This window comes from Ambystoma mexicanum, chromosome 6p (assembly GCF_040938575.1).
Source record: "Ambystoma mexicanum isolate Mex_15411 chromosome 6p, UKY_AmexF1_1, whole genome shotgun sequence".
NCBI classification, from domain to species: domain Eukaryota; kingdom Metazoa; phylum Chordata; class Amphibia; order Caudata; family Ambystomatidae; genus Ambystoma; species Ambystoma mexicanum.
The window spans coordinates 116676959-116749047 of NC_090935.1; positions in this window are offsets into that span (position 1 = coordinate 116676959).

A 72089-nucleotide genomic window follows, 5' to 3' on the forward strand; every position below is an offset into this window, starting at 1 on the left:
CACAATGCCCAAGTGACATTGTGTAGTACACCCCATCATAGGCACAGCACAATGTGATCTGTTATTATTTTGCTGGGTCAGTTTACATATTTTCACACAGATTTATTTTATAGTGCACACAACTCCTGCAATCTAACAGCATGTGAACACAGGCTCTTTCCGTAATGCACACTGGTCTTAGTGCTCATGTCATAACACTGACCCTAATATTAAAGTGTCTGTAACCATGGACCATAAATACTCGTATCACACAAACGTACATTTGAGGTTATTTACTGGCAGGGTTTACACACTGATTGAGTTTGTTCTTCACAGCGAATCCTCCATCAGTTACTTCTGGACGAGCAAGAGCAGCTTCTTTAAGAATTCTTCTCTCCTTAACCGCCAGGCTATTTTGCAAGTCTGCAAAAAGGACGAGCATACCCATTAAAAGGTATCAGGCAACATTATCCCCACCAATAATATCGCCATATACGTGGTCGTTGGGAACGGCCATATGCAATATTATTCATAGTGGGGATAATTCTTGGGGTAAATGGGAGCGTGGGTTGTGGGAGTGTCCCCTGCTCCCTGTAAAATAATAAGGGGTTTGCGGGGGTGTCCCCCTCAGGTTTAATGGGTTAATATCACCGGAAGAATATGGCACCATTCTTGTACGGCGATGTTTTAGCGAGGATATTAACACATTGAACCCGTTCAAATGCCCTTCTCCACCCATCAGACTGAATGACAAGAGTTGCAGCATTTGGGACATCCTTTAAGGGTACTTTGCACTTCGTTTCACGAGCCCCTACCGCTGAATGATTGCACTTCCAACACTAATAAAACATGAAGAATATCAGTGATAGAGGGTTTGTTGAAGTTACAATTGTCTGGGTACCACTTTCACTGAGGGGGAGATTCCAAGTGCCACCATTCCTGCCAGATCATGTCTGAACACAATGTGTACTCAGACAAGATCTGGTACAATGGCACTGATCCCTAAGTGGAGGCCAAACAGCTCAAGAAGGAGAACATGCCTCCAATAGTCAAGAGGAGGATCATGGTCTTCTACATTGTAGATGGTATGTTACTCTGCTATGCAGAGTGTCTCAATTTTTATAATACAGTATTAGCTAGTACATTTATCTAATTACATTTAGCTATTAGGTAGTAAAATTTAGCTAATGACATTTAGCTAATAGCTAGTACAATTTCCATTTATTTTCCACAATATGGGCCCTATATTTGTTTGATGTGGGGTACAGTATTGTGTGATGTGTTCTTCCCATTTGCAAATATGTGATTGCTTTACTATTAAATTCCCTGATCTTCCCTGAGTGGGTCCCTGCTACTATCATACCCACTGAGGCCTACTCTGATTTCAAATGCCTTGTCTGCTGGCCTGGTGTCTCTCCTTGCGGTTCCATGTGTTAAAATCGTGGCAAAAATGGCAGTGAACACAAAATATCGTGGCAAAAGGCTTTGGTTTTGCTGCCGCAATCCATATAAAGGATGTGGGGGACACCCCTGCAACCCCGCTCCCCTTAAATGGTGTAATGGGCTACACCTTTAATGGGTCAAACCACAGCATATTTGCCACAATTTTTTGTTCATGCGACATCCTTGCTGCAATTATATCACTGCATACCCTCCTGGCCTCTCTGACTCTAGCCACCATATACAGGCCCCCTGGCCAGGTCTCCCACTTCCTCTCAGAATGGGCTGACCTCACCTCCTCTATACTTGCCTTCTCCTTCAAGCTTCTCCTCATCTGAGACTTCAATATTCACCTTGACTCCCCTGATACAACCTCTTGGCTCCTCCGCAACATCTGTGACTCTCTTTCCCTCTCCATTCTTTCCTCCGGTCTGACACACTCAGCCGGACACACCTTAGCTGCTCTCATCAGATCATGCTCTCCTGTCCCCTCACCTGGACCTCTTGGGTCCCCCAGCTAAGTCCCCACCCACACTGCCATCCTCCTTCTCCATCATTCGACCTATGAAGTGATTGTCATTTACCACTTTTTCTGCCACTTTCACTCCCCCTTCTACTCCTCCAACTGACTCTTCCTCTGTCACAGCCCTTACTAACCTTCAACTCTCCATCTCCAAGACGCTGGACATTCTTGCTCCTGTCATGAGGATCTGCATGAAACCAGCCTCCTAGTGCAATTCGGTATGACTCTGAACTTGCTGCTCTGAAATGCAAGTACAAAGCAGCTGAGCAGAAGTGGCAGGCTTCAAGCACATCCTCTGACAAACTGGCTAGCCACCTGCTCCAAAGGCAATACAGACTCTCCATCTGCTCGAAGAAAAGGGCCCATAGCCAAGCCTGCATATCTGCCGTCACTAACACGGCTTTTCAAAATTTGCAAGGAACTTGCCAACCCTACTGCAGTCTCCACTTCTCGTTTGCCTTCCCTGACACTCTGCACTTCTCTGGCCTCTCACTTAATTTCTAAAACTCAGGACATCTTGTCCTCACTCTCCTCTACTCCTCACCCTTCCCCCTCCCCCACTCTCAGGTCTCCCTTGGCTCCCTTGTCCCCTCCCTTCCTACTCTCTTCTTTTTCTCCCATAACACCTGCTGAGGTTTCTAGACAAGTCTGCTCTATGCAGGTCTCAGTCAAACAGGTGTTCCCCTGCTCCTTCAGAACGATCAAGGATAACAGTGTCTCCCTTGCTCCAGCCTTGGACAATTTCAGTAATCGCTCCTTTGCCACTGGATCCCCCCTCACTCCTCAAGCACTCCCTTGTGCACCCGCTCCTACAAAAGCCTTCTGCTGACCCTTCCTGTCCATCAAACTACCATCCTACTCTTGGAGAAGCTGGCAATCTCCCAGCTTATCCACCACACCTCCACAACCACCATTCTGGCTTCCGAGCTGCCAGAGACATGGAAACTGTTCTCCTGAACACCCGTGAAGACCTGCTCTCTAATTTTGATTCCAGTTCTCCTTCTGTTCTCATCCTTCTTGACCTTTCCTCTGCCTTTCATATGGTCAATCATGCCACCCTGTTAAATCGTCTCTGTGATGCCCTTGGCATCACAGACCTGGTTCTGGACTGGTTGACCCCCGTCCTCTCTAACCAACCTTCCCAGGTTCAACTGGGGCCGTTTCTCTCCACCATCTCATTATCCACCTGTGCAGTCCCTCAGGGCTCTATCCTCTCGCCTTGGCTTTTCAACATCTACTTGGCCCCTCTAGCCCATTTGATTTCACCTTCTCCCCTAACTTCCAGTGTTAAGTGGATGACACACAGCTCTCCTTCAAGCTTCCCTCCTCTTCATCCTCCTCTTCCTCTCTCATTCTTGACTGCCTGCCTGCTATTTGGGCATTGTGCACTGCTAATGATCTCTGCCTTAATGCCACTAAGACAGAGATCCCTCTCATTGGGACCCGTCTCCCTCTTTCCCTTCCACACTCTGGCTGCCCTCCATGTGCCTCCTCCCGTCACCCAAAAAACCTTCCTGTCATCTTCGTCTCCTCTCTCTCCTTCTCTCCTCACATCACAGACCTTGTGAAGAAGGTCCACTTTCAGCTGCACCTCATCAGAGGCATTCTCCCTTTCCTTGCCTTCCCCTACAAACGCAATGTCTCCAGAGCTCTGGTCGTCTCCAGGCTGGACTACTGCAACAGCCTCTGACTTAATCTGCCTAACTCCTACCTTCAACCCCTTCAACCTCAGAATAGGACTGCAAGACTTCTCCTTGGCCTCAAGCCCAGGGACCACATCTCTTCAGCCCTAAAATGTCTCCATTGGCTTCTTGAGGCTGTGAGGATCAAGTGCAAGACCCTCTCCATCATCCACAAGACTGTAGCCTGGGACCCCTCTACATCCAACTCTCTCTCCCTAAACACCTCCCTGTTAGAGCCCTTTGTTCATCTGGCTCTTACTCGCTGCAGATCAGGCGCTTCTCCAAGCAGACAGTATGGGGTAGATCTCTGTCCTCTGCAGGTACCCCCCTCTGGAATGGCCTCCCTGCCCCTCGCAGACTTTAGCTGGATCTCCTTACGTTTTGGAAGCTTCTCAATACCTTCCTCTTCTCTTCTTCCCTCCCTCTCTCCCTCTCCTGCTAACATCTTGACTGGCTGCCTGGTTCCTTCAAAGTCTTCAGGGCACCAGTCCTCTCAAATCCAGTCTACCCCCGCACTTGATCTCCTCTGAACCCCCCCCCATCCCTAAACCTGCCCTTGCCCTTCCGGGCCCCTGCCCCACACTAGCCTGGCTGGCCCTGAAACCTTGTAGCCTCTCCAGCCCCTGACCTTGCACTTAGCACGTGGACCTTCCTTCCCCTGCACGCTCTGCTTTCACCTGGCTCTACTACCCCATCACCACAGTCCCATTTTGCAAAAAATATTAGACCAGGCCGCCTATGTCCAAATCCAAAACTACCTGGAAAGTAACCATATCCTAGGGCTACACCAGTCAGGATTCCAACCAGGTCATGGAACAGAATCAGCCTTGCTAGAGCTTAAAATCAACTGGACGTAATTAGAGATGAAGGTAAGCCCGCCCTCCTTCTTCCGCTGCGTTTGACTTGGTGAACCACAAATCTCTGCCATCATCTCACATCAGCTGCCAACGTCTCACCTGAAGCCACAGCCTGGGTTGCCTCCTTTCTGGCAGGCAGATCCATTAGCGTCTTCTCAGAAATGGCCTGTGCCCCACCCTACCCTATCTCATGTGGGGAGATACTGCATATCCCTCACCCTGTACACATATTCACCAAACCCCTCTATGATCTCCTGGACTCCATCAGCATCTCCTATACAAATTATGCAGATGAGATCCAAATTCTTCTACCACTCACCGGCAACTACACAGAAGACTCCCACGCCCTTAACAGAATCTACCTGATGATCCAAGCCTGGATGGAATCAAATGGCCTCTGTCTCAATGACGAAAACACTGAGATTTTGATTGTTGGACCTCCATCCATAATCAGAAAATGAGACCCCCAATATGCCAATTCCAGCATCGATGGGATTCAGATACCTGTCTCTGCATCAGTGAAAAACGTAGGTGTATAACTTGACTCTACACTTTCCCTAACACAACAGGTCAATTCCATTTCAACGTCAGCCGCCTACACACGCAAAGCTAATTAATGCTGCCAGACCATTCTTGGACACTATCAGCTGCCTCACCATCGGAAGATCCATAAAGCCACATTGTAATATTGCAATGCCTTCTTCACTAGAATGTCCACACGTAACATCCATAAACTCCAAGGGATCCAAAACAATGCTATCCGAGTCGCACTCAACATTCCCAGAAGAGAGCACATAACTGAGCCAAAAAGGAACATCCATTGGTTGCCAGTCAAGGAAAGAATTATGTTTAAGACATTGGGCTTCATTAAGAGTTTGCCTGCCCGGAAGCAAGGGTGCCGATAAGATCACCAGCACCCTTGTTTCCGGATCGGCAAACTACGTGTTTGCCTGCCGTGGCTGCTGTGCCCGACAGGTATGACCCTGCCAGGCGATCAGGCCACGGTAGGCAGACTGTTCATGGAAGCACTGGCAATGTTGCTAACGGTGTCGGTGCATCCGGGTCCCCACTCCCATAGAGTCCCACATGGGGACTTACAATTTGCTGGTGCCTGATTTCCTGGCCACCCCGTAATGAACTGGTGGCACTGGGAAGTCATGAGCCGGTAAAATATTATGGGTCTGCCCATTGTCTATCATGCACAAATGCCTTTCTAACACCGACCCGCCTTACATTACACAAAAATTCATGAGAGCCCAGTCCATCAGACCTGTCAGACGTGCATACACTCATTTCCTCATCCAACCTAAATCATAAAGGATAAAAAGGGGGTGTTAGCTTCCCGTCTTTGGCAGATAACCAATGGAACTCCCTCCCACTAGATCTAAGAGCTGTACAATAGTATTGGTCCTTCAGAAAGACACTGAGAACGTGGTTATTCAACTAAGCCTCTCGACTTAAAACTGGACGATTACACCTTTTGCCACCGGCATCTGACTTTTGACTCTATATGAGAGCAAGAGGTTGTAACATCACATTGATGCCTGAGGATTTTCGCGCAATTAATAAATGTAAAAATATATAAATAAGTACATCTGTGACCCGGATTCCCCTGGCACTCGTTTTTCACATGGGCCCTTCCGCCCTGACCAGCCTTTCGTCCCTTCCCCCCTCCGCTGCACTTCTCTTTACTGCACTTGTGCGATGCGATTGTCACAAGGCCTAATAAGATCATTTTTGTTTTGTCCTCCCTGTTCCCACACCCTCTTGTCTTGTTGTGCCTCGAAACACATTGTGCATAAGCGCATTATAAATGCCCAATGAATAAAATAAATTAACATTGGACGAATTTGATATGGGCTTACCTTTTTGTTGTTGCATTGTGTTCCTGTGCCTTCCTAGTTATGAGAGTCAATGAAATTAACATGCAATGTGTTTGCATTGTTTAGCCCTAAGATCTTGACTGCAAGGATTAGCAGTGCCCACAAAATAGCCCCACACTGCATACACCAGAACAATGTGTGGCCTGTGCAGCCAGAAGTGCCATTTGCGACCTCTAAGAAACAATGGGCCTCATTACCCGGTAGGCGGTAACCATGGCACTATTAGCACCATGGTTGCCGCCGGTATTTTACCGTGTCCGCCTTGGTGGATGGTGGAATTACCGCCCTACTCCAAGGTGAGTGGGGGCGGTAATTCCCCATTCACCAAGGCACTTCCCCATTCCCATTTTCGCCCCCATAGGGCATAATGCCACAAGCCACTTTTAGTAAAGATGAGGCATGGTGTACGGAGATTCAATCCGCCCTATCCAACAAACTGGTTAAAATTAGAGAGGGATCGAGGCGAAGAAATCCAATCTGTCTAGAAAATAGTCCCTTAACCTCCATCAGAAAACCGGAGGATCAAGCTGTGTTCAGCTTTCAACCCATCTCAGAGCAAGATTTGTCTAAGATAATTTCAAATTTAAAAAGCACAAGCTGTAAAGGAGATCCTTGCTCCTCGCTTATAATTAAAGAATGTTCCCCAGTTTCTATTCCAGCCTTAACCAAGTTCGTTAATGCCTCCCTTTCAGCGAATGAAGTTCCCGGCAATATAAAAAAAGCATGGATTACTCCATTGCTAAAAAAACCTAATCTCTGCCCCCTCACTGCTTCTAATTATAGGCCCATTACGAACACTCCGATCTTGTTGAAGATTTTGGACAGAGTGGCCTATAATCAGATTGCTATCTTCCTGGAACAAAATCAGATTTATCATAAATTTCAGTCGGGGTTCCGTCTGAATCACGGCACCGAAACAGCTCTGCTGGCACTTAAATCCCATCTCCTACAGAGGATGGATGGTGGCCATATCTCACTCCTTATGATCTTAGATTTGTCGGCTGCCTTTGACCTGGTGGACCATGACATACTGTCCACCAGGCTAAGGCAGAACGCCAATTTGGCGGAGGAAGCAACTAATTGGGTCATCTCTTTCTTGAAGAATAGACAAAACAGAGTGGCCAGCAACATTGCAGAAGCAGAGCCGACTGTACTCACGTATGGGGTCCCTCAAGGAGCCTGCGTGTCGCCATGCTTTTATAATATATTTATGATTCCCTTTTTCCAGATGCTCAAGAACGAGGGGATCATATTTGCAAATTATGCGGATGACACTCAATGTGTCATCCCCATATCTGGTTCCCATACGGAAGACAAATTAATAATTAATGAAATATACAAGAAAATTCAGGATTGGATGGTTCTGAATGGTCTAGCCATAAATAGTTCAAAAACTGAGCTTCTAATTATTGGCTCAGAGGCCAAATTAGATAGGCTAGGTTCCAGCTACAAATCTTTCAGCATAGATGGCTGCCATATTGAGGTTATAAGTAAGGTGAAAACTTTAGGCATTTATCTGGACAAAAATTTGAGTATGAACGCACAAGTGAATCATTTGGTCTCATCTGCTTCATACTTTCTTAAGCTGTTTCGCTGCCTTAGACCCTTTATTCCAGAATCTAATGCCGAAACCCTGGCAAGAGCCATAATTGGCTCCAAGATCGACTATTGTTGTAGTCTACTGGTAGGGTTGCCGTTATCGGACATTCATCGGCTGCAGGTCATACAGAATGGCGCAGTTAGGGCAGTGAAAGGCCTATCAAGAAGAGACCATGTGTCAGAGGCTCGGCGCAGCCTGCATTGGCTACCGGTGCAGGCCAGGATTATGTTTAGGCTTCTCCTTATCACTCAAAAATGCATACACGGAGTTATGCCACTTTACTTGAAAGAACTAGTCTCAGTGAAAAATAACATCCGATCCCTTCGTTCGGATGAAACAAACACTCTGGCTATGCCACGTTTGAAAACTAAAACATCCAGAGACTCAGCCTTCATCTCAGCAGCACCCCTTAAGTGGAACTTGTTGGCAGTTACATTGAGGACTACCACCTCCGTGGAAATCTTTAAAAAGGGGCTGAAAACCGCACTCTTTTCGTAGGCCGGACCAGACCTGTGTATGTTTTCCACATATGAACCTGTCTTGGAGTTGGTTTCCACTCCTGTATGTTTTCGTATTGTTTGTGTTGTCGTTTCTAAGTGCCTTTAAGCCTTAGGGTACCTGGTGCGCTAAACATAAACATAATGGGAATGGGGAAGGAGCTAATCACGGTACCGCAAATTGCGGTACCGTAATTAGCACCGAGGTCCCTTTGCGGCACCCTACCTTAATGGCTGGTAAAACCCTTAGGTTACTGCCCCAATAGAGCCCCACCCACCTCAGTGAACCAGAGCCCTACGAATTCCCCAAAACATATTGTACTGCAGATAAACACTTCACATTAAGAAAACATAGAGGTCACATGTAGGTTTTACACCCAGAAGACAAATGTCAAGTCTGATGCACATCACAGTCTACCGTATCCAGCCCAGTGACTACTGAGCACGGCCATGAAGGGAGCACTGCGTAGAGAGGCAGTGGCCTCACACCGGTACCTAAACGAACCACAAAGGACGGTAAATGATACTGTAGTGTTCAGAATCATTATAAAATCATAACGGTCATTGGACTTACCATCTGCATGTCCAATACACAGTCCAGTACAGCATCCACACCTTCTAAAGTATACACCCCACAGCACCCTGCACAGCACCCTGCAGCACTTACTCATACTGATTAATCCTCTGCAAACCTTCTCAAAAGTGATCTGCAGGCTCCCATGACACTCCCAGTAGGTTTCAGGTATGTTTACAGATCCATATATATTTTCCTTTCACCCTGAATCTGCCTGAATCTGCATCAAGAGTCATACATCTTCAGGGAAGTTCAGTAGACTTTGGGCAGGTTCTGGTGATGCGTGGAACACAATATGCATACAAGAACTTAACTGGTTCCGAAGGGGGAAAGAGAAAGCCTCTGGTGAAGCTGGGTGGGTGTTTAGCAGGGGATAATGGAATCCTTTGAATCTGTGAATGTTATCCAAGTAGGACAGCAAATTAAACTCTGTGGTATGGTATCTCAGCAGATTAATGCACTTACTGCAGAGATCTATGTTTCAGCGGCAGGTCCTGGTTTGAATCCGTGTATAAAGAACTTAGTCTTTCCTACTTCTGAAGTTGATCAAAGTTGAAGTGTGGAATTGTGAGGTTGCCCGTCAGACCAGTAGAGTTAGGTGCTGTTCAGACATGCTTGGATCTGCTTTGCAGCAGTCAAAGGTTGACACATTGTGTAATATTGAGGTTTATAATATTACAGTATAGCGTATTCATAACAGATATAGACCACTGAAAGGCCTATAGCACCGAGGAAGAGTCAATCATGCAATAGGGTTGCATGAAGGTTCATCCTACAGGGTTTGCGTTCCTGAGGGCTACTGAGCTATTTATTAAATAATAGGGAATGCTCATGGCATCTGGTTGATGATGTCAGAAAGATCAGTAGGGCTGCGATAATCTGATGTCAAACGTTCATTATGTAGACTCTGACATTCCTTAAATCCATACCATTTAGTGAGGTAGTATTGCAATGTTATGAGCTCTGTACCTGGGAAAAATATATAACATACATCTACAGTACGAGGGCTATGTGTGCAGGGAGCGCCACACATCCCCTGACACTAATGAATGAAAGGTGGGGGGCCAACGCGTCATTTGTGCTGCAGCAAAACATCCTGAAATACACAGGACACATCTGTGAATAAAGTGACCTGCACATTACTCAAAGTAATGCAACAAAAAAAAAATAATTTTCTATTTCCATTACATCTGGTGAATTTGGAACTGTGTTTTAAAAAAAATATGTATATTCTTTTTTTCGCAGCTGCAAATAGTTAATTTCTATGTTTAAGAAACAGCTAGGTGGAAGCATGATCACCCCTTCTGGGAATGCTTCTGAACTTCTCACCTATTCCATTTGCTTCATACTTTGTTTGCTGTGAACATGTGCTGCCAGTATAAGGTCTAGTCTCTTCAACCCAATGTATAGCAATAGCAACATTTTAGCAGCATGTGTTGTCATAAACTGAACTCTAACCTGTCACCTGCTTCTCTAAACGTGTCGGCTACACCTGAATCGCCCAAATACAGTGAAAAATCATGTGATTCGGGGTCTGGCTAAATTCATTTACCTGGGCTTAGTGCTTATGATTCTTTATCCTGATCTGTAGATGCTCTTTACCCTCTATGTGCTAGTAGATGGAAGACCTCATGAGGGAGAGCCCCAGAGTTCTGAGTCATTGCTTGGTTTCCTTAGTGGTGTATCCAGTAGTGAAAAGATCCTTCAACTTGGCACTCATCTCTAGGCAAATAGTTTTAGGCACTGTGCAGCACCAGATAAGCGGAGGGTATAGCAGGTAAAGTAGCTGACAAGTTCCAAAGCACTAAGAATAAATGTACGGTTGTCTTCAAAACTGGGTCTTTTAAGTTGGTAGGACAAGGAAGAGAATCAGTAAACAAGGCGGGCGAAATTCAGGAGTTAAATTGTTTAATTGAGCATAATGTTGAGTACAGAGTTCAAGGTTTTGCATCTTACTCGGGGAAAATTGCCTTTTGCATACTGGGTAGTCAGATATCTCCTATTCGAAAAGGTGCAAACAACTTGCAAGATGCTAGAAGCGGTACCGGGCCCTCTGCAGGAGGTCAACTTGTGATTTCATATTAGTGGAGTGCAACATTCAGTATTTTAATAACATTTATGGCCGATCATGAAGAAAACTGAGAAAAGAGAGCAAGAAATAAACACACACACAAAGACAGGTGAATACTTCTCCAGCTTCAAGTGAATGCTTGAACGCATCTCCAGCAAATATCTGCCAAATGCATTATGAGGTATGTACTCCTAAATAAATCACATTTTTTTTTTTTTTTTTTTTATTGTAATATTTCGTGTTTTTTACAAACTTTTATCGCATTTTTTATCACATTTATTCCAACATTAAACATCACAGTACAAGAAAAAAAAAAAAGAGGAACCGAAATACAGTAGAAAGTTAGTCCTTGTTTTTTTTACGTCGGGACATTCGATAACAAGGTGTTTTAAAGACTCAATTTCAGTTGTACAATATCGGCAAAGATTATCCTTTGTCTCCTTGTCTTTTAAAAAAAATAGCATCTCTTTCGTTTTGTACAAGTTCAATTTCAGCCTTAAGAACTGGTCTCGATGGTAATGTGATGGAAATTGAACTAGATACTTCGGCGGCTGATCAACTCCCTTTAATGCAGGCCCAAGATAGAGCGATGAAGTAAGAAGATTGCGTTCAGCTTAATTTTGTATCCAGAGCCATCTTTTCAATTTCTGCTTTGCAATTTGTGGACGATGCAATCCAGTTTCTATGTCAATATCGGCTTGATTTAGGATGACATTGACAGGGTAATTCATAGAATTTTGCACAAAAGTGGCGCACGCGGCTGGCGCACAGTGTCCCCGTTGATACACTGCGCCAGCCGCGTGCGATAAAATCCATTTAATCGCACAGCGTATTCATGGATTTTAGCCTCCAAAACCAGCCGTGGCGCAGAGTGGCGCAGCGACCCTGCAGCAGCACCAGTTACGCCCGCAAGAACGCCCTCGCGCAAGGAAAATCCATCAAAATCCCCAATTCACCGCAAATGTCTGCGCTAACCCTGGACCAGTTTACAGGGCTGCCAAACAACAAACGCCAAGCGGGGAACGTGTATTTCAGGGGTTCGCGGGAAGTTTCACTCGCGATTCCATCAGGGCACGTGTATTTCGGGATGCGCTGGAAGATCCACACGCGATTGGCCTGGGTACGTGTATTTCGGGGTGCGCGTGAAGTTTCAAACGCAAATCCTGCCGGGTACATGTATTTCGGGGTGCACGGGAAGTTTCACATGCAAATTCAGCAGGGTACGTGTATTTCAGGGGTGCGCGGGAAGTTCCACACGCAATTGTCCTGGGTACGTGTATTTCGGGGTGCGCGTGAAGTTTCACACGCGAATCCTGCAGGGTACGTGTATTTCGAGGTGCGCGGGAAGTTTCACACGCGAATTCAGCAGGGTACATGTATTTCAGGGGTGCGCGGAGAGATCCACACGCGATTGTCCTGGGTACGTGTATTCCAGGGGTGCGTGTGAAGTTTCACACACGATTCCATCAGGGCACGTGTATTTCAGGGGTGCGCGGGAAGTTCCACACACGATTGCCCTGGGTACGTGTATTTCGGGGTGCGCGTGAAGTTTCACACGCGAATCCTGCAGGGTACGTGTATTTCGGGGTGCGCGGAAAGTTTCACACGCAAATTCAGCAGGGTACGTGTATTTACCAGGCCCCCACTCATGTCCCCCTGCACCCCCACCCCCGAGCAGTGCAGGGCACCTGCCAGCAGGCCTCCACTCATGTCTCCCAGCACCCCCACACCCCAGCATCCAGGGGCACCCTCCACCAGGCCCCCACTCATGTCCAACTCATGTCCCCCTGCATCCCCACCCCCCAGCAGTCAGGGGCACCCTCCCCCAGGCCCCCACACATGTCTCCCAACACCCCCACCCCCCAGCATCCAGGGGCATCCTCCACCAGGCCCCCACTCATGTCCAACTCATGTCTCCCAGCACCCCCACATCCCAGCAGTCAGGGGCACCCTCCATCAGGCCTCCACTCATGTCCAACTCATGTCCCCCTGCATCACCACCCCCCAGCAGTGCAGGGCACCTGCCAGCAGGCCCCCATACATGTCCCCCAACACCTCATGACGATCCATAATCATGGCCCCCATGCCCCCTCAATACACTGCCTACGCCACCCCAGTCCGAACACACCACCAGGTATGACATCCACCCCACAAAGAAATCACCAGCACATGATGCATCCCAAATGTAAAGTCTTCACATCAACACATATCCGTCAACCCACACAATGACAGCATGTGAATGAAAAAACACACATTGCGACATGCATGAAACCAAAGAGAGAATACCACACATTGAAGTACCAAATGATAATGTATTAAACAGAAAAGCAAGGCAATGAAATGGAGCAGAAGAAAATGGAAACAAAAAATGAAATCCAGCATGTCCAATAAATGAAAAAGATGCATGAAATCCAAATGAAAAGCAATCCAAAAGCAAGTCTCCAAAGTGTCAGTCTGAGAAAATAAATCCAAGGTGCAAAAAAAATAAAAAAACATTTATCCATGGAAAAAAAAAATCAAAAATCAACAATCCAAATCCATTGTCAAACTATGTACAAAGTGAACATCCAGGGTCCATGTGCCCAATCCTTTAAATGAAACCTATAAAATAAAATCCTACCTAATGAAGAACTATATACAAGAAGTTGGGCCATTGTCCAAGTGCCCCAAAACAAAACAAAACCGAAAGGAAACTTAACACTAAAGAACTATTTACAAGGGCAGTGGGGTAGTCCGATGGCTCACTTCTGGATGTTCCGGGCCAGGGCATCATCGAACTCCTGCTCAATGTCCCGGAGGCAGTCCTCTTCCATGGCCCCGAGGGTCCGCAGGGATGACGACACGTTCTCCTCCAACTCCCTGCGGATTGCCTCGAGGCACTCGGCCCGCCTCAGGGCCCTCCGCATGGAGTTCTCCGCCCTGACCATCGTGAGCCGTGCCTCTTCTGCCCGCTGCCGCTCCGCATCTATGGCGTGGCCCAACCGCTGCCACACGGAAGACACTTCCCGTCCTGGGTCCTCCTGCCCTCCGGCCGATGCCTGCCCCTCCGATGTCGAAGGCCCCGAGCCATCATGGCTCCCACCTCGTTGCTGCTGCTGCTGTGCCTGTGCCCTGGCTCCTGCTGCCTGCACATCCTCCACCGGCTGGGTTGCAGTCGTTGATGTGGCCACCCCTGCTGGACGTCTGACTCCCGACTGTGGCAGGGATGTGTCCTCCACCAGCCTGGCCGCACCGTCAGAGGCAGCTCCACAGGGCACCCAGGTGACAAATGGGTGGAAAGATGGCACGGAGGACGACTGGCGCATAGGGTGTTCAGTTGAGGAGGGGGTCGGAACAAGCTCCAGCAAATGGAGGAATCCGGCCTGGGTGACCTGTCCCAGTAGGCCGACGCGGTCAACGAGCCATTCGAGATGACCTGCAGTCTCCTCATGAAAAGACTGCAGGTCACCTCGCATGGCCCTTTGACGCAACGCCACACCAGTCAGAACAGGCTCAACCCATACCTGGATAGCCACGTCCGCAGGCAGAGGAAGGCCAGTTGTTGTAAGCTCATCCCCTGCCTGAAAACTGGTCTGAACGTAGGCATCCCTGCTGGTGCAAGATGATGCAGTGACAGGATCAGGGACAGGATTGCACACAGGGACCTCCACGGCGGCCTGTGCTGCCTCCTGTCCCTGGTCCTGCACTGCACCACTAGCACCAGTGGAATCCCCACCTCCAGACCCCGTCTCTGTCGCTTGCACGGCCTCCTCCTCCACCAAAGCCCCCACCAACCTGTATGACTCCGTGCATCTTCCCCCGTTGGGCCCTGTGGGGTCCCAGCTGCCCCTTCTGCTGCTGAGGAGTCCAACTCCGACCTCCGCCTCTTGGACCTCCCCCCGGCAGCTTCGGCCTGGGATGCGGCACCGGACTCCTCACTCCCCGACGAGATGACAACATGGGAGGGGAGCCGGGCCTTGAGACTCCAGCTGGCGGTGCGATCCCTGCCGCTGTGCTCCACAGCACCTTCTCCGCCCTCTTCATCAGTTGACGCTGCAGACAGGGAGAAATAGAACACAGGCATCAGGGCACTGTACAATGGACACATACACACATGACAGTTGTACATGAGTGGCATTGGCAAACCTTAGACATGGCATCACAATCGCCAACACACATGTCATTTTAACTTGCACACATGAGCCATACCACAGCCATATCGCAACAGCCAGCACCATCCATACACATACAACAGCATGAGCAGGCAAAGGTGAGCCAGACATCACATGCAACACAGGGAGTGCACTACACATGCACACACACCACCACACTTGCATGCATGTGTACACCTCTGCCAACTGTCGCAGTGTTGAGATCGGCATCCTTGTCACATCTGCCAATCAGGCTTCCACATCCCGGTGTCACATGCATCCATGTTGCATCACTGTTGCACCCATGTCAAATACACACACATGCACATGTACACAGTGCAGATACATGCAGATGAAACCAACATCCATGTGTGACATCACGAACATGCCTACTTACATACACATTCATTCAAACATGTGTGCCCACACATCTGCATTTGGCATGCAAGCCTACACACACAAGCACCATCCATGTCTCACACATGAGAGCCCTCGCATGTGTTAGCCTCACGGCCCTGTACACCCCCCCATACTTGGCCCCATAAAAACACATGTGCAACCTGCACACTACTGGCACATCACCACACGCACAGCTCACAATCAGGATGCATGTACACTTACCGCTCGACTCCAGACGGGTCTGGCTCTCAAGGACCTGGACGTGGAGCGCTGGGGATATGCGTTCCAGGACCCTCATCTGATCTTCCGACAAGTGGCCCCTTAGCATCCGCTGCCTTCACGAGGCGCCGGGCCTTGTTGAGGGTCCTGGACCTGAAGTCCTCCCAGTGCTTCTTGACATGATGGAATAGTTGGACTGCCACCCCCTCCACGTGGATGTCAGTCACGATGTCCGTCCAGATCCGAGTCCGTCCTTCCTTGTCGGCGCGCAAACTTCCGAAGAGGACATCACACTGCCCCAGGACTTGCTCCACCAGGACATCAACTTTGGTGGCATTGAAGCTGGTTCCCCTTTGCCTCTCTGGCCGGGGGTTGCCAGTGGTGCCAGATGTTGCAGTGCCCGACATGACAACCCCAGAAGCAGGAGTGGGTGGGCAACTGGATCCTGGGGCTGGTCTGTGGAGCGATGGAATCCCAGTCGGGAGTCTTCAGTTCCAGCAGGGGTGGTCACAGCAACAGCACCCCTGGCTGGTGTGCAGGCAGCACATGGCAGGGCACGTGGACAGCAGGCAGTCAGGCAGCAGCAGATGGCATGTGGCAGCGTGCTCGGGGCTCTGGGGGGCAGTAATTCGGCCTTCTGGGCAGGAGCGTGGTCTTCCCTGTGCGTACGCGTGGCCAGCTTGATACGGAGTGATTTGGCACGTGAAAATCCAGCATGTCTGCGTGTAATTCAAGGAAAGGACCTTAGCGTGTAAGCGCATCAGCACACGTACGCGAATTCATTGGCCCAAAGGCCCCCAGCGTGTAGGCGCGTCTATGACATTACGCGCACACGCGTTTTCCATGGCGCGTAGAAAAAATAAGCGCGTCAGAGTGTCATAGTGTGTAATTGGTGGAAAGGGCCTCAGCGCGTATGCGCATCTGTGACGTGCATGCGCGGGCTTTTCCCTGTACACGGGTGCATGTTACACGTCCAATGACTGCACGTCAGAGTGTCAGCTTGTGTAATTGGAGGATAGGGCTTTAGCGCGTACACGCGGAAGTGACGCTGGACGTGTGGGCATGTTTAAAAGGTACGTGTAGAACGCCATTTCCTTGTACGTGCTTTTCGTGGAGAGCGAGTGGGTGAAATCTGTACTTCTTGTCGGTTCACACGCGATTTACTTCACAGCGTTCCAAGTTCGTACTCCCTGTTACCTCTGACAGCTTTTTCTCTTTTTGTCTTTTTCCTGGGCCTGTTTCCTCAAACAGCGGTCACTTCTTCTGTTGTCTTGTCTCCTCAGACAGCATACAATTCTTCTTTTGGCGGGGGTGTTGCCAACGCGCACATGCACGTCTTTTTCACGCTATTTTTCCAGGCAGACGGTGAGTCGCGCACGTATTTAACATCTGTGCTTGCCCCGTGTGTCGCTTACCCCTTTAGAGGTCATTCTAGGCTGCGTGTGACACGCATACGTTCATTTTTGTGTTTCTGGGTGCCACAGCGTAGTGCAGGTTTATTTTTCCACGCACGTGGTCTAGGAGGGGTTGCATGCACATTATCTCCCTTTTTTGGGGTGCCTGTGCGTTGCGTGACCCGTCATCTTCCCCCAGGGGTCACATACAGCCTTGCTAGAGCACTAGGGTACGAATTCCATCTAGTACCCTACCCCTTTGACCCACAATTGCCCAGGACAATAGTTTACTGCAACTCCCATACGCACAACAACATCAGTGCCATGGTTGGGAGGTGAGCATGCGGTAAGGGTGGCAAAGGTGGCCGAGCCTCAAGAGGTGGGTGTGGTGGATACGGTAGGGGACGTGGCCGGGACTTGCAGGGTGCCCCTAGTCCCCCATGTGTGGATGACCAGTCAGGGACACCCATGCCCCCCCCTCTGGTTGAGGGTAAAGTGGCTGACACCACCCCTGCTCAGCCCTTGTTGGACCAGCCCATTGTGGCACCAGACCTGGCACAGGGTGACTCCATGGCTGACTTCCAGGTCAGCAGATGTAGGCCACGTGTGGCGGTGCACGTTGGTGTCACCAGGCCACGTGGATCAGGGGCAGCTATGTCATATGCTGCCCCGAGTAGGCAGGGTGGGGAGGCTGCAGGGGCAGCTGCGGCTCCATCCACCCCAGCTCTGAGTCTCCCAGCCAGGACAGCGTCGGTCCCAGTCCATCCTGCTGACGTTCCCCCTGACTACATCACACTTCAGCTAATGCCTGCACCAAGTCCCATGGTGAGTGTTCAATCCCACACTCCTAGTCCACAGTCCACCGGAGCTCCTGCCCCTAGTGTCCAGAGCGGCGTAGGAAACTCAGGATCCCCACCACCTTCCAAGCGGAAGAGGAAGAGTGCTCGTCCAGTACAGGCTGATGCCCCAGACACGGCTACACAGTCCGGCCCGCCAAGGAAGCCCAGCTTCAATCAGGCCGAACTTGATGCACTTGTGGAGTATGTGTCCGCACATGACAGCGAAATGGTGATTACTGCAGGATGCAAGACCACACCTGCACAACGTCTGGCACACTGGCAGACCATCGCGGACATCATAAGTGCCCTTGGATTCGTGAGGCGCACAGCTAATGACTGCTACAAGCGCTGGAATGACCTGAAGCGCAGGGCAAAGAAAAAGCTGGCCTCAAGTCATGCCGCTACTCTAGTGACTGGAGGTGGGTCTCCAGCAGAGGACATTGAACTCACTCCACATGAGTATGTTGCTGGGACCTACGTCACGGAGGGACATATCCAAGGCGTGGGAGACCTGCCAGATTACGAGGCATTGTCCGGTGAGTGCACATGCATGTGTGTGTCATCCATGTGCATGGTGTGTGTGTGAGGGCTTCTGATTGAGTGCCAGGTGAAGGTACAGGCCCCCACTCATGTCCAACTCATGTCCCCCTGCACCCCCACCCCCCAGCAGTGCGATTGGCCTGGGTACGTGTATTTCAGGGGTGCGCGGGTAGTTTTACACGCGATTTCAGGGTGCCCCTGACTGCTGGGGGGTGGGGGTGCTGGGAGGCATGAGTTGGACATGAGTGGGGGCCTGCTGGCAGGTGCCCTGCACTGCTGGGGGGTGGGGGTGCAGGGGGACATGAGTGTGGGCCTGGTGGAGTGTGCCCCTGACTGCTGGGGTGTGGGGGTGCTGGGTAACATGAGTTGGACATGAGTGGGGGCCTGCTGGCAGGTGCCCTGCACTGCTGGGGGGGTGGGGATGCAGGGGGACATGAGTTGGACATGAGTGGAGGCCTGCTGGCAGGTGCCCCTGGATGCTGAGGGGTGAGGGTGCTGGGAGACATGAGTGGGGGCCTGGTGGAGGGTGCCCCTGACTGCTGGGGGGTGGGGGTGCTGGGAGACATGAGTTGGACATGAGAGGGGGCCTGCTGGCAGGTGCCCTGCACTGCTGGGGGGTGGGGGTGCAGGGGGACATGAGTGGGGGCCTGGTGGAGGGTGCCCCTGACTGCTGGGGTGTGGGGGTGCTGGGAGACAGGAGTTGGACATGAGTGGGGGCCTGCTGGCAGGTGCCCTGCACTGCTGGGGGGTGGGGGTGCAGGGGGACATGAGTGGGTGCCTGGTGGAGGGTGCCCCTGACTGCTGGGGTGTGGGGGTGCTGGGAGACATGAGTTGGACATGAGTGGGGGCCTGCTGGCAGGTGCCCTGCACTGCTGGGGGGTGGGGGTGCAGGGGGACATGAGTTGGACATGAGTGGGGGCCTGCTGGCAGGTGCCCCTGGATGCTGGGGGGTGGGGGTGCTGGGAGACATGAGTGGGGGCCTGGTGGAGGGTGCCCCTGACTGCTGGGGGGTGGGGGTGCTGGGAGACATGAGTTGGACATGAGTGGGGGCCTGGTGGTGGGTGCCCCTGACTGCTGGGGGGCGGGGGTGCTGGGAGACATGAGTGGGGGCCTGGTGGAGGGTGCCCCTGGATGCTGGGGGGTGGGGGTGCTGGGAGACATGAGTGGGGGCCTGGTGGAGGGTGCCTCTGACTGCTGGGGTGTGGGGGTACGGGGAGACATGAGTTGGACATGAGTGGGGGCCTACTGGCAGGTGCCCTGCACTGGTGGGGGGTGGGGGTGCAGGGGGACATGAGTTGGACATGAGTGGGGGCCTGCTGGCAGGTGCCCCTGGATGCTGGGGGGTGGGGGTGCTGGGAGACATGAGTGGGGGCCTGGTGGAGGGTGCCCCTGACTGCTGGGGGGTGGGGGTGTAGGGGAACATGAGTGGGGGCCTGGTGGAGGGTGCCCCTGACTGCTGGGGGGTGGGGGTGCTGGGAGACATGAGTGGGGGCCTGGTGGAGGGTGCCCCTGACTGCTGGGGGGTGGGGGTGCTGGGAGACATGAGTGGGGGCCTGGTGGACGGTGCCCCTGACTGCTGGGGGGTGGGGGTGCTGGGAGATATGAGTTGGACATGTGTGGGGGCCTGCTGCCAGGTGCCCCACAGTGCTGGGGGTGCAGGGGGACATGAGTTGGACATGAGTGGGGGCCTGCTGGCAGGTGGCCCACAGTGCTGGGGGGTGGGGGTGCTGGGAGTCATGAGTTGGACATGAGTGGGGGCCTGGTGGAGGGTGCCCCTGACTGCTGGGGGGTCGGGGTGCTGGGAGACATGAGTGGGGGCCTGCTGGCAGGTGCCCTGCACTGCTGGGGGGTGGGGGTGCAGGGGGACATGAGTGGGGGCCTGGTGGAGGGTGCCCCTGGATGCTGGGGGGTGGGGGTGCAGGGAGACATGAGTGGGTGCCTGGTGGAGGGTGCCCCTGGATGCTGGGGGGTGGGGGTGCAGGGAGACATGAGTCGGACATGAGTGGGGGCCTGGTGGAGGGTGCCCCTGTCTGCTGGGGGGTGGGGTTGCTGGGAGACATGAGTGGGGGCCTGCTGGCAGGTGCCCTGCACTGCTGGGGGGTGGGGGTGCAGGGGGACATGAGTGGGGGCCTGGTGGAGGGTGCCCCTGACTGCTGGGGTGTGGGGGTGCTGGGAGACATGAGTTGGACATGAGTGGGGGCCTGCTGGCAGGTGCCCTGCACTGCTGGGGGGTGGGGGTGCAGGGGGACATGAGTTGGACATGAGTGGGGGCCTGCTGGCAGGTGCCCCTGGATGCTGGGGGGTGGGGTGCTGGGAGACATGAGTGGGGGCCTGGTGGAGGGTGCCCCTGACTGCTGGGGGGTGGGGGTGCTGGGAGACATGAGTGGGGGCCTGGTGGAGGGTGCCCCTGACTGCTGGGGGGTGGGGGTGCTGGGAGATATGAGATGGACATGTGTGGGGGCCTGCTGCCAGGTGCCCCACAGTGCTGGGGGTGCAGGGGGACATGAGTTGGACATGAGTGGGGGCCTGCTGGCAGGTGGCCCACAGTGCTGGGGGGTGGGGGTGCTGGGAGTCATGAGTTGGACATGAGTGGGGGCCTGGTGGAGGGTGCCCCTGACTGCTGGGGGGTCGGGGCGCTGGGAGACATGAGTGGGGGCCTGCTGGCAGGTGCCCTGCACTGCTGGGGGGTGGGGTGCAGGGGGACATGAGTGGGGGCCTGGTCGAGGGTGCCCCTGGATGCTGGGGGGTGGGGGTGCAGGGAGACATGAGTGGGTGCCTGGTGGAGGGTGCCCCTGGATGCTGGGGGGTGGGGGTGCAGGGAGCCATGAGTCGGACATGAGTGGGGCCTGGTGGAGGGTGCCCCTGACTGCTGGGGGGTGGGGTTGCTGGGAGACATGAGTGGGGGCCTGCTGGCAGGTGCCCTGCACTGCTGGGGGGTGGGGGTGCAGGGGGACATGAGTGGGGGCCTGGTGGAGGGTGCCCCTGACTGCTGGGGGGTGGGGGTGCTGGGAGACATGAGTTGGACATGAGTGGGGGCCTGCTGGCAGGTGCCCTGCACTGCTGGGGGGTGGGGGTGCAGGGGGACATGAGTTGGACATGAGTGGGGGCCTGCTGGCAGGTGTCCCTGGATGCTGGGGGGTGGGGGTGCTGGGAGACATGAGTGGGGGGCTGGTGGAGGGTGCCCCTGGATGCTGGGGGGTGGGGTGCAGGGAGACATGAGTGAGGGCCTGGTGGAGGGTGCCCCTGACTGCTGGGGGGTGGGGGTGCTGGAAGACATGAGTTGGACATGAGTGGGGGCCTGGTGGAGGGTGCCCCTGGATGCTGGGGGGTGGGGGTGCTGGGAGGCATGAGTGGCGGCCTGGTGGAGGGTGACCCTGACTGCTGGGTGGTGGGGGTGCAGGGAGACATGAGTTGGACATGAGTGGGGGCCTGGTGGAGGGAGCCCCTGGATGCTGGGGGGTGGGGGTCCTGGGAGACATGCGTTGGTGGGTAGTAGTGCAAGGTGACATGCGGGTTGGCTGGGGGGCATGGCCATGGTGGATGGGCTGCCTGCGGGACATGTGCAGGGTAGTCCCCCGTGGTGTAGGCTGCCTGCAGGGGCCGTGGAGGGTGTAGAGGGAACACCTGGGAGGACCCACACGGCCAATTCAAATGTAGTACTCCCTGGCACCCCCGAAACACACGTGGGCTGCTGGATTCGCGTGTGGAACTTCCCGCGCACCCGGAGTACACGTACCCTGCTATAATCACGTGTGGAACTTCACGCGCACCCCGAAATACACGTACCCTGCAAATTCGCGTGTGAAACTTCCCACGCACCTTGGAATACATGTACCCTGCTGAAATCGCGTGTGAAACTTCACGCGCACCCCAAAATACACGTACCAAGGACAATCGCGTGTACTTCCCGCACACCCCGAAATACACGTACCCAGGCCAATCGCGTGTGGAACTTCCCACGCACCCCGAAATACACGCACACGCTATTTTTCACACAGCGGGTGTCCGTGCTTGTCGCGTACCCCTTTGCACCTCATTTGTCCTAGAGGGCCACAGTATGGATCATTCATCATAGCTGTACATAGGTGCTTTTTGTTAGCGCACATTTTGGCGCACATTTATTTCAGGCGCAGGGATGCTACCGCCTGCTTTCTTGTGGCGGACTTGTTTGGCCCTGTGCGCGTCTTTGCCCGTGCGCTGGTTTGCCCTATTCGATTCCATGAATACGAGTTGTAGGCGAGCGTGTGGGCGTTCCGCGCACTTGCCTCCTGTACTTCCCCCGTGACGCCCATATTTTCACGCATTGTTCCCCATTCCGAGTGTTACGCCCCGTGTCACGCCTACTTTTGTTATGTGCGCCGCGCTATGTGCGATTTCGCTGTGGCCGTGGCGCACGCCGTTGGAAGGCCTGTGCGCCGGCGTGCGCTGTGCACTTTTTCAGCGCACATCCAATATTTTTCTCGCGCACCGACTTCCATGAATCGATGTGCGCTGGTTTCCCTGCGATTTTCGCACTTGCACTGCGATTCGCACGTTTTGGCACCTCTGCGCCGGAATTTTCGGCGCACATTAATTCCATGAATCGGTCAGTTAGCATCTCTACCCAATACTTTAGGAGACCAGCATATGGGAGATTTGTTTTTGGAGCCAAGGTCCAATAGGGTGCAGCTGGTACATCTAGGTGCATTTTCCTCCAGAGAGCTATCGTTTTCCAGAGTACTGTTCCATATAGGGAATCAAGACATAGTTCATATCTGATAGCTGCATTAGATAATTTTTTTGGGAATTTAAGGACCTTCTTCCAAAATGAACACTCCAGAGCCGATCAAATTGATTTATTTATGTTCCAACCAGCCTCGCTTCCGAAGGTGATTGTTGGAACTACCTTCTGTGAGTAGAATGTCAAGATAGGATTTAAAGAGAATTTTCCATATTCGGCATGCAGTCTAAACCCTTGTAGTGAGAACATTTGCATGCGTTCTACTAGGGCTTGACACCAGCTCCATTCCCGAATGGATAGATTAAATTGCATGCCCAAATAGCGAATAGACGAAACTGATTCAATTATTTCACCAGCTACTTTCCAGGAAAAATGTTTATTTCGGCGGCTGCCTTGCACGCCAAATTTCACAATTTTTGTTTTTTTTAACGTTGACTTGGATTTCATTCCTTTCAAGATAGGACTGGAGAGTGTTTAATAATCTTTGAATCCCAATTGGAGTCAAATCTATCAGCACCAAATCATCGGCATAAGTAACCCAGCTTATTTGTTCGCCGTTGATTTTTGGTGGGAATGCTTTTACCTCCCCAAGGTATTTTGGCAAGTCAGCAATGAAAAGCTTAAAGAGCAAGGCCGCAAGAGGAAAGCCTTGTTTAACTCCTTTTTCAGTCTTTATTTCGTTGGTAAGGTCCCCTTGATTATTAATACGAACACAAATTCTGGTATTTTGATGGAGGGCTATTATCAGTTGCAATAGTTCTGGAGGGCATGACCAAGACTGCAGCTTTTCCCATAAGAGGCGTCTATTTATACTATCAACGCTATAAATTGCAACCATGAGTCTTTATTTGCTTTTAGAATGGAATTTTTCAGTCCATCTGAACCTGCAGCTCGAGAGATGTTTAATATTTGAATTGCAGCTGCAATGTCTTCCAATGACTCTATAACATTCCAAAGTACATGGTCCAGCGATTTTGCAGTTTGACCTGCGTCTGGGGGTTTGGCGAATACAGCAGTAAAATGTTCCTCCCATGCGCTGGAAGTAATGTTGTTCATTAGCATACTACTCTGATTTACTGAGCCTTTGTTTAGAATCAACCAAATCTGATTAGACTTGTGTTTTAGAATTAAGCGTAGAATCTCTTCACCTCGTTCCTGGTCTCGAATTGTGGAAAAAGACTTTAACCAATTCCTATATTTTTGCCTCCTTTTCTTTATGGCCAATGCTGTATTTTCAGTCAACTACTCTCGGGAAATTTGTATTTGATCCCAGGTTGGACAAGCTGAAGCTTCCATTTGCACATGCTGATCCACAGACAGATCGCCCCTCGGTTACTGGCTTGCAGCAAAATAATTAAATAATACAGTAAAGTTAATTATCATTCTCTTGATCTGCAGAACATAAACATGTCATGGATCAAGGGCTTCCGAACTTGGGCACTTGCTCCCTGGATGGACTCTGTAGATACCCAAAACTATGATCTGCTGAAGCTGACCGCTGCCCCATGCATACCTAAGCTTCAAGCAGAGTCACCATTATCACAATATGCCATCATGCGCTCTGTTAAAATCTTGCACATGAGAAGTGTGCCCTGTCTCTACCACCACATTGCAGAGTGAGTCAAAAGGTGGAGTTAGTTTCCCTACAGATTTAAGAGTGAAGCAGTAAACAAAGAAATAAATATGTTTGGTACTGCTCAATGGGGCTTGCATTATCATGATGTGTATTTCATGGCCATTGATTTTACATAAGTTGGTGACACGTATTGTAGGCTGATGTTGTTAAACGGTAATTATATAGTGCCTCCTTAATATTTCTATTGGCCTAAGCCTAGTCGCGCTACACTTAAAACCATGCTGCAAAGTTGTGATTTTAGGTTAAGTTCGCCGCCATTTTAAGATTCATCCGCTATTTTGATTTCTACTCGTGTGTTCTTCATTTTAAAAATGGTTGACTATGTTTTCAACTTGCAACCAAGCCTCCCGACCTTTGAGTTCTGTTAATGTTTAGGCTGTCTAAGAGCCGACTGTTTAGAATAGGCAATGAGACCTTTTGCTGCATATGAACTGTTGTTTAAGTATTGTCTGCGCTCACAAGACTCAGCCTTGTATACACATTGGGACAATGAAGAATAAACCTTGAGCGTAGAAATAGGCCTAACAGTATTGTAAAGAGACGTTACACAAGGCTTACCGCGGTATTCGAGAACATACATCGCCATTGTGCCTCCATGGAAAACCTATGTAATCCTTTGCTTCTTTGCTTAATATTGTATAATCTGTATGTGAACTAGGCACGAACTCTAGACCACAAATTATTAACGTGAAGAGATGCTGGGCAATATTACACGAAATTGTATAAAAGCATGAAAGTTTAGACATCCAGCACTCTCTCACCTCTCTCTGTCATGCTGGTACACATTGCGAGGTGTTGGGAGCCAAATAGCTATCTCTGTTGCTTTGTAAACTGTACAGTAATAAAAGATCTGTGTATCTTTTTAGCCTGTGATTGGTGTATTTCCTTTGTGGTACTCAGCTTCGAGATTTCCTTGTTCTTTCAGGTGGCGCCCGAATAGGGACCCTCAAGATTGATGCCACATCCTTGAAGAGTTGACGCGGCTTCTTGGATGAGACGCGATACCTCAACAGTACTGCACGATCTGATCCCTGGACGGTGAGCTCGCGGTCCGAGACGGCATCTTGACGAGGGTCCATATATCGAGGCGGGCTGTTTTGCCGAAATCACCAACCACGAGGGTCCTTTGTTGTCCTTTGTAATCTGATCGGACCTCCCTTAATCCTTTGAATCAGGTGAGTCGTGCCCCGATTCCTATGTATTCTGACATTTGGTTGTAGTATTGTTCTCGCGAATGCAATTGGTGCCAGGTAACAACAATAATTCGATATGCCTGGGAAATTGTCTGCCTGTTTCAGGGCGTTATTCCGCAGAGACAGACAATCTTTGGAATTTGGCCATCCGGCATCACAGGAGGGGTCGCCGGCATGTACTATGTACTGTAAGTACAGCATTGGTAGTATAGTATTCAAAGATAATTGGCACCGACAAACTAGACATGCTTATGAACTTCAGTGGCCAATCAATGGTAGTTTTGAGATTTCCCGAATAGAGTATTTAGAATCCATATTGTTAAAGAAAAAAGCTAGACCTGCAGCATTTGATGTAATACAAAATTGGAAAAAGGAAGCTATTCAGCAACTTAAGAGTAAAGGGAAGCATGCACGTCGGCATATGTCAAACTCTGAAAGGCATTATTGTATGATTAACAAAAAAAGTCAGAGTCTGTTAGAAACATGAATAGGGCTTTTCAACTTGCTATACAAAAAATATATCCGTCTAAAGATTTTCATGCATCAGATGAACTAATCGATTAACTCTTAAATGAACGTAGGCCTGGTGCCACTGCACCACCTCCTTATGTACCTATTCCTGCTGTTTTACCTATTCCTGCTGTCACTCCTCCTCCCGTCGCTATTCCTGTTTTTCCTGTTGCTCCTCCACCACAAGTTACTGCTCCACTTCCTATTGTTGTTCCTCCACCTGTACCTTCACCTTTACAGACTGTTACGGTTCCAATAGATCCGTCTTTGGTGCCAGTGATAGTGTCTGCACTACCTGTCGTACAGGATTTGTCTACTCTTTCTTTCCCAAGCGGTTCTGCTTCACTTACAGCTGATAAAGGAGCGAGTATTGAATCAAAAGTTGTAACTCAAAATACAGTTTCCAAAGACTTGAATGCATGGGCTAGACAATGTATAGAGAAAGGTGAACAACCTGCTGTCTTAGCTACACTCTCTAATCTAGAAAGTATTCCCCATCAGAATGTCTTTATTGAAGGGATGGGGATACATTTCACTATACTGTGGAATAGACTGACAGACACAGATGTCCCACAAGGATTGGGGTTGAGGGATTTGAATGTTTTAGCTTATTCAAAAGATACTGTGGAGAAAGTACATGAGCATGTCGAGAGGGTTTTTGAGTTCAGAAGGGAGTTAGAACGGTTGCAGAATGATAAAGTAGATGGTGATAGTTTGGACGCTTTTTACATACAGAAACGGTTCCTTCCTCTTTGTAAGTTGATGAGTGAAGAAACATGAATTTGCACAAGAAATGCACTTAGGTGGATTTCAGATATGTCGATATCTCCCGTAGAAGTATATGATACGTATAGTCAGTATACTCCAGGAACGCAGAGGAAAGTGATACAGGTAATGGTAGAATACCTGTAGGATGACTGTATAAAGAAAAAGATTTGTTGTCCTGCAAAATTATTGAATATCTATAAGAGAGCTTTTGCGTCTGACACTACTTCCACCACTTTAGTGCTCGATTTGGCTCTGTTCTTAGTAAGTGTTTGGAGTTGCCTACTTCTCAGTTGCCTATGAGAGAGGTTCCTCTGACATTTGTTACCAAAGTTGAGGTCTGGCTAATGTTGCAACGGGTGCAGCAGCCTAGGATATTGAAGCTCACTATGTATCACAGTTTGTTCACGTCCCGTTCTCATGACAGGAAGTGAAGACTATTAGACAGTCGATTCCAGACATTAGCAAAAATCCAACAGGGTTTTTACAAAGAAATGGAATCTGTCTTGCATTCGTCAATTTTTACTCTGGGTGATATACACGTGTTGTTTCCTGTGCTCCTACCTGCTGATTTATGGAAACAGATTAGGACTGTAGATGATGCAGCGGGATTAGGTGACACATGGGTTAACTTGGTTAGGCTTGATGGAGAAAGGACAGCTGGTGAAAGACCACCACAGGTGATACTAACTTTGCCAGATAGAATAGTAGCGAAATTGAAGACTTTAATTCCCAAAAGAAGGATTGTTTGGGACAAACTCACTGCTTGTACCCGAGGAAAATCTGAAGGTGCTACAGAATTCTTTAATAGGTTCGAACAAGTATTCTCAGATTTAAGAGGACAGGATTTAAGCACCGTGTCAGGAAAAAGATTATTTGTGGATAAATGTGTGCGTGGATTGTTGCCTGATATCCAGTCACAAATTATGACTTCCGAGAGTGCTTGGCAAGCTAAATCACAGTCTGAAGTATTACATTTGGCTCAGTATTACAAGAATAGAGTCAATAATGAGAAAGAAAGGATTGAAAAGAAAAAGTGAGATCTGAAAACTAAGGTATTATTGCAACAGATAGTTAGAGGGCCTAAAGGGGGTAGTGCACCGTTTCGAGGTCAGTTCGTTCCACAAAGTAATGTGCCGTCGGGTCCTGTACATGTGAACCAATGTGCCTATTGCAGACAAGATGGTCATTGGCGAGCACAATGCCCGATCCTCCAGCAAAGGTCGAATAGCACATATGGTGTCATGGGTAGACGATCCAGAGTCCGCCCTGTAGTAGGGGGGCCCGGAAGAAGCCAGTTTGCTCAAAATTCTCATTCTTTTTCGCAAGATAATCAGCAACCTAGTGTAGATAGCAGAAATATCTTTGATAATCCTTCCACTGCATATCTTTCTGAAGATCTTGTCTTTGATGAGATATTATTCCGTTAGGACAGCCTGAAGCAGGGTCTGGAACCAACGCCTATTCCCGTTAATCAGAAAGGTCCCTATGTTGAGATGATGGTAGGGAATAGGAAGCATCTATTTTTGATAGACACAGGAGCACAGAAGTGTTCCATTGATCATTCACGGGTTCCAGACATTCCACTGTCAGGGCAGAAAAATGTTTCTGTAGAGTTTTCTGGTACGCCAGTGGTTAGTCCGGTTTCTCTGCCGGTACCGGTTTTACTGGGTCCATTTACAGATTACTGTCTGTTTCTTCTGACAACGAACTGTGGAGGGAATTTGTTGGGGTTGAATCTGTTGAAGGAATTAAATGCAGTAATTCATTGTTCTTCGGATCAAGTGCTTTTGACTATTTCACCTCAGCAATTTTCTGCCTCACAGTTTCTGACTAGACCTTTGCCGCCAGAATTTAGTGATGTTCCGGCGTGTTTATGGGCGATTGATGATAATGATGTTGGTATTTTGCAAATTGAGCCTGTTAAAATCGGTTTGAAACCATGAGTTAAGTTGCCACTGTAAGTGACTCCAATCAAGCAATCCCACTAAGTCAGTGCCTTGTCTGGGATGCCCAAGGGAAGCCCTTATTTATGTATTTTTATGGCAAGTAATAATCTGTATGATGAACCCTTGTATAACACCCCTCTCTCCCTCTCTTAGAATCCCCCTTGACCCCACTGAGCCAAGAAGTAGGCTTGTTTTGCAAATTTAAAAGGTTTATTTGAAAAATTAAACTATATATATATATATATGGAACAAAAAAGAAAAAGTTTCTGCCGACTTGCAAGCGTCGCGCTCTGCCTTTTGGAATCAAATGCTGATTAGCATATTGAGCATGGGTGCCAGCCTCTGTGCGCGGCCGGCCGCGTTTATATCGAGAAAAGAAAAACAAAAAAGAAAAAGCTAATCCAAGCTTTTTAGGCGGCACTCTTCTCCCACAATAGAAATGCACCAGACGCAAAAGAGGATCTCCGTCATACGTCCTTTATTTTGCTTTAGAAACACGGTGGACAAGCAGTTTCACTGCAGTGAAACTGCTTGTCCACCGTGTTTCTAAAGCAAAATAAAGGACGTATGACGGAGATCCTCTTTTGCGTCTGGTGCATTTCTATTGTGGGAGAAGAGTGCCGCCTAAAAAGCTTGGATTAGCTTTTTCTTTTTTGTTTTTCTTTTCTCGATATATATATATATATATATCACACTTCTATAAATAAATTGATAATGGATAGTACACTTGTGAATATGAGCAGTAATCGGCAAGAGGTAATCCTAGAGTAGCACAGTTCTTGGTTACTTATGAATAGGAACAGAAGAATGAGGTGGGAAAGAATGCTTTATATGGTTCAAGGAAACGCAATGATGAATGAAATGCAGTACAGAAAATAACTTGATATGGCTTCAACAAAAGACAATGTAATCACTTTTCCTTGACAATTCACTCCCCCCCTTTATGCAATATAAGGAGATGGAAAGAAGACACACAGTTCTCAGGAATGCAATCAAATATAATTCAGTTCCCCCCTAGCAAGCTTAGAGGAAAACAGGTATGAGTTTTAACACAGGCAAGATACTTTGATGTGGTTGCAATTAAGTGAAAGATATGCTAAAAAGGCTTTTAATTCCCTATAAGGGGTTCAGGGTGGGTGATATCTAGTTTATATTAGTTCAGGCTCACTTTAGCAATGCTCTATGAGCAACTAGCAGGTTAAAACGAATTTTAGCAAAGGAAAGCAAGGAGCTCCTGATTTTTACACGTGGCTGAAATCGTGCAAAATGTCAAATCAAATCGCGGCAAATTTAATTGCGTGCGTTGAGCGTAATTACGGAGGCCCTATAAGGAGTAGCAAGTCGGTTCTAGGTTCGTTGGAAAGCCTAGAATCTTAGCTTTAAGATGACAGTTAAAACTCGCTCCTAGCACAAACAGTTCTGGGGATTCGGCCGATTTAGTCAAGGTAGTTTTTCGGATTTGAAATTTTAAAGCTCAGAATGACAGATGACAGTTTTCAGCTTTAAAAAGGACAAAATGACACACACGATTCCTACGAGGTAGTTCTAAATAAGTTAAAATAGTTTTAATTAGATTATTTTGAACTAAGAGATTAGTCTGGCACAGTCCTAGAGTAGTCACACTATCTTTTGGGCAGGAATGGCTTTGTCACCGATCGGGTCAGGATTGGCTGGACTTCTGCTAGCGGTTCTTCACAGCGGTCTGGTCTCTGGTTCTGCTCTCAGCACTGCACAGTTCTGGTCTCTCTGGATCTCTGGTCCCTCTGGATCTCTGGTCTCTCTGGATCTCTGGTCTCTGGAGGTTGATGGATTTGAAGTCTGGAGTCTCCCGGCAAAGCGTCCCGCAAGAAAGTGGAAAGTGAATGTCCCCACCTGTCCTGCACTGTCTGCTTTTATGTGTTTAGAAAGTGGGTGTGTGCGTGGCATAACTGAGCCTGCCCCTCTCTACTTGTCATTGGCCCAATTCTCCCCTCTCCCATGATTGGGGGAAGGAAATGGATTGTCATCATGATGAGGTCTGTTTATGGGTCAGAGGATCCTCCCCTGGTCAATTTGCCCACAAATCTATATTTGATTCAAATACATATTTCCCAGATACACAAGTGGTTGACATTACATGTACATATTACAGATGAATTAAGACAGGTCTCTGTTCAAGCCCCATGTTCCTGCGAGCTGGGATTCAGAAATGACAACATTTTGCGCTTTTTGGTCGGTTTACCAATATGGGACATTTACCAAAAATTACACAAATGTGCGCAAGGAGTATGGACATTAATTGATGAAGTGTCAGATTTTTAACATGCACACATTTGGAGTAAGACCCTATTTTCTGCTAGCAACCCCCCAGAATACACCACAGGGTCCTAACACCTCTTAAAACGTGCACAGAAAAATCACAACAATAATGATATTACTTATATAATTTTGACCAGTCCGCACTATGAGTTATCTATCTTTTTAAAATTATGCCCTGGTCAAAAAGGGGTGTGGCTTCCCACATCACATGGTGGAATAACTGGTTTATCCACTTCCCCCAAGCTCAGTTTGCTAGCAGAGGCACTGCCCCGCCCAGTTTCTCCCAAGAGGAAGCCATTTTACGACCCCCCCAATATAACATTTGCCTGAGTCCAGGACAGGGCTTTGTTCAACTTCCTGGAGTCCCCAGGTGCTCCTCCCCTAACCCAATCAGAGAGGTGTCATCTCCTTTTGGAAGGGGCAGCAGGATGCAGCTAGACCTGGGAAGAGTGGCTGGGCCGGTTTCTCCTGTCGGGGGTAGTTGTCAGGCAGAATTCAGCTAAATGTCACTTTAGTTCCCAGTTTTCTACATTCAAATCCAACTTACATGCAGCTATTTTTTATATATACATTAAATAATTACTTCCTTCAAGTCATTTCAGAATATAGTTTTACATTGTATCCACTTCTTAGCAAGTCTTTCCTTGGCCTGGTTTGGGTTCATTTATTCAGTTTTACACCAAAGTCTGGTGGTTTTAAAACGCTGGCTTTCTGATAGTGGTGAGCACCGGTATTGCATTCATTTTTGACATTAAGAAAATGAATTCCCCACAGTTCTGGGTTGCTTTTGGCAATCAGCATTGCCATTCCCAATGGTTTCAGGCTACTGTGTGTGTAGCCCAATGGTGGTTTTAGGCAGTGCCCTCCTACATAGGCAAAAATGGGTGGCAGCCTATTCTTCATGTTTTCCCTGTGCACTCTCTGGGGAGTTCTGGCCATCATGATGTTTTCAATGCCAGTAACGCACAGTTTTATGGTAGGGCTTGGATGCATGGGTAAAAACATCCCACACCACAAATTCCATAATATAAGATTTCAGTTGATGGTGAGCAAGCTTTGAAGTGTATAGTTTCTGATTTTGAACATCGTGGAGTAATTGAATAAATTGCAGGAAGTTTGTGCAATAGCCAGATTTTACCGGTGTATAAGAAAGGGGATAATGCAATTCCTTTCCCTTTTATTATTTATTTATGTATTATCAATAGGATTGTTGCTCCACAATTTCCAATTGTGCCTGATGTAATGACGATACTAACAATGATTCCAGCCTCTGCTACTCATTTCAGTGTTGTGGATTTTAAGAATGCCTTCTTTAGCATTCCTATACATGTGGATAGTAGATATTTGTTCGTGTTCACCCTAGGGGGATGCTTGTTTACATTCACCCATGCACCATAAGGGTACACAGAGAGTCCGAACATTTATAGTAGGGCTTTGAAAGAGCAGCTCGATACACTTGAGTTGCCTACTACTTGTACATTGCTGCAATATGTCAACAACCTTCTTTTAGCTGCAGACTCAGAAAGAGCTTGCAAATAAGGCACTGTGTTATTGCTTATTCATCTATCGAAGCATGGAAATAAAGCCTCATTGAAAAAGTTTCAGTATTGTCGACAGGAGGTCGTCTATTTAGGCTCCTGTCAAAGGAGGGAAGAAGATTTACACCTGAACAAATTAAGAACATTTCTAGCATGTCTGTCCCAAATACACAGAAGGAAGTCAGAGCCTTGATAGGAATGGCTTCTTACTGTAGACAGTGGATCCCAAACTTTTCACTGGTGATCAAATCAATGTTGGCATTGGCAAAGAAGGGCATTTCTTTGCCATTACCGTGGAACTTGGAACACCAGAAAGCTTTTGATCTGCTCAAGACTGTATTGTGTTCAGCACCAGTTTTGGGCACACCAAATTATGATAAGGCCTTCGAGTTGTATGTGTATGAACGTGATGGATGTGCTTTGGCTGTGTTAACGCAGGAACATGGGGGGAAGAATAGACCATGTGGTTACTTTTCCTCCACCCTTGATCCTGTTGCATGCGCTTTGCTGAGATGTTTGAGAGCTATCGCTGCTGCTGCCGCGTCTGTAAAGCAAAACGAGGGTATGGTCGTAGGCCATACTTTAACCTTGTTGGTATCTCACTCTGCAGACGTTCTATTAAATAAAACGCAAACACACCACCTTACTTCTGCACGATTAACAAGATATGAACTGATCTTGTTTGTACCGCATATTCAAATTAAAAGGTGTTGCGTACTGAATCCGGCTGAAAGGTTACCTCTTCCGCAAGATATTGCTTGCAATGACGAAATGTCACACAACTGCCTTTATAATACAGAACAAGAAACTAAAGGCAGAATTGATTTGAAAGACACACCTTTGAATGATCCACAAGGGGAGCTGTTTTGTGATGGCTCCTGCTTCAAACTTCCCGATGGTACATCCACTGCTGCTTATGTCATCACTACATTAAGCGCGGTTGTGGAAAACAAGAGAATGTCGCATAACTCCGCGCAGGCCGCAGACATAATTATTGCATTAACTCGAGCTTGTGAACTTTACAAAAGGCTTAGAGTCAAAATATTTACTGACAGCCAGTATGCCTTTGGGGTGGTTCACAACTTCGGTAGACTATGGGCAGAACAAGGTTTCTTGACATCTACACGGAACAAAAATCCAACCTGGCACTTTGATAGTTCAGCTACTCTCAGCGCTTGCAAGTCCCACTCAACTAGCAATTATGAAGTGCGTGGCACATCAGAAAGTAGTAGATGATGCAGGAAAAGGGAATGCTTTTGCTGACATGATAGCTAAACAGACTGCTACTGATCTATGCTCAGATATGTATGCTACAAAGGAAGCCACAAACACTTGTATTATAGATGAAGGGATTGACTCGATAAAGAATATTCAAGCAGATGCTACTCTAGAAGAACTTAAACAATGGGCTGAGGGTTTGGCAAGGTTGGATGAGGAAGGGTGTTGGGTAGATAATTCAAAAGGAAGATGGATGTTACCCAATGCATATGTCACCGCTATGATCACAATGGCCCATGGTCCCACTCATATATCTGCTAGGAAGATCTGAAAAATGTTAGAATCTGTCTGGGAAAATGTTAAAATCTGTCTGGGAAAATGTTAACATCTCAAAAACTGTTGAGCATTTTGTCCAAATTTAAATGGTTTGCCTACAGCATAATGTGGGAAAGGGTACGAAGACACCGAGGGGTAGTTTTAGTCCACCCTTTGTGCTTTTTGAAGTGATTCATTTCGACTTCATCGAGATGGAGCACTGTAACAATTACAAGTATGTTCTGGTAGTCATGTGTACCTTTAGCAAATGGGTTGAAGCCTTCCCTGTGAAAGATGGCACAGAAATGACAACAGCGAAAACCATGCTTATATTATATATATTTTCCTAGGTTTGGTTTGCCAAGGGTCATCTGGTCGGATAATGGTCCACATTTTATCTCTGCTGTTATTCTGCAAGTATGCGCGGGATTACAGATCGATAAACGGTTCCATTCAGCTAGACACACTCAAAGTGCTGGACTCGTAGAACGCCATAATGGTATTTTAAAGAATAAAATCGCTAAGGTCTGTGCCAGTAGTAATTTGAAATGGCAGGATGCTTTACCTATAGCACTACTGTCCATGCGGACAACTCCACAGACTAGAACTGGGCTCTCCCCACATGAAATCGTCATGGGGAGACCAGCTAACATTTGGAACCTTCACAAGCCAAAACATTTAAAGGATGTAGAGCATTTGCTTCTCTATGAATACTGTGACCAGTTAACTCAAAACTTGTATTTGATTTATCAACAGGTACCAGAGCCCTCCCCGTTAAATACGAGGGGCCAGGTCACAGAATTCGACCCGGCGACCGGGTGCTCACAAAGTCATTTGAGAGAGCATCCAGCCAAGCACCACTTTGGAGAGGACCATTTCAGGTCCTGTTGGCCACACAGTCTGCCAAACGAGTAGCTGGGAAATGACACTGGATACACGCTACGCATGTCAAAAGGATACCTTTCCCTTTGCCACATGACAGAGAAGAAAAGAAGATAACTACTTGCACTGTTTCTGACGATCAATGGGTCTTGAACAACATCAAGGGCATTTCGGAGATTCTTCCTGAGCCCGCGGGGCCTGGGGAGACTGCTGCTTTGTCTCTGAATTCTTCTTCCAATCTTTCTGCACCCTTGAACAATATCTTTATTTCACCACTTCCATCAGGAAGCAAAAACACACTGTTCACAGATCATGGAGTACCTGGAGTCTTGAGTTACGATCTGTGTCCACGGCACTAGACTTACTACACAGCATGGCTGTGCCCACAGGAAACAACTGTTGAGCTTGTCCTTTGCCACTTTTGCGCTGAAACATAAGCAAGTGGCTGGGGTTTGGGAAAAGCTCTGTTCAATCAAGAATCACGTGATCAGGAGATCACCAGCAAACGGACTACAGTGTTTTTCGCAGGAACTTTTTGGGAAAGCTTTGAGGAACAATGCCTGTCACTATCCCTACTCGTACGAAACAACCGATCAATTGTGTGGCTAACAAAGACATTGGACAGACAAATACATGGTCTTTGAGGATGTATGGTTTTCTTGTAATTATGTTAACGGGTCTACGAGTAGCAATTGCTTTTGGGTTTTGGTACATTAAAGGAGTGCATCCACTTGAAACATTTTTGCCTACTGAGAGTGTTCCCACTATGAATATACCTTTTTTGCACCTGCACACTCTATCTCCTAGGGACTCCCAACACAGACAGAGCTATCACAACAACACACTTCTGTTAATAATTAATGCGACTAATGTGATTCTGAACAGAACTAACTGCTGGATCTGTTTGCACTTGCCACAACACGGGGAAAAAGGGTTGGGCTGGTATATTCATCCTTTGCCTCTCACTACTGCATGTTATGCCTCTCTAAGGGCACTATTCTTTGGTCGTTTGAATGATAGCATCTCAGGGTACTTTGACAGGACTAATTTAAATGACTTTGAAAGGCGAGTCCTGATGCCTCTGGGATGCTCCCTTTTTGCAAATAGGAGCAAACTTAACATTGCTTCTATTAGGGCTTCTGATAGACCATCTAGACCTTTTCAATCATTAATCTCTATCAAGATGGCTCCCATAGGCAATGGACATGCCACGCCACCTTCCTATACTATCAGTCATAGACAGAACTCTGTTTCCTTCTGCATACAAATGAATGGTTCTCAGTCGATGGGTTCTTCTGAGGGTTGTACCAATGTTGCGGACTTGACTCGTGAGGACAGACCTTTGTATGTAGGTGATCCAGTTTATTTAATTTGCGGTAATGAAGCTTATCTGTGGCTACCTAGGGATTGGCAGGGTACTTGTTATTTGGGTATCTTTCTACCAAGGGTATATGTAGCTAGCACCTCTGAGGTCTCTAGGGCTCGTCCAAGGCGGGACGAGAACGGTGATACTCCTTCACAAATCATGGGTGATGTAGCGAAATCTTTTGTACCATTTTGGGGACAGATCATGAATTCCGAGGATATTAGGAGACTGGCAAGAGTATTGGAGAGAACCGTCAACCAGACTACCGATATACTCTACAACATGATGCTAGAACAGAAAGCAATTAGATTAGTGGCTCTACAGAACCGGATTGCGTTAGACCTCATTCTGGCTGATCGTGGTGGAGTATGTAAATTGGTGGAGTCCGCCTGTTGCGTTTTCGTACCTGACCCCTCCCCGACCATATTCAAGGCAATAGAAAATCTGCACATTCTAAGCTCAGAATTGCATGTTCCCGAAGGAAACTGGGATCTTAGTACTTGGTTTTGGGACTTCTTATGGTGATGATTAATATGCACCTTGCTTAGTGGCCACATCTTACATTTTCAGCACTCTGCCCAGTGGCCCCATATTGGGTTTCAGCACCCTACCTGGTGGCTACATCTTAGATTTCAGCACTCTGCCCAGTGGTCCCATATTAGATTTCAACACCCTACCCAGTGGCCACATCTTAGATTTCAGCACTCTGCCCTGTGGCCCATTCCTGGATTTTCAGCACCCTGCCCAGTGTTGTACCTTTCTACCAATACATTAATTTCTGGGTAGTAATTTACACTAAACTTCCATTGATTCCAGCCTACCTGGCTTACTCCTTTGTTTGGCTTCCCTTAAAGTGTGCACCATTGTCGCATATAACAACTTCATGAAATGCTTCCCTCCTACACACTTGATCAGTAAACATTATCACCTTTGTGGGGCTTGTGCTCTTCACAAACTTCATTTCTATCTACTTGGAATAATAATCCACCGCCACTAACACAAACTTTATTTGTGGTTGTAATAAGTAATGGCCCACAAATATATCCATGCTCCTTCCGGAGGTGTAATCAGATTAACTCTTTCTTTCCTCCCCTTGTAATTATTAATCAGAATTCTTGCAAGCCCAACATTCTCTTACTATTCTTTCCACACTCACGTCAACTCCTGACCACCAATATATCTCTGACTCTTTGCTTGGTCCGAGTTACGCTGTGATTATCCTGGTGAGCCAATGCTATTATTTTAATCCTCATCGCTTCTGGGGGTTATACGTTTTTGGCCCCTAAATAATACATCCCTTTCTATACATAATTATTCCTTTACTTCCCAATACCAATATGGCATTACACCTTGGTCTAGGTTCTGTTTCATCAGCCAACCTTTTGTAATGCATTATTTAACCTCTAACAATTCACTTCCCTTGACTAACTCTTCATCCCAACTTTCCTTGGCCACTGCTACCAACAATACTGCTACTACCTTATACCTTTCCCCATTGTCAATCCTATTTTCACCCAATACTGGCAACCTCCATAAGAAATCAGCTACTTTATTTCTCAACCCCTGCACATATATAACTTCAAATTCATAATATTGAAGTCTTAATGATATTCTTGCTAGTCGTGGCATAGCTTTATACATACCAGTCACCGTCAACAACTCCACCAATGGTTTATGGTCAGTATTGATTATAAAGTGGTTACCCCATACATATTTCCAGAAATTATTGACTCTCCACACACAGACCAACAATTTCTTCTCAATTACTGAGTAGGTCCCGGGAGGAAAGCTCAGCGGCAACATGCTCACCTTGGAAGCAAGAATACACAGAGTGATACAGATTCAATCCCTGGGTCTGCGCTTAGAAACCTCTAGGTATTAAGCATGTTATAAATAGCCTATCATATCATATCATACTTGATTCTGTCCCAGCCAACCCCCTTGATGCATAACATATAACACTATCCATTCCTTCTACTCTCTGGGATAACACTGCTGCTAAATCCCCACCGCTGGCATCCACTGTTACCTTGGTCACTTAGCCCAATTCAGAACCTCCTGGATTGGGTTCATTGCACACCTCATCGTTTATGGCATTCATGGCCCTCTCACGCTCTGTGGTCCACTCAAATTTAGTTTCTTTTTTTCATCAATAGCCTAATGGGTTGTGTGATGCTGGCAAAATATCTTGCAAACTTCTTAAATATTCTGCTAGACTTCAGGAACGACTTTACTTCATCCTCATTGGCTGGTGTAGGAGAATCCTTTATGGCTTTAGCAGCACTGTCTTTTGGTCTGTAATCTGGTTCACTCACCACAAGTTCCGGATACTCTACTTCCCTTTCCCAGAATCTACAATTGCTATCTTCAATTATGAAACCCATTTCCTTCAAGTTTCTCAAAATGACATGCAGTCTACTATCGTGTTCCAGCTTCCCTTTCCCATACACTAAGAAGCCATCCTGATGTATCATAGCTCCCTTTAGACTCTTCAAAATATATGTCATGGTCCTCTAGAATACTGCAGCTGCTGAAACAAAACTAAATGGCATCCTGCAGTAATGAAACAGTCTCACTGGAGTTATGAACACAGTGAGGTCTCTGCAATCTTCAGTTATTAATATCTGGTGAAACACTGCCGGAAAGTAAGCTCCTTGCAAGCAATTCAGCATCTCGGCAATGGATATCTGTCTACATGTATGTTCTTATTCAAGTCTCGTAGATCTGCACATATCCTAAGTTTTCTATTCTTCTTCATAGCTACCACTATGGGATTAATCCATTCAGCTGAAAATCATGTTGATATAGCCTTCATATTGCAATTGCTTGAGTTCCTTCTCAACTTGTTGCCTCAATTCAAAAGGTATAGGTCTATGCTAATGAGCAACTAGGATTGTTCCCGAGTTTTAGACCAATACGGTGCACAAAACCTTTCAACCTCCTCATATCTTCTTGGCATACCTCTGGGAATCTTTCTTGTTCTGATTCCTGCTTGGTATTTATACTCAGCACTGGTTCATACCAACAAGGGTCTAATTTTATCTTCAATGAGGCTTGGTCTTTCCACCTGACACCCTTTTTGCAGGTACATCATTTAGGGGTTGCCAGGAGTGGGTCTTGTGACCCCTGAGGTCTCCCTTGCTACCCTTGTGGTCTCCCTTGCTGCCCCCCCCAAAAATGAACAAATTGAAGCTTCTGGGCAGTGGGAAAAACTATGTGGCTATTTGAGCAGTGACCCTAAATAAGAACGAATAGGAATATCAAATAACTTGTCTTTCTGGAATTCTATACAATAATTGTTAGACTCATTAAAGGTTTATTTCAGGCACAATTCAGGGGATGAGTCACTGATTTAGTCTGTTCTCACACACCTCAAATTCACAATGCAGATAAAATCCTCCAAAAAGACATTTAGAGTAGAATAAGCATCCATTTCGGACTATGTATTTTGCTTTTCTCAAGTTGCAGTTATAGATTGTTTTTTTCTGCCGATACATGTGGTGATCCATTCTTGTATAAAATGTATATCATTTTACAGCGACATTGTAACCATATTTTTTGTGTTGTACTTAGAAACAATGCTATGTGATGCCACTTCCTGTTTTGTCAAGGAGTAAACGGTTGTGTTCCATCGCTTCCCATGATGTCACTTCGGGATGGGGTCAAATGATATCACTACCTGTGATGTCATCAGAAGTCAAGGGTCATGTGATGTCACTTCCGCTATCCCTGGCATTTTGGTGAAATGCAAATGTTCTGAGGGCAAAGGCATATTCTTCGATATTTTCTTCTTCGTGTTGTATTCTGGAAAGAAGTTGAATCAATTTATCGCTATATTATCTAGAGTGTAATATTTGTCCAGCTATCTGATAGCTTTCCCATGGTCATCTATGTCTCCTGATTTAGCTGCCGTCAAAGCTGGCAACGCCCTGTATTTGCGTTGGCTTTTAGGGCCTAACCCGTACAATAGCAAATACCTTGTTCTTTCTGCAGTCAGGGTGTCATGCTCTACTGTCTTTATATAATTCCTCCAATATTCCTACCATTCGCTCCATGGGATAGAAGATAGAAGACGGCCAAGGGTAGACTAAACATTTTCCAGAGGCTGTTCTATGGGTATCCAGGCATTGCATCAAATACATAGTATTAAATACAAAAGCATTAAAAAAAAAGCATTGAAAAAACGATTTTTTTTGTAGGGAACATTTTATTTTTTACTTTAATTGGTTTAAGGGGTAAACAAAGGGGGTTGGGGGGACCCCCCATTAAAAAAATAAACAAAAAATGCATTTTTTCGATGCATTTTTTTCCAGTGGTTTTCCATTCGATGCTTTTGCATTCGATGCAATCACTAGGAACTGTTCTGTGATGGACTGCATTATGTCATTGTACTCTTGTCGTTCCCTTATCCCTTAATCGCGTGCCTTTATTGTTCGTGTTTACTAATTCTTTTTATGTTTCGTTTGTTCATCATTGTTTGTGTTTTCCTATTTTCTTTTCACAATGCTTTGCTTGTCACTCTGAATGAATCACATTATGATGGTCTAATTAAACGTGTGCAGTGTTTGTCAGCGGAACAACACAGGCTTTGTGCGTTGCCCAGGAAAGCTCTAAGTCCTCTATTTATCAGACAAATGCTCAGCGTGTTATTGCGTCCTTTCCTCAAGTGCGCGTGCACAATTCCAATTTCCTCGCTGGCGCTCCGACACGTGCCAATGCCTTTCTCGCTGGCTTTTCTGGGCAATGCTGCAGGGCCGCCCAAAGTGAGACAGGGTAACTGCTGGTACCATCGGGCAAGCATGGGAGAGGGGCAGCTGCCTTCCCCCCAAGCCCACTCCCCTCTCCCCCACAACACAGAGACATGCAGTCTCTCCGCACTACAAAGCGCAGGAAGGGTGAGGTGTGAACAACACCTCACCCTTCCACAAAGCAACAGGGTGCTAATCACCCAGAGGAAACCAACAGGAGGCAGGAAGGAATACAAAGGCCTGTCCCCCCCCGCGGGGGGCAAGACAGTCGGCTACAGCTGGCCTGGGGGCTGGGCCAGCTCCCACAGCTACTCATCAAGGACCCATGGTCATCCCTGGGTCTTATATAAGAGCTGCAGAGCTCACCGAAAAATACAAACTGTTTGTGGACCCTGAATGTGGACCCAAACAGTCAGGAGGTTCGCTGTTCACTCAGCGTCCTCCACTCTCTTTCTCCTTTTCCACAAAACCCTACCACCCTAGAAAAGAAGGGAGACGAACAAGGAAGAGAAATACAGGACACTGGACGGTGACCACAACAAGTCGTGGGACAAGAAGGCGGCATGGGCCAGAGGGGGTAACCTCAGGACCCGGTGCCCAAAAGTATGATATTATTAGGATATGCGATTATTGTTATTGTTTCCATAACCATATCTGTACCAATACAATCCTATGGCCTTTTATTGCCAACACTTGACAAACATGTGGTCTAACCTTTCTCTGGGGAGGGAAAGGGTCCCGGTAGCCCACCACCACCGTTACAAAAAGCACAAAGGTAAGTTGCATGCATATGGGTCCAGCAGTTACTACCTTAATTGGTAGTTCCCTCGGGCCTTGCGACTGACCAATTATGTCGTGATCGTAGACCTGGTTCTTCAGACGCTCGATTCTACACTGCTGAATCTGGCTAGTCTCTGTGGGTCCTTCGCTGCAGGTGCACCAACATATGGTGTCAACCTCCTGCCACTAACTGGCGCAAGTCACCAAATAGTTCAGGTTGCTGTGTTTATTGAATTTGCATCATGCCAAAAGCCTGCTGCTAACGTGTCTTCCCTCACATCAGCTCTGGCGCAAACTGCCCCTTCAGGAATCGTTCCAATCATCTCCATTCCACGTTCTCTGTGCATGTTCCACACAGAGAACATGAATGCTACATGTAACACTAGACATGTCCAGTTACCAAAGATATATATTTTGTCAATGCTGGTCATTGGGACGGCTCTCGGGGGATCTGAGATCCGGCACCAGATATGGAGCCGGATCTCGGGATCCGGTCAGAGTCATCGCCTAAGCCCATGAACCCCGCTGGAAAAAAAAAATAATTAAAAAGAAGAGAAAAAAAACGACCGAAAAGCCGGCGGTAAAAGGCAATGCTGCCGTCGCGGGCCCTTTTTATTCTTTTTTTTTTTTCAAAGTATCCCAGCATTGCTGTGTGTCCACTACGAGCCCCGCCCCTCTAGACCACGCCCAACGAGCACGGCCCCCCCAAACTCCTCCCCCACCACGGCCCTTGTGTTGTGGGATCCCCCACCACATTTTTTCCATTTCCACCACTGTAATATTGTTCCTTAGGGCTGTATCTTCTCTATTGGTCGTACGACGGGGATAATATAACTAACTGATCATTTATTTTAACCCGTGTAGTTTTTCAAAATGACAATAGATGGCAGTGTTGATCATCAATTGAAAGTGCTGTGTACGGGAGTATTTCCAAGCACGGATAAACGATTAAGAATTAGACAAACCGCCTGCCTGTAATCTGAAGCATGAGGAGATCGTCTTCACATATAAGTGACAAGGGAAGTAATACAACGATTTCCCCAAATGTAGATCTTATCCTTCCGGCTAGGGCACGCAGACAGCCGCCAGCTTTCTTTTTCTGTGTGGGAATTTTAATAGGCAGCACTAACCATCTGAGGGGCCAATTCTGATCTGAACCTTTACCTTCGACATCAATCGCATTTGGGGAAAAAGTCCCAATTTCTAAGGCTCTGCCTGGAAGCGTCTCGTGGTATTTAGCCTGGCAGACAATACTTTATCAAACAGTTATTTTTTTGTTGTACACCCGAAATTCCAAACAGTAAACTAACTTTACATTTTTTTTTAAATAGTTCATAAATATTTGGCAACAGTTGAAAAATGCCGCTCTCTGAATGTATCTTTTTTAAATGTGAATAACTATTTGAGCAGCACCACATTAAACTATTCATCACTTTTGATTCATTTAATTATTTGCGTGTAAAACAGGGATTTGCGTGCCATTCTGCCTGCAAATCCCCCTTCGTCAAACAGGGATTTGCGGGTGGAAATAATTCCATGAATGAAAGTCTGTGGGCCCGAAACATGGAATTTTTTGCAAGGTTCAAAGTGACTTTGCACTGCTGGAAAGTGACTATGCTCTGCCGACACAAACCCTGATTCATGGAGCTGTGCAAAGTGTATTTTTGCAGTGAAGAGTCATTGCAAAGCTCATTTTGTACTGGAAAAATGACTTTGCACTGCAAAAATGCACTTTGCACTGCAGAAATACACTTTGCACAGTTCCATGAATGGCAGTGCAAAGTCAGTTTTCAGCAGTGCAAAGTCCCTTTGAACCTTGCAAAAAAATTCCATGAATCAGGCCCTTAATGTTTGGGTGCATAATTAATTTTGCTGAATGCCCGGCCGAGTTTCGTGTCCAATAGCTCTTCAGTCAGTCCTCGTGTATCCTTTTTGGGAGAGGAAGTCATAACATTCCAAGGCCAAAGGAGTAAGTCCAATTTGTTTGGAAGTCAAAATAGTTCTATGTAAAAAGATTTAGGGGTAAAAGACACCCCTGGCATAGAACATGCAAGTGAAGAGTTAGGATAGGAGACAGACAGAAGTCTTCTGTGATCTTTGTTTTGAACTTGTGTACAAAGGGAGGACACCATTGCAGCTTTATTTGTAAAAGTCCCCTTGTTACCACCGGTGGTGGGGGGAGACGTTCAAAGTAAATAATAATACCATCAACATACATTATAAATGTATGTGGCATTCTTATGATCCATAAATGCTGCATGGTTTAGTGCAAAGCCGCCCAGACGCCTCATTGCTGCGATTCACCCCATTTTCCTTTCTCATAGGATTTTTTGACTACCGAGACTACCGAGTTAAATAGTGCCCATCATGGAATACTAACTTTCTATCAGAACACAATTTACATAATTATTCTAGATTTGATTACTTGATTTGCTCAGTCAGACAAGTGTAACATTTTTATTAATTCAAAAATATATACTGGAAATGATTTTAAAAAATACACTTTGTGAATTTTTGAAACGAATCAGCTTGCAGCATTGTTACAATTAACAATGTTCTTGTTTAATCTTTTTTTGTCCATAATTATGCACCATTTTGTCTATCAAAACATACTTGCTTCTTGGAATTGTCATTCTCAGAATAAAAACAATGATCTGTTTCGTCTGTGAGCACCGAGGCAATGTTTAACTTTACATGCCGGTCACTGGTTTCCTGGCGGATCTGTGAACCTGAACATTTGTTACAGGACTAAGAAGCACAGATGTAGAGTCTCCAGTCTGGTCCTTTGGCCCCTTACATGAATGGGCAGAACCCCAACTGCCCCTGCAGCCCCTACCTATAATCCCCTCACCCCCACTCCCCATGATCAATGCATCTTCAGCATGAGAAAACACCCAATTACAGTCTATGGTGGTCATTCCGAGTATGGAGGTAACCATGCGCTATTAGCGGCATGGCTACCCCCATACCGGGTACCGGGTTGCTTGAATGAGGAATTACCGGGCCATTCCGACTTTTGAGGGCCGGGTAATTCCTCATTCAAGGAACCCTGACCCGGTACATCCCCATTCCTATTTGAGCCCCCATAGGGCTCAATGGGAATGGGGAGCATGCTAACAATGGGGACGTTAATAACGGGCCCATTGTGAGCATACTGGTCTGCTCGCGGGACCCACTAAGGACGGCTGGTTTTACCAGGCGTCCTTAGCGGGTTACCGGGAGCAGACCTCGTAATGGGGCGGTAAGGGGTTGACGGCTCCGGCACCTTTACCAGCGCCGTTAACCCCTTACCGCATACCTCGTACTGAGGTCCTATGTGTACAAATGCAAGGCCAGTCCACACCTCTTGGGATGGCGCTGTCACTTTCATTCTTTATTTAGCCCTAAAAACACAGCACCCCTGTGCCGCGAAGATGTCCGTTTTTTTTACGGTGTGGGTCTAGCAAACACACATCTGAGTCTTACCCACAGAGACACAGAGGTATACACATACATATGTATATATTCAAGGAAAAACATTAGTTGCAGTGATGCTCAAGTGAGAACCTAACGCAACAAACCCCCTAAAATTCAGCTAAAGCCACCTTAACTTTGCGCCCCCTGTTGCACAGCCTTTGACCACAAGGATGACATCGCAGACGACATGACTGGTGACATCACTGATGGTATCATTGGGTTGTTTGGAGTGAGGTGGTGCTTGTGCATGCATCAAGAATGTTAATCGGGCTGAAAGAAGGTACTCTGTTATTGAGAAGGAGGCTTTGGGCTGCCAATGGGTGGTGGAAACCTTTCACACATTTGTGTGGGGGTATGATTTTAAAATGAGGATGTAACCACAGATCTCTAAAGGACATTTTTTAACCAAATGGGTTTAGACAAGGGACAACGACGTATGACGTGTTGAGCTGCACAGTGAAGAGCCACAGATTTTGTGTAGAAATCCTTCTATGAAGGGATACTAGCTGTATTAAGCATTGTCATGTTTACCTGCAAAGAAGGAGGGTGCAGATGAGTTGTGGGCAAAACAGGTATGTATGACTCACAATGGGGTCATCGGGTGCAACAAGCCGATCAGTGGGTGTGGAATGGATGGCAACATAAAGGGGTGAGAAGTATATGGAAAAAGGCCAGCCAAAATAAAAGACCATCACCAAAGAGCAGAGAAGATAGTGGGAGGGGGAGGGAAGAGATGAATTAAGTGTGGCAGGTGTGCTGCTGTATCAATCTGGCAAGATGTTTGTGCCAGGAAGGTTGAGGGAAAGGTTGATAGCCATAACACATTGTGGGCGCATCAGTGTTTTCATGATGAAGGCCTCGCTGAGGATGGATAACTGATGGTCATGTTTCGATGCAGCTTTCAAACTGTTTCTGTTCGAATGCCAGGATTGTGACGAATCTGGCAAGGCCCATGGTGATCCCTGATTTTCCCAAGTGTGTGTGAGAGCATCTCACAATGGACATTTTGAGCCAAGTAAAGAAGGGCGGCAGTGAGGATTGCTTTATTAGAGTGTTGGTAGACTTGACCTTCAAGTCAGTGGAAGCCAAAGTGGTACACCTGGCAAATTCTCATGTCCTTATTATGTTTCACGAGGAGAATTTTGCATGTGAAGGATATATGACCGATACTGGTTCCCAATATGTAAGCACAGCTATGGATGAGGTTTTGGTTGAGAAGTGCCCAGTGGCGGCTGCTGAATTATTTTGTTGGAGTGGCATAAATATTTCACACACACATGCCAGAGTGACTGAGCATATTGAGGAAGCCTAAACCAACCATGGGTGGGTCGCACTGTGCTCCCCCAAGAAATGTCTTTCACATGGTGCATTATACAGCACACTGTCTGTGAAAAATTGATTAAAAAGCCAGACCAGCCAAAAAACAGTTTGCAATTGTTTTTGTAAGGTAACCCATCAAAATGTCCAACATTTGCAAGTCACCAACAGTGAACAGGAGCCTTCCCCAGCACATTTTGTATGTATTTGCCCACAGTATATGACAGTATAAAAACATTTTAAAACTGGCTGGACCCATACATTTCCATTCCGGCTGAACCAATATATGCCAGTAATCCTATATAAGTACATGTGGATGTTTGCTTTGTGCATGATACCAGCAATGATAGTATAAATGAACATGTCCATACTGTCTCTACCAATATATGGCAGTATCCCCATTTAAGAACATTCTTCTGTTGGCTTTGCCATTAAAAATGCCATTCCAGAATAAGAAAACACGTCCAAACTGGCTGCACCAATGTAGGCCAATCTAGGCCAATCTAGCGACGTAATAACATTTGTCATGTTTGCATTATTATAGATGGCTTGTAAAAAATGCCATGCCACATTAAGAAATTATAGGCAAACTAGCTGTACAGAACTATGCCAGACTAACCACCTAAAAACACTTATCTTGTTTGCTTTATCATAGAGGCCCAGGAAAAAAAAATGACATGCTACAGTACAATATTAAAGCTAGGTTGGCTGCACTAGATACTTAATAATACTTAACATACCTGCTTCAGCATAGATTCCGGATAGATTCTGAATAATAAATGTCGTGCCACAGTAAGAAATAGCTAGATGGGCTCCACCAAAATGTCAGCCTTGCCACCTAATAACCCTTATCATGCTTTGTTCTTAATAGGTTCCCAGTGCAGAAAAGCCATGCCACAGTACAAAATAGCTAGACTGGATGTACAAACATGCCAGTGTAGTCCCCAGTTGACAGGATGCTAATTGTGCAAGCAGCTCTGAATAAGGTTATCAAATGGGGCAGTCCATACAAAACATTATGGATATGTGAGGACTTGACACTTGCTAGTTACAATTTTCTCAAAATATTTTGTGTTTATAAGGTGTCTATACCAGTGAGAGAATTTGATTGAATCTTATCAGGATTCACATACAGGGCTGTTCTCCTTTTGAAGAATATATGGATTTCAAAATGCATTGGGAAATATATTAATGGCCCTATGTATTTGAAGATGTAGAAAGAGTAATTTGGAAGACAATTTTTACCACTGTAAAATCTAAATTCAAATAGTTTAGATTTAATATTCGAATGTATAATTGAGTATCTAGGATAAACAGAAACACATTTTTTTGTTTAATGTATGTGTGAATTTATTATCAAATATGTATACATGGAATTAAATGATGAAGGAATGACATTATAAATATTTTGTTTTTTTTACTCACACTAGTATTGAAGAGATGTATAACTCTTGTTAAATAATTCATACACTCTCAGGAAAGAGTGTCTAACTTGATTAGAAGATGGGAGGACATCAACAGAGTATCTGTTGACAAAGGTTCTGCATTTTATAATTCTTGATTTTAGCTAGAAAACCAATTTTTCTCCTAGCACCGTGAATATTACATTGAAAGTAAAAAAAGCATGAGGCTAGGTTTAGGGCTACATGGTCTGATGAAATGTATGAATTTTGAGTGCACCTTCATTTTCTATTTTGTTGACCACAGTGCCAGTCTAGCCACATAATAACACTTTTACTGCTTACTTTAGCTATAGGTGCCCAGTAAAAGAGCCATGATGTTGCAGTATCCATAACCTCCCTCATCCCCTTTCAACGTACCTGTGCCAAAAACAGCACCACGGCACAGCAAACACGAACATGTGCATACACAACATTCACTTGCTCATTCACACGAAGCATTTATTCGCTCATTTGAAGCACCCCCATACACCATGCACTCTCTCATTCACATGAGCGCCCATACATTCATTGATTAAATTAAATTAATTAATATATCATACACTCACTTATTACACATGCAAACCCACATACATACACACATAACATACATTAAACTTTAATGTTAATCTTAGCTTCTGTGTTGGTCCGGATGCACCTTTTTATAATGGTTTCTGGCTCTCACCTGTGTCTCTCAAAAACCCTCTAGCTCCTCCTGACTGAACAAGAACTAGTAACCAAAGAGTGCTACCTGCTTCCATGCCCATGTGGACAGGAGCTGGAGTGCTCCTAACCCACTGCCCCAGGCGTATGAATGTACAGTGAGGTGTAGGATCACCACCTATAAACATTGTTGAAAATTGAGGATGATAAGTGTTGAAGTGGTCAGTGATGTAGGAAGACTTGTTGAAGAGTGAATGCCCATTCCAGAGGCCATGAGGCGGGGGAGATAAGCAGGTGTTCCATTGTTGGTGAGAGGGATAGATGAGGTTGAAAATCCTCTGAGATTGGGAGCATTAGGTTTCAGGTGTGAGGGTGTGGGGGGCATAGTAGGGGGTGATGTATATGTTGCACTGAGTTGTGGCTGGTGGCTGTGCAAGAAGGGAAGGAGAAGAGTGAGTACAAGGAGTAATGGAACAATGTTAAGGGGAATAATGGAGGGTAGATGAAAGTGGCAAGTGAAGACAGTGAGGGAAGCATGCAACCCAAGAGAGAGAGGAAAGGTGGGTGCGTGCAAAAGGGAGGAGAGAAAAGTTGGCTGGTAAGGAGCAGTTGTACATTGACCATTTTGCTAGAATGAGGCAATTGGTGACCAAAACATAGTTAGCAGGCCCAAAATATGGATTTTCTTGAATATCAGTGTTTACTGAATAACTGGGCTGAAGGTCCAATGTGTATGAAAGCAGGAGTCAGGAAAAGGACGAGCTTGTCCAGGATTGAGCAGATGTTCTGGTCCTTGGCCTTTTCTGGCTCCCAGAGGCCCAAAAAGGGAGTTTCTCTTTGCTACTTTTGTCCCTTAGCTGCAGACACTGGGGCTGGTTACCCAGAGAAGACTCAACAACAATGGAGGCAGTGTCACACGACCCTGTGGGTGCCAATCAGTGTGCTTAAGAGGGTCTCTAGACTTACAGGCATACTGCAGACAGGGTTGTGACTGTTGTAGGCCCAGGAAGCTTTGTTTTGAGACAGAACCCTCAGACAGTGCACCATTTGGGCACACAATATGTGGATGCAGCTGAGTGACTAAAAGGGTGGATGAGGAAACTAGGATTAAGACTTAGATGGCAGGATAAGAGACTTGGACAAATGACTAAGTCGAGTAAATAGCATGACGGGCTTGGAAAAGGATGCGAGATTAGAGATGAGGGAGAATAATTGAGGTTCTAGGACAAAGGAGAAAGTGGAGTGACTATGCATAGGAAAAGTGGGATGATGGACTAAGATGAGTTACTAGGGTCAGGGACTAGGATGAGAGACAAGGACAACAGAATAGGACAAGGGGCGAGGATGAGAACAGGGGACTTCGACGATGAGGAGGGACAGCTGAGACTACATTCCTGCATGAGGGACTAGGACAAAAGACTGGGACAAGGGAAAGAAGGAAGGCTGTGAATGTCAAAATGAAATTTGTCTTAGATTTCAGAGATGCTTAAGCAAAAGGATATATTATTTAGCGTGCAAGTCAAACTGGCAGCATCCTAAGTATTGCCACATTTCTGCCCATCTAACCCACCTAACCCTCCAGACCTGCCATTTTCATATTGTTCAGGGCACCTGACGCACAAAATATATCTTTAAACACCACTATTCCCACTTCCCACCTAAAACAAAGCAACTCATTCTCCCCTTTCATATTACGTCGACAGTGCTTATGCAAAACAACACCATGTAAAGGTCCTCTTCCGGGTAAACATGGCGACCAGGTCTACCTCCGGTCTCTTCCCCCCCAGGCGAGGGGCGAAGCCTCTACTCCCATGACAGCTTCTTCTCCCAATCAAGGCCTCATTGTGTCAGCCGGCCTGTGCCGGCAGGATCCATTGGCCTAAATTCAATGCCCTTATCTCAGTGATCTTTGCAGGATGCAAAGATCATAGTCAGCAGAAATGACAAACCAAAGTTTGCTAGGAGGAAAAAGAACATACTTTTACACTAGGGTTTGGAGCACAGGATGATGTCATGATGGGGGTACATTTTTGACTGGAAAAAGAAAAACTGTAGCCACCCCCCCTCCTTTCATTTGCTTTTCGTGCTGCTGCTGAGTATTGTATTTCTTTATCTCATGAACTCATGTATGTATTCTGCCACAAGACCTGAAACTAGGAGGAGAGATTGAAACAAGAGGCTATGACAAGAGACTGGCAAAATGAATTAGGAGGTGGGACTAGGATTGCATGAGTGACAAGATGATGGACCAGGCGTTGGTTGAGAAACTCGGCTTGGAGACTAGGATGATGGACTAGGTTTAGAGACTAATACATGGTGAGAATAGAGCATGATGGACTGTGATGGGAAACAAGGGACTTATGTGAGGAACTAGTAATATGATGAAAGACTAGGATTGGAGACAAGGCTAGGACTACAGACTTGTGTGAGAGACTTAGAAAATATTATAAATTGGATGAGAGAATTGATCAAGGGACCATGGGCTATGACCAGGAATTATGACTAGCATAAGAGACTAGAGCAAGAGAGTAGGGTGTAAGACAAGCCTAAGGGCCTCAAATGGGGGACTAGGATCAGATTGGGACCAGGACAAGATGCAATGGCTGTGATTAGAGAATAGGACTAGGATGGCAGTCTAAAACTATAATGAGAGACTAGGATAAGGTAAAGCTAGGATGGGAGACTGTGTCCTACAGAGCTCTACAGATTTCTTCAGTTTACTTGTGCCTGCGCTAAGACATGCCGGCAAACTGAGCCTGGTGAACAACAGAATAAAAAACAATCTTCGATGTGACCAATGCACGCCAATATCATTGTCTGTTGTCTTGCCAACCACATTATTTCTCCATCTGTAACCTTGTGGGGGTGTTGAAGTGCCAATATGTGAGCACAAACAATAATGTACAGCTGCAATGGATTTACTAGCAGTTTCTTTGAAACATCACTGATCTCCGATGTGTTAATGCCCAGGGCAGCCATTCAGGATATCCGTCGCCCGCAGGTGCATCACTGTGCAATTCGACACATACGACCCTGCTCTTTGTGCATGATTGAAAGCACGAAATTATTTCAATTTGAACTGAGATGGTCTTGGCTACCCAGGCAGAACATGTAATTTTTCTAGTCTATGCTTGCTCTTGACCCACAAGTTCAGCACATTCAGAAGCCATTTTGTTCACAGGATCCTACCGCGCAGTGCTGCACCCCTCATGAAATGCAAACCTCCAGTGGCATTTATGTATAGTCCTCTGTCCTCCATCTGTGCCTAGAGTGGAAGGACTCATTGAACAAACCAGAGCTAGACTGGATGTCCCAGAAAAAGAAAAACAATTCAGCCACCACAGCCTTACGGGGGCTAACCTAATCGGCTGATCCCCATATAATATGTTCCTACTTATATCGGCCAGACCATATAAAAGTATTTGAATATCTTGGGAGGGAGGACAGGTTTAATCAGGGCTTGCTACTTTTTTGGGAAAGATGGAGGAGGAGGATGGCGGGGGGGTGCGTAGTCAAGGCAGGATAGAATGATTTAATGAGAGCTCAAGGAGTAGCTGGTTGACATCCGGGCTCCTCCGAATACGGCTCCAAAGCTTTGGCAGAGAGCTAAAGCGCTCCCTTTCCAGACCTAAAATGTAAGTATGAATTCACCAATTCCAAATATGTATCATCACACTCAACAGACCACAATTGTAGGATATAGTTCAACCAACTTTTGATCGAGGTCCTGAAAAAAAATGCATGGTTGTAGGAGACCAATTTGATTAGTTTCTCACCCTTAACCTTCATTCTAGAACGATGATTCCCCTGGAATTTCAGTGTAAGCCAATCACCTTCCTTAAAAAATTGTCCATATTGTGCTCTGATTATGGAACCCCTACCTCATTAACTAAAACAATGAATGCATGCAACTTAATATGCTCAATCAATGTTTGTATTTGTGTTACGGTGAAATGGCGGTAGGGGAATTTTTGAAGTCTCTGGAGTGTAACAACACATGAAAAATATGCAGTACGTTTTAAGGATGGTTTCACAAATGCTTTTACAGTATGGGGGATTTTGCTCATTTCTCAACAGAAGGCCCAGAACAAAATGTCTGTTTCCTCCTCCTAATGCGGTCCCTCTGCCAAATCCAAAACCATTTGTTCCAAGATGCCAATTTCATGCTGACATCTAGGCATTGTGTTCCTAGGGAACTCTCAAGCTTCTATCATATGCACAAGGTTAGCAGCTTCCATAGATATGATATATGATATGATAAGGCGTTTATAAAGTGTCTGTACACAAGTGTTTCTGGGCGCGACAAGACAAGGAGGGGGATGTAAGCGGAGGATAAAACAACAATCTTACTAGGCCCTGTGTCATTCAGATCGCTCAAGTGCGGGGAAGAAGGCAGGGAGAAGTGCCGAGGGGGAGAGGGAAGTGCAAGTAACTCACCGCCAGCAGGTGGCTTAGTGCAGTTAACTCAGAACTGCAGCCAGCGGGTAGCTCATAAGTGCAGAGAGAAGGGACTGTAGGGCTGCAGATACAGACCACAAGTGCTGTGGGAGCCAAGAGGCAGTGCGAGGTGAAACTAGACATGCAGGGACCTGGGGCGGAGTTCAGAGGGTGACCAGGTGACCAGTACGTGGAACAGTCGGGACATCAGCAGGGGAGAGGAAGAGCGAAAGCGGAAGTGAAGAGGAAGGTCTGCTTCCGGAACCGGAGGTGGTTCTGCTCAAGTTTGAGAGAGGCAGGGAGGCTGTTCTAGAAGGAGGTCCCAGCCGAAGAAAGAGATCTCCCACCAACTCGTTGCTTGGAGAAGCGACTGACCCTCAGAGAGTTGGAGGTGGATGAGCGGAGAGCTCAAGGAATCCATTGCAAACGCCTTCCACAATGCATACATGGTGGGAGGCAATTATGAATCCTTTTAGGACCGGGTGTTAATGCAACACAAAACCCTGGGTTGACCCGCCTAAATGTGCTACTTTAGTACCCTGCAGGGAGAGGATTAAAGTTTGCACCCAAGCGGCCGCAGTGCACGTAAGTGCTCATGTTGGTGTTCAACTTAGTGCAATTTGCATTTCAAATTTGCGCTTTCAAGAAAATGAGCCCCGGTTGTTTCATAAACATGAACTGACAAACAGTGGCGTAATTATTTGCCCTTATATAAAACAGTGCGATTACTGAATGCATAACTCCAACGCTTTCCACGGGCTTCGACCTTGCCCCCGTGCTTGGCAAAATGTCTGAAAGCCTGGTCGCCTGCTTCAGGTTTATGGTGCATTATTATGTCAGTGACAAACTGAAGAACAGTGCAGACAAATGCTTGCCTCTCTGAAAAGAGCACACATTTCAAACACAGAGGTTGCTCATTTTAAAGTATTCTGTTTCATGGATTGCTTATTAAATAGAGACATTGGAATGTACATTTGTTTAGGCTATCGAGCAGATTCTTTGCGATTTTTCTCGACTGGTTTAGACATTTTTCCCTGAAGATGTTGGCACGTTGATCCACGGATGTTGGCATTTTTTGGGCAGGTTTGGTCTGTCTATAGGAATCAAATAGTAGCCTCTGCTCTGGTCAGTCTACTCTCCATTAACCCACCCACAACAGCATCCCTATCACTTGCAGCGTGCGCATCTCTGAGATGTGCATTCATTGTATGTGGCAGCAATGCCTGGCATTAGAAGTATCTTCTAGAGGGTGGCATGCCAATACATAATAAATGGAGGCACTTCCTGAGCATCTGATGGCAGTAGATGAGGAATGGCGTGGATATCTGGGCAACTGATGGCAGTAGGTGAGGAATGGCGTTGATATCTGGGGATATGTTGATATCTGGGGATATGTACTCTTGTACCTGTTGTTATATTGTAAAGCGTTTTGGCTTAAAGCGCTATATATATTCAATAAACATAAACATGAACATAAACATATGACGCCCCTGCAATGCAATGCTTTGATATGAGCCGCAAGCATTTCCTTTGTCAATGGTATGCCCTTTCTGTCCTTGTAAGGGTTGTTCATTGCTATTCGCACCCCCAGACTTTCTTCCAGGTTGCCAAAAAGCTTTAATAAGAAGCAGGGGGAGAAAACAAGGACTGGGGAAATGGGGGCAAAACAGGAGATGAGCAAAGGGGTAAGGGCGAGCACATAATGGAAGCCCAGGGGGAGAATCACAGGAGCCTGTCCGAGAATGCAGGCAGTTGGTGGCAGATTCTGCCGGTGTTCCCAGCCTCATGATTTGTGAGTGCCTCTCACCGGATGCTCACTGCAAGCGGCAGGTGACTGCAGAGTTTTGCTGCAAAGTGCCTTGGCTCATCTTCCTCAATGCTACTTTTTCCTCAGTACTGCCAGTTGCAGGTCTGAGTTGTAGGCGTGGAGAAGCACATTCACTGGGACCTCGAATCCCCAGTCCGATGTCAGCTTGTGGAAGATACACGCTCATCTGATTTTAATGACAGGAAGCATGACAGATTTGCAGTGGTCGAAGTGGGCAGGAGCGGTTGGAATAAAAGTGTAGGACAAAGTTGAAATGGTGGGGCAGTCCAGCAAGGAACATTCCGCGATCTGAATGACGCCTGGCCTAGTAGGATTGCTGTCTGTTTTCCTTCTGTTCCCCCCCTTTGTCTCGTCGCGCCTTGAAAACACTTGTATAGGCGCGTTATAAATGCCATATCATATCATGACATAATAGTTCCACTATTTCTTTTCGTACACTTCGACCACTGCAGATTTTTGGAGACGGTTGACACACCAGTTAGTTGCCATATCTTAAAGTGAGTGTGCAAGACATGTGCAATTGGGTGAGACCTGGGAGGTGGATATGAGGTTGGGGAAAATTCCTGGGCAGCTTGAGGGTGCATCAAGCTTATGCGACTGTTTTGGGAGGAGCAGCAGACATTCTGGAGACACTTAACACATAGGCCAGTCAGTGAGTCTTCAGCACACTGATATGATAGGCTATGATATGATATCTCAGTGTGTCAGTACGTCACATATCGGCCCGTGAGTGATGAGCACACTCGCGATAAGATGTCAATATCAAAAACAAGCCAGACCTGGGGGGAGGCCTGAGGCTCTTGAACCTTTCGCAATCTTGTCAAGGAATCATCCGACTCGCGTTCCACACCCCATATTGGAAGTCGCTCTGGAGAACTCAGACAAACATGATGATGACGAGATGGATGACGTGCAAGGCCAGGATTAGGAACCCCCCATCAATGTGTTCAAGAATGTGAGGAGATTTTGAATGATGTTGACACTGATAACAATTGTCTAATGGCAAACACTTGTACATGGCTCCCAGGCTTTTGTGTCACCAAGGCAGGTGAAAACAGCCGATTTTCTATTTGGCGGGTGAGAGCCCATAGAAGTGAATGGGTGTATGAGGGACTTGGCGGTTGCTTCAATGCAAGGCGTGTGACACCCGGCAAAAGCGAGTGAGTTGAGAGCTATGCTTGAAAAGCTTTTTAAACCAATTAAAATAATGGAATGGGCCAAGGATCATGATTAAATAGTAAAGTACAAATTATACCAAACAGGTGGCCACCTCCATAGACCCAACACACGTTTACCACCTTATTCATCCAGGTTCCCTAATTTAATTCATTGCAAAAACAATATGCGTTTTCACTGTAATGTATTAGGGACACTGGAGAGGTGGCGTCCGACAAGAGTCTTGCCAGCCAAAGATGGAGGATGTATAATTGGCAAAGTTGCATTGAACAGATAAACTCTTCACAACTTGCGGTGGAACATTGTCATGGTGACTAGCGGCCCTTAAATACAAAACATTGGCAATTCCAACAGTTTGGGCTTGTTTTTAACAGCTCTTCAGTGAAGGACACGTAGAGTGCTTATAAATCGAGTGGCTGAAGACGGACCTGGTTAAGACATTTTTATTACACCAGTAGTGTGTTTTCAACTCCAAATAACTCTTAGAAGAAGACTGCTTTGAAAAAACACTGATAAGCACTTGAAGTGCAAAGTTTGATAATACAGCTTGATTAAAGCAATCTCAAAGAGTTCCCATGAGGAGGTGTTTTGGGTGGGGAGGGGCAAGAACTGAATGGGAATGGGATTAGCCTGTTCATGGGAAGTCAATGGGTGGGAAAATAACCAAACACCACCTACAGGATGTGGGTCCCTCCTCATAGGCTATTCCTCCCTATTTCTACTTTACTGCAAGTGCAGCTTGTAGCCCATCCTAAAAAGGGAATCACGAAATGACTTCTGCTCTGCAGACATACATGGATGAGTAGTGGCTAAACTGTCTACTCAGGGCCTTTAATTTTATAAACCAACAGGGATCCCAATCATCAAGGAAAAAGAGTCATACGTACCTCATTCACATGTGTGATAACGTGGGCCTTGGGAAGGCTAACCACTCAAAAGCAGTGTGAATGTGAGCCAGTAGTAACCCAAACAGCAATGTTATTACATTTCCAAAATATATATAATTTAATTAAACAAATCAGTTGTACACTCTCTATCAAAACACTATCAAAAATCCAACCCTGCAAAATGAAGACAGATAAATGAAGAACAAGACTGTAGGTGCACTCTGGATACATTGTTCAGGGGAGAGAAGGCAAGAAATGCAACAGGGAATTTAAAAAGGACATGTATTTGTAGGAAACATGACATAGCCATTCTCTAGGGCCCCAAATGGTAGACCAGAGGACAGGGTCAATTCAAAGTACGTGATTCCAACTTATCGAGCCGGTCTTCAAGCTGTTGTGCTTGCAGGTCGAACCGGGTTCAGAGGCAGTGATGGGCTTTGAACCCAGGTGGTAAGTCGGCTTTGAGTCTGGTGCAAGCGGGTGCAATGTGTGGTTTAAAGTGTCATCGACTGATGGAGGTCAAAGGGGTAACCAGGAGCATTTCGATGCTTGAGCCTGGTTTGAAACGATAAGCACTGCTGGTTCGATTTGATCCAGTGGTTTGAGTCGAGCTGTGATGCAAAGGCTGGGCTGTTCAATGCTGAGTTAGACACAGCGATTCAACATTTACTGCACAGGGCGCTGGTGCCAGAGCCAGACAGGCGACAGGGCTCTGCTGGCAGGATGCAGCATTGAACCATTTTGATGGTGCAAGCACAGAGCTTTGAAGAGTGGGTGAGGGCTAAAGAGAGCACCAACGGTCCTTCTGTTTCGCATCAGCAGTTGCGTCTCGATCGGTTTAATGTGGTGAAAAGGGGGCTCATGGATTTTCTGGCTCTACGGATGCTGTGAGACCCACTGCAGGGGCTCTTAGACAGGGGGAGTCCTTTCAGGCTCTGCTCTCCCAGCCTAGTGATGTAGGAGGTACTGGTCCTCAGCAAGTGTCACCCTCAATGTGCCCTAGCAGTGGGTAGGCAGCACAGGTTGCCTCCTCCTTGTAACATTACTTCACCTCAATGGATGAGTGCCTCAATGGATGAAATCTTGTGTAATAAGTCCAGATTAATTCTTTCGTATGTCTTGGATGGTCAAAGAGTGAATAAAAGAGGGATTGGAAGACACCTCTTTTAGAGGCAAAAGTGCCCATTGGATTGTATGAAAGCAAGCCTGCTTTAAGTGGTACAATCCCTGTCCTTGTGTCAAGCTCCCCTTGCCTTCTGATGTCATACCCAGAGTGCCTTCAGGAAGTGGAAGCGGCAGGAAGTAGAAAAAAGCCCACAGAAAGTAAGATGGAGGAAACCTACTCCTAAGAGACCTGTGTTCACCTGCTGTCCTAACTCTGCCCCCTTCTCAAACTCAACTACAAAGGCTCTCGGCTGTGCAGCACCCTAGTGTCAAGCAGCCTTTTGTCATGTGCATAGCTCTTTGATACCTGGATCTCCTTTGTCTCTTGCTGGGATATCACAGGTCTGCAAAGATGGTGTTACCTTCCCTCCTAGAGAATCAAGAGAGGAGGGCATTCTGCTGTCCAATTGCCTCATGCACTGGAATGCAGACTTGCTGGATCCCTGAATCCACATAGCCTCCCAGACCTGTCTGAGCATGCTGGGGTGACACTGGCATGCTGTGAAGCAGATGTGGCTTTAATAATGATGTGGACTACCAGCCATCATACCCCACCTCAGATAGGGCCTATGTTTATAGATTACACTGCTGCAAGGATGAGGATTCATCATAATTGTGTAGCTGTAGAGCAGAAGTGCATATAGGAAATGCAGGTCCTTCATTGCAGTAACTTTGCTGTCGAACGCAGTTGACAGATTGGACAGCTGTGAACTTTGAACCTGCTCTGTGACACTGGAGAGCATGTGCTGCAGATCAGGAGACTGAAGCAGCCAGGCACATGTGTCACTATGCTTTTAAAATGGAGTTTGCTGAAAGGGTGGTCTGGCTGTCAGACCACCCTTTCTGAGATTGAATATTATTTACCTAAATCAAAAATCTAGGGGTTTTACACCCATGTCAGATGACAATCCTTTGCATAAAGAACATTGCTCCTCATGACTGTCATCCCCAGGGAGCAGCCCTTTCCCCGCAATCAACCACAAAGAAGAACTCATACGCTGCACACATGAGGCTCTTCCCCAGTGGCAGGGCTTTGGAACACCCTTCCTAGTGACTTAGACATCTTGAATACTGATGGGTCATCAACATAAACAGACAGCAGACAACTACACAGATGCATATCTACTGGTAATTACACCCTTATAAGGGATAATAACCCTGCACAGTACTGGTACAACAACCAGTCTGCCTGGCCAGCTGAATTTGTGTGAGCTGATCTTGATTCACTGATCTGCCCCTCTCAAGTGCGTAGTCTGAGAGGGTGTATTAGCCTCTCAAACTGTCAGAGAAGTCTAGCAATGTTGCCTGTTGAATAATTTACATTTATGAATATGAACAGTCAGTTCATTTTTCAAGCCAGTGGAGTGGTATTTACCACCCAACGCGCTACCTCTGATGGGAAAGATGATTTGTTATCTGGTATAAGCCAGACACAGAAAAGTGGTCCAGGTTTTTTCATGGTGTGTGTGTGCCTTGGAAACAGATAGCTGTAGTGGCCCTGGTGACCGAGAGGCCCTGGCGAGTTGCTTACTTATACATGTCATTGCTTAGTGTGCAAGTATTGTTTTTGAAATCTACTATCGTCTGAAAATTACAAGCACCACTTGTCATCCACAGTCATCCACTAAGGTGCTCATACTGTCTCACAGGGTGCAGTCACCCACTAAAGTTGTTATGCTCTCCCACAGAGTGCTGCCAGTGCCATCCATTAACATTCACAAGCACTCGCACAGTGTGTTGCCTCCACGTAAACTTCACAAGCTCTCTTAGTGTGCATTTGCTGCCACTTACAAGCTAGTTCTGTTAGGGGTGGTTGTGGGGTACTTGTAGACCCATATCTGACATTTTCCATCCAACATCTTACCAGCTCAGGTAAAAGTTGCAAAAGTTGCAAATTCAAGATCCCGATTCAGTCAACAACCCACTTCAGAGAGGCATGCTCTCACCGCGTCCCTCTTTTCTGTAGTGTATGTAGCTGTTAATGGGTGAGCTGGTATCTTCCTCCGGCTCCAAGAGGCCCCCTGTGTGGAAGAGGTAACACCCTATGCATATGCTTATCCCTGTCCGCGCCTCACTAACCTATACAGACTAACTGGAGAGTTCATTCTATCCCTGCCAGACAAGCCAAATCCCCTGTTTGTCATGCCAACACATTGCTCTTCACTATCCTGCAGCCGCCACACCCTTTTTTAGCCAATTTGAGGAATCTACACTCTGCTTTCCATCAATTCTGCTCCTTGTTTGATCATGAAGATACCCCTGCGGGGTTGCAGCATCACTCTGGTACTGACGGAATGGTGCAGCATCAAAACCTGTTAGTTGTGGCCGCTGAAGGTGAGGGGGATGAGGTCATTTCATTTTGGACTGTGTGAGAAGAGTTCAGGGATTGAGAATAGCATCTAAGCATTTTAGAGTGTTGTTTAAAGGATCTCTTAGCCTGCCAATCAACATACCAAGGAAGATGAAAGAGTGACTGTGGCACTCACAATTCAAGCATTTGCTCATCTGAACCAATTGTTCTTGCCACCCATAGCCTGTTGAGGGTAGCTCATGGTAATGTTTGACTTCTCAAACAACCCCTTTCCCTTATCGGCATATTTGCAGATGCTTGCTATATTCCTTATGGGATATGATGGATCTATTTATCTATTTGAGAGAGAGAGAAAGAGAGAGAGAGAGAGAGAGAGAGAGAGAGAAAGAGAGAGAGATAGAGAGGGAGAGAGAGAGAGAGAGAGAGAAAGAGAGAGAGATAGAGAGAGTGAGAGAGAGAGAGATATATATAGAGAGAGAGCGAGAGACAGAGAGAGAGATAGATAGAGTGAGTGAGAGAGAGAGACAGAGAGAGAGAGAGAGAGAGGGAGAGAGAGAGAGAGATAGAGAGAGAGAAAGAGAGAGAGATAGATAGAGAGGGAGAGAGAGAGAGAGAGAGAGAGAGAGAAAGAGAGTGAGAGAGAGAGAGAGAGAAAAGAGAGAGAGAGAGAGAGAGAGAGAGAGAGAGAGAGAGAGAAAGAAACAATCGACAGTGGGAATGACAGGTGGGATTGTGAGATGGAGAAATGGGACCTGTCTGCGAATGGCATGTGGGGGAGTGCAGGGTTGCATATTGTTTTGCCTTGTGAGGCCCACTCGTCACCTCTCCTCCCCGACTAACCAATTTCCCTCTAAGATATTCTACTACCTTATACTAAACATGCACAGCCCACTAACAGTCACCACAAACCTAGAACATCAAAATTAACTGAGCCACGACTAAGATCTCCTCAATAGCCCTTCTACAATCTCCCACATCAGTGGCTAACCAGAACGAACACACTGTAGCCTGTGAGATTTTGGCTCTTCCTGTTGGAAGACATACCCCCACGTTTCTCCACCAAACACATAGAAAGGAGATCAGCACTCAGAAACCGGGTACTTACAACTAGCATCCATCCACACCACAGGTTTTGCATCTGCCTCTCCCATTGTCCCCCTCCCCCAATGAATCAGTTCTCTTCGCCAAATCGGAGCATCAGCAATGCTCGTTGCCCTGGCACCTTGACCTGCCCTCAAAGAACTGCAGAAGGTCCCTTCTCCTCATGCATAATGGTGAAGCAACGTCCTGTGAGCAGAAACTTCTTCCGCTTCCAGCATCACAGGCGTGCCTTGAGAGAAGTAGAGCACCACAAACTGAGAGAACCAGGAGAAGCCGAAAGTACCCTGAGTTCACAAAACTGAAAATACTCCCGGAGACCCATGATCACCCTGAGACTCAGAGAACAAATGAATTCCCTTCTCACTATAAACAACACTACACAATGAATGAACGAACAACAATGGAAAGATGAGACAAGTTCCAAAAACAACAAACACATAGGGGGAAGCAGTGAAAGGCTAAACCATTTTTTGCGTACTTTTTGTGTTTTCTTGGGGAATATGATCAGGGACAGGGAATTTTTTGTGCTTCTTTTAGTTTTATGAGGGAAAACAGAAGGAACAATGGACAAGAGGAACCTTTTTTTTATTTTGGTATATGATGGAAACTGACAACTCACTGACAATACAGCAGACAAACCATAAAATAGGAGCAAACATGGGCAACAAAAACACACCAGCAAACTGGACAAAAAACAACACTCAACTTCTAAAACTCTTCAAACCTCCTCTAAATACTGCTTAAAGCACTGAAAGCACCCTCCAAATACCCACCCAAACCTGCGCTGTGTACCTCTTTCCTTACAGCCTGGCAAAATCGACAAAGAAACAGGAAGTGAGCTCGCCTTTTATAGAGTGTCAAACTTCCGTTAGGAGATCTGATGGCTCTGATTGGCTGAACAAATCATCCTGAGAGGGCTCTCATTGGCTTAAAAGTAACCCGACAAATAAGTTACAGATTCAAGACTGAGATCTCATTCCGAGTATGGTGGTAGCCATGGAGCAATTAACTCCATGGCTGCCTTCCATTCCGGTACCGCCTCCGGGTTGGTTCAATGTGGACTTACCGGGCCATTCCGACCTTTGAGGGACCGGTAAGTCCCCATTGAAAAAACCATTCCCCATTCCTATTTCAGCTCAATGGGAATGGGGAAGTAGCTAATGACGGTACCGCAAATTGCAGTACCGTTATTATCTCTAAAGTCCCTTAAAGGGTTCCGTCCTTAACACCTGGTCAGACCAGGCGTTAAGGAAGGGACCCGCTAAGGGAACTCGGAATAGGGCGCAAAGGGATTACCAGCACCGGTGTCCTTACCGGTGCCGTTAATCCCTTTGCGCCCAATTCGTAATGAGGCCCTGAGACTCAAGGGAAATTATTAGATAATGAAACATCGCAGGAAAACTGGAAGCCCACCACGAGTTCGTCCCATCCTACATTCGTCGAAATGGATGAACCATGCAACAAATATTTGAGGGGCGAAAGGGTCCGTTTTACGGAGGTTTGTCCTGGTGTACTGAGTTGTCTGGATGGAAGAATCAACCTTATATTGTGAGAAGTTTGCACTAGCTGCACACCCGATGGCTTAGGTAACAACTTGCTTTTAAAGAAAAAAATAACCACCACAACACATATACGCCTAAAGACAAAATTTAAATATTTTCAAATACAATTAAAAATAATGGCCACATATAGCACTCAGTGCAAAAGAACACCTTGCTTTCCTTTCCTTTTTCTTTTAACAAACCAAAAGTACAGTGCAAAACTGCAGAGTGATAGATGGAGTGCATTGAGTGAATCATAACCACTGGCAATGTTCTTGGTGCCTTCCAAACCATTTTCTTCAACCTCTGCTTGTATTAGCGAAGAGGAAAGACCATACGCAAATCAGGCTTGTTCCCACTCCAAATGTACAGGCCAGATCGAACTGCTTGTTCACACACATTTTGCACAATACCACGAGCAGTTGCAAACTTGGTTTATGTTCATGCAGGGTCATCAGTGAGATGAACCTTGGGTGTGTGGGCATGACAACCTCTGGAATCACGTCTGGGCACACCTATTCCCCTCAGGATGACTTTAGCTAAACATATGAGTGATGGCTTCGAGGTTTGAATGTATCATAATAACAGACAGTTCTGGCTGGACTGGCCTATGGCCTTTTAAGCACTCTTGTTCTAATGTCCTTTGTATGCTTCTCTGTTACAGCATTGTATTGTATTGTATTGTATTTCTCATTTACATAGCGCTCTTTCCCCATTTGTATGGCCTCAATGCGCTTTGTTGTTGGAACTCCCTCTGGGACTGAAGTCCATGTGTGGGAAATTCTAAGAGTTTCGTGCATGCCTTTTGCCAGGTTAGGTCTTAGTTGGGCTGGCTAGGCTCCAGTAAGCATGGGCGGGTACTATTTGGTGGTTTGAGATTGGGTGCTAGTGCCAGAGACTCGCTTGCCCAGCTGGACCAAAATGTTCTGTAGGTTGTCGCTGTATACTAATGGCAGCAGTGTTGATGTACGTCAGGGGTTTCCGTGTGGACGGCTATGCAAGCTGCTAGACTGGATTTGCATAGCCATAGCAGCATTCTATAGTGCAAGGTGTACATACCTTAAACTTGGATGGAGTTTATCTTCAATGTCATTATCCTAGGTCCAACACGATTGGCTGGTCTCGCCAGCTGTGGTCTCCCTAGAACGAGAGCCTGGGCAGTGGGTGAGGGGTCTGGAGGGATGGGGGAGTGATGCACGATCGTCTGGGGGTGAGTGGGCGGTGTGCTTATCACGGTGTACAGCTGCGAACGCTGACAGAATCCATGGAGGTTTGGGTGGATAGGTGTGTCGTCGGGTTTGGGAGTGCTTCTGTGCACATATCGACAGTATAGAGTGCAAGTAGGTTCTGTAAGAGGAAAGAGACAGGGCCTTTCTGAATGCCAAGTGATTATCAATGTTGTGGATGTGGAGGGGCAGAAAGTTCCAGATGATCAGAGCTTGGACGGAGAAGGAGGATCCGCCCGGTCTGGTGCAGTTGTAATGTGGGACCACTAGGAGAGATGCTGGATCTCAGTGTCCCCCAGGGGTGGTAGCAAGTGAGTTTGTCTTGGAGGAATTCTGGGCCGGTGTCGTAGATGGCACAGTGAGTGATGGACATGGCTTTAAAGGTAGTACGTCGGCCAATAGGGAGCCAGTGGAGGACTCTTAGTGTAGGGCTGATGTGTTCTCTGGGAGAGTGGCTAAATAGCAGGTGGGCCGCAGCATTTTGGATTCTTTGCCGTTTCCTTAGCTGGAACACTGGTGCGCCGATAATGGCATCTTGCATAGTCTAAGAATGACGGAGATGATGGCATAGAAATTGTGAGGATATGTGAGGCATGGGTAGATAAACCTGAAGATGCGTAGATGGAAGATCAGGTTCTGGATACTGAGTTTATGTGTTGGGAGAGGGATGCATCTTTGGCCAGTGTGCATACAATGTTTTTCTATAAGGTGGAGGTTGCTGGGGGAGTGGAAAGGGGGCTAGGGAGTGAGGTGAGGGAATAGGTTGGGGAAGGAGGGCTGTTTCCAACAGACTAGGATTTCTGTTTTCCCAGGATTGAGGATGAGGTGTCGGTCATCATTCGAGAGGCAAGATGACCGATCTGGGCGTATGGAGCATGGCAACTTTGGGATTTTAAGAATGATCTGGGTACTGTCTGCGTAGTTGTAGCAGGTGGGATTGTGGGGGCAGATGTTCGTGGAGTGGGCCCAGATAGTTGTTGAAGAGGAGGGGGTATAGGGATACTCCCTGTGGGACCCCTTTCTGCACTGATTGGGATATAGAGGTGAAAGCGTGGAGGAGCATGATTTGCGATTGATTAGAGATGAAAGAGGGAATCTAAGTGAGGGCTGTGTCTTTGATTCCTAAAGAATGTAACCTGTCTAGGAGAATGGGGTGGTCAATGATATCCACGGCGGCAGAGAGGTCAAGAGAATGAGTAGAATGCATCCTTACACATCCGCTGTTCTTTTTAGCTCGTCCCAAATGAACACTATGGAGGACTCCCTTCCTCAGAGGGGTCTGAAGCCAGATTGGGCAGGTTCAAGGAGCTTGTTGGCTTCAGTAAAATGGCTGAGCCGCTTGCATGCTGTGCGGTCCATGTGTCTGGTCATGAAGCGCGTGTTGGAAATGGGCCGGTAGTCCCAGGGGAGGAGCAACCTGGAGAATTGAATTCAGAAATGATTCTATGCAGTTTCTAAGCAGTTCTTTGCTTGGGTTGCGAACGTTCAAGTTTCTGTTACAATAGAATGCTTTCTTGGTTTTTATCATTTACTATCTGTAGGCTTTTGTAAGTATTTCCAGAGCAGTTTTGTTTTGTGTATTTGGGTTGCTTCTCCAGGTCAGTTCCAGATGGTGCTTGAGGGTTTTTAGCGATTTGAGGTTGGTGGTGTAACACCTGGTTGTGGGATGTTTTGTTGCGGTGAGAAGTGTGAGGGGATTGGAGAGCCAGTGGTTGAAGAGTTTGATGGGGGGGGCTTCCTGGAGTTTGAGTGCTGAGAGTCAATTGAGGAGGAAGTTGGCTAGATCTGGGGTGATAACAACTTTGTTCCAGAGAGGGGTGAGAGGTGTAGAGGGGTGGTGGTCGCCGGGCGTGGCCCTGGGCGAGGGCCATGGTTAAGAGTGGTATGGAGAAGAAGATTGCTGAGTGATCTGTCTATGTTAACAGACGTGGAGGCAGTGTAGATATGTTTGTGGCACTAACAATCACATCGTGGGTGTGGCATCCAGTGGGGGTGGGCATAGAATTGTGTCAGGTTGAAGACTTCTATGTGTCTGTGAGAGAGCGCGTCATGGGACTGAAGGGCAGTCAAACCAGATGTTGAAATCACCTAGGATGGTGTGTGCTGGATATAGGTCGAAGGTAGTTGTCAGATCGTGGTTGAGTGTGTCTATGAAGTATTTGTGGTAGCCAGGGGGTCTGTAAATAGGTAGCAAGCTGTGTGAGGTGGTTGGCAAGAGTTGAATTTTACAAGAAGAGATTCATAGTCTGTGGTGCTAGCTGAGGTGTCCTTGATAAGCAGAGGAAATTGATGTTTGTGTAGGATTTCTTGTCCCCCATCTCTTCTTGATCTGTTCTGAAGAATTCGGTTGTAGCCGGGTGGGAAGTCCTGGTGTGCAATGGGTTCGTAATCATCAGCAAACCAGGTATCTGTAATGAGATAAGGTCAAAGAAGTTAAATTTGTTTTTAGAGACTGACCTGGTGTTGATGAGGATGCAAGAGATTTGGTGGGGTTTGGTTGGAAGTGCTGGATGAGTTGAGGTGGGGATTGTTGAAGGAGAGGGAGTGGTCGCAGAGGGTTCGGGGAGAGGGTGGCAAGGGGAAGGCATGGGGGAGGAGGGAGAGGAATAAGACCTGGTTGGGTGCCGGCGGGAGGGCAATGATTGGGATCTGGGTTGGAGCATGGGTGATGCTAAGTGGGGCCTGAGGGGGCTGAGGTCTGGGCCTTTCCTTGTCTTTTGGGCAGCCCATCTGGTGTGGGTGAGAGTTGGGGAGGCTGTGGAGGTCCACCTTTTGATCAGGACTGCCCTTGCTGCGTCAAGAGAAGGGATGTTGGAGTTGGGGCAGAGGGTCATGTTGTTCAGGACAGGTGAGAGGTGAGCGTGCAGATGAGGCAGTAGCGGGGGGGTGGAGTAAGAGGGTTGGCTTGGCTGGGTAGATGGGTGGTGTGGGATGCTCAGGCGGTCAGTGCTCTCCATCGTGCTGCTCTGGTTTGGGCAGAACCAGATCGACATGGAGGTTGGAGCAGGGCGGAAAGTTGTGGTTGGGCAAGGGTGCAGGTGGGGCCTAAACCTTGAAGTTTTGGAGGGTGTGGGGGCTGTGAAATGAGGTGGAGAGGTGGGAGGTTGGGGTGTGCATTGGAGATGGTTTGGATAGGGTGTGGTGGGTATCATTAGGCCTACTTGCGCACCAGCGTGCAGCTCTGATTTGGGCAGTATGTGTGATGGTGTCTATCTTGTACATAGGATGTATTTCTAATTGGGAGATCACACACGCATGGACGGTGCAGATGGTGTTGTGTGGGAGTAGGTGGGTGGGTCTGGTGGTAAGTGCAGAGACCCCTAGATTTGAGACATCTGAATAGAAGGAGAAACGTTCAATTAGGGGCAAAACGGTAAATGCAGAAACACCTAGATTTGGGACGCCCGATTACATGGTGATGCATCCAATTGGGGGCACAACAGCAAATGAGCATCACCTAGATTTGAGATGCCTGAATAGAGGGAGACATGCCTAAAATGGGGGCACAGCAGTAAATTCAGTAAAACCTAGATTTGGGATACCTGGATAGAGGGAGACCGGTCTAATTGGGGTCACAACAGTAAATGCAGAATCACCTAGATTTAATGCACTTGAATAGAGGGGAAAACACCTATATTGGGGGCACAACTGTAAACACAGTGATACATAGATTTGGGATACCTGGATAGAGGGAGAAACGCCTAAAATGGGGGCACAACAGTAAATGCAGAATTACCTATATTTGGGATACCTGAATAGATGGAGAAACCCCAAAAATGCGGATACAACAGTAAATGAAGAATCACGTAGATTTGGGGTACCTGGATAGAGTGAGAAACGCCTAAATAGGGGTACAACAGTAAATGCAGATTTGAGAATGTGCCTAAGATGTGGACCCAAGAGTTAATGAATTGGTACTTAACAGTTGGCGTACAGCGGTAATAGGACTATTACTTACTAGCTAACAAGCCTTGGTATACTATGTATTGTAGGAGAGATAAGTGGTAGTGGTTAATGGAATACAGTAATTGCTATATTCCCCACTCAGGCCACGCTTACCTCTTCAGTCGCTGCTGGTTGACGGCTGCAGGCCTCACAGGTGACACAGGGAAATACGGCTTGGAGATGCTTCTGCAGGAGCTGTCCTTTGCTGTGGGCCCTTAGCCGAGGACTACCACAGGCAGGGCGGCTGCCCTAGAGTATCCATTTAAATGGCCAGCAGGCCCAATCTGGGATCGGGGTGGGCTGGGAGGCAGACTGGGCAGAGGGCAATAGGAGGAGGGCTCCAGAGATGTGGAGACACTCTGAACATGCTGCGAGTGGCCAAAATAAAAAAAAAAACTATCTGAAATTCACTCTAAAATACACTGGTGAGCAGGAGCACAAAAAAATAAGGAGATCTTACCATACCACGCGGCTGCAGCTGGAAATGTATGCTGGTCCTCTACAACATTACAAAACACACATTGTGATTCCAGCACAGGCCACCAGGCACAAACAGAGTTTACAGGCGGCGGGGAGGCTGGCTGGGCAGTGGGAATAGGAAGAGGGCTCGGGCCGGATGCAGTCACTCTGAACACACCGCAAACGGCCAAAATATCAGTACCAATTTAAAAATCACACTAAAATAGCAGCGGTGAGCGGAGCACAAGAAAAATAAGGAGATCTTACCATAAGAGGCGGCCGCAGCTGGGAATGTGTGCCGGTCCTCTACAATGTTACACAACACACATAGGGCCTCATTACGACTCAGGCGGTAAGGGTTTTACGGCGGCGTAAACAGCGCCGACCCTTGCCGCCTGAGTACGAGGTCCCTTAGCGCCATGGAGGATTTAACACCTGCTTTTAGCAGGTGTTAAAATCCAGGGCGCTAAGGGACCTTGTTGTTAATTACGCCACCGTAATTTACGGTGGCGTAATTAACGCCTTCCCCACTCCCATTATGCCCTATGGGGCAAAAATGGGAATGGGGAAGGGTAAATGGGGATTGGGGACTTACCGCCCCGCCAACCTCGGAATGGGGCGGTAAGTCCGCCAACCACCATGGCGTAAACGTAGTTTACGCCATGGTGGTAAAGGTACGACCCAGGCGGTAACTTACCGCCTGGGTCGGAATGAGGCCCATAGTGATTCCAGCACAGGCCACCAGGCCCAAACAGGGTTCGCGGGCAGCGGCGAGGCGGGCTGGGCAGAGGGGACTAGGAAGAGGACTCGGGCTGGATGAGGTCACTCTGAACACGCCACAAACGGCCAAAATATCAGTACCAATCTTAAAATCACACTACAATAGTACCGGTGAGCGGGAGCACGAGAAAAATAAGGAGATCTTACCATACAAGGCGGCCGCAGCTGGAAATTTGTGCCGGTCCTCTACAACATTACAAAACACACAAAGTGATTCCAACACAGGCCACCAGGCCCAAACAGGGTTTGGGGGCGGGCTAGCAGGTGGGCTGGACAGAGGAGATTAGGAAGAGGGCTTGGGCTGCATGCAGGCACTCTGAACATGACGCAAATGGCCTAAATATCAGTACCAATCTGGGATGTACACTAAAATAGCACCAGTCAGCGGGAGCACAAGTAAAGTAAAGCTATCTTAACACACGAGGCGGCCACTTGCTAGAAATGATGCATGAGGGATTAGGGGTCTGATCCATGATGTGGGCTAGATTTTCTCTACGGTGCCTACTGCTGCGTGGGCAGCTGACAGATTAAGCTCTAGACTGGTCTCTAACATGGGTCCAGCAAACCATTTGCAAGTTCAAATGATAAGCAGGTCTGAGTCACCCCTTGATCCTTCTGAAGTTAATAGAGTACAATTAATAGAGTACAATTAGTAAACAACTAATCAGTGCTTAGATGCAGGAAGAATATGGCATGAAGAGCTAATTAAAAACATGACATTATTATTAAATGACTGTCCACCCCTGAATGCTGTATCTTGCATTGCTGTGTTTAAATAAAATGCCCAAATGCACTTGCATTTTGGGGTTGGCTTGACGTTAGACGCAACCTCTCCCACTAATATGACTGCCAAGATCTTTGCGTGACCAGGCACGCTTTTTCTCGTGGGAATACGTCCTTGGTAGAGTTTGTGCTGGAAAGCACCTTCAATAAAGCCTGTCATTTTTCTGAAATCTTGTTGTCAACTATGCATAGGTAATAAGGAGTGCTAAGCGGGCCATGTGGGTCAAAGTGATTCCATCAGAAGTGTCAGCACTTGTGTCCTGCTGCTAACACTTCGTACACACGCCTTGTCATAAATGGGGTACACGCCGGATTACCTGGGGATGTATTAGGGGGGGTATTATTCACTCATTGGGGGGTATTAGCAGTGAAAACATGCATTGAACAAATAGATTCTAGCACTAAGGCAATATTTGTGCTAGTGCATAATTCAGAGACGTATTTATGGAAGAGCTAAAGGGGCATGTGCCCCTAGGCTGCCACAATAAGGGAGGCCTGGCTGTCTGAGGCATCAAAGTAAGCGGTGCACTTATAAATACATATACATATATACTTAGTTGATGCATTCCTTTTTGTACATTATAGTGTTTATTGTTTGCAATATTTTAAACGTGTTACATCTGCAATGCCTTGTAATAAAACGTTTTATTTGCAGTTTATTGAGCTTTACTCTGAATGCAATGTTATTCTAACATAGCGATCTGCTCAAGCAAGAAACTGCACTCGAATAACAGCATGCTTACACCGTTGTTTATGTTGTTGATCATCCGGCTGCAGATGGTTCTCATGTTGTTTTAAATTGGGACGCTTGAACACTAGCCTGTCGAAAGCCCCGGCTGGAGTAGAATGTATGGCGAATTCTGCTAGGAGACTTGCTCTCTCTGCAATGTTTCTATTGCTCTATTTCAAGAGGGTTTGATTACAAAGGACATTTTACACTGACCAGTGGTGTGCCGTGAATGTTTTTCTTTTTGTGTAAATGTGAGTATTCTCATATTCCCTGAAAGAGTCTGTGGTTTATTAGAGGACCT